At 37.6% G+C, this 70,610-nt stretch overlaps 5 protein-coding genes and 3 long non-coding RNA genes across 12 annotated transcripts; 4 read left to right on the top strand and 4 right to left on the bottom strand.

The window, feature by feature from the left end:
• The first annotated feature begins 3,241 nt into the window (after positions 1–3,241).
• On the top strand, positions 3,242–6,872 carry LOC147516695 (uncharacterized). Of its 2 annotated transcripts, XR_015211125.1 has the most exons (3): positions 3,509–3,719; positions 4,256–6,171; positions 6,656–6,872. It is a non-coding gene; the product is annotated as an uncharacterized LOC147516695 (long non-coding RNA). The 2 variants fall into 2 exon arrangements; XR_015211124.1 differs by having other exon boundaries at positions 3,242–6,171.
• Positions 6,873–8,163: 1,291 nt separating this feature from the next.
• LOC147516696 (uncharacterized) lies at positions 8,164–9,208 on the top strand. The gene is made up of 2 exons (XR_015213721.1): positions 8,164–8,680; positions 8,789–9,208. It is a non-coding gene; the product is annotated as an uncharacterized LOC147516696 (long non-coding RNA).
• A 3,521-nt stretch (positions 9,209–12,729) lies between these two features.
• LOC147516697 (phylloplanin-like) lies at positions 12,730–13,990 on the bottom strand. The gene is made up of 2 exons (XM_086594613.1): positions 13,738–13,990; positions 12,730–13,151 (listed from the first exon to the last, which is right to left on the bottom strand). The coding sequence occupies exons 1-2, from the start codon at positions 13,922–13,924 to the stop codon at positions 12,868–12,870; spliced, it is 471 nt and encodes a 156-aa protein (XP_086450739.1). The 5' UTR covers positions 13,925–13,990; the 3' UTR covers positions 12,730–12,867.
• A 7,212-nt stretch (positions 13,991–21,202) lies between these two features.
• Positions 21,203–22,447, bottom strand: LOC147516698 (gamma-tubulin complex component 2-like). 2 transcript variants are annotated; one of them, XM_086594615.1, is made up of 5 exons: positions 22,275–22,447; positions 22,007–22,099; positions 21,872–21,930; positions 21,742–21,787; positions 21,203–21,659 (listed from the first exon to the last, which is right to left on the bottom strand). In XM_086594615.1, exons 2-5 carry the CDS (start codon positions 22,082–22,084, stop codon positions 21,561–21,563), a joined length of 282 nt encoding a protein of 93 aa, XP_086450741.1. In that variant the 5' UTR covers positions 22,085–22,099; positions 22,275–22,447; the 3' UTR covers positions 21,203–21,560. The 2 variants fall into 2 exon arrangements, with proteins under 2 accessions (XP_086450741.1, XP_086450740.1); XM_086594614.1 differs by having other exon boundaries at positions 21,207–21,659; positions 22,007–22,133; positions 22,275–22,445.
• A 5,916-nt stretch (positions 22,448–28,363) lies between these two features.
• Positions 28,364–31,302, bottom strand: LOC147516699 (protein NRT1/ PTR FAMILY 4.5-like). Of its 2 annotated transcripts, none has more exons than XM_086589182.1 (6): positions 31,173–31,302; positions 30,594–30,696; positions 30,240–30,457; positions 29,704–30,126; positions 29,471–29,595; positions 28,364–29,369 (listed from the first exon to the last, which is right to left on the bottom strand). In XM_086589182.1, exons 1-6 carry the CDS (start codon positions 31,173–31,175, stop codon positions 28,454–28,456), a joined length of 1,788 nt encoding a protein of 595 aa, XP_086445308.1. In that variant the 5' UTR covers positions 31,176–31,302; the 3' UTR covers positions 28,364–28,453. The 2 variants fall into 2 exon arrangements, with proteins under 2 accessions (XP_086445308.1, XP_086445307.1); XM_086589181.1 differs by having other exon boundaries at positions 31,122–31,260.
• Positions 31,303–36,500: 5,198 nt separating this feature from the next.
• LOC147516700 (uncharacterized) lies at positions 36,501–39,055 on the top strand. The gene is made up of 3 exons (XR_015213722.1): positions 36,501–36,664; positions 37,131–37,205; positions 38,607–39,055. It is a non-coding gene; the product is annotated as an uncharacterized LOC147516700 (long non-coding RNA).
• A 3,831-nt stretch (positions 39,056–42,886) lies between these two features.
• LOC147516701 (pollen-specific LRR extensin-like protein) lies at positions 42,887–47,032 on the top strand. Of its 2 annotated transcripts, XM_086589184.1 has the most exons (4): positions 42,887–43,025; positions 43,114–43,238; positions 43,334–43,431; positions 46,129–47,032. In XM_086589184.1, the coding sequence occupies exons 2-4, from the start codon at positions 43,122–43,124 to the stop codon at positions 46,790–46,792; spliced, it is 879 nt and encodes a 292-aa protein (XP_086445310.1). In that variant the 5' UTR covers positions 42,887–43,025; positions 43,114–43,121; the 3' UTR covers positions 46,793–47,032. The 2 variants fall into 2 exon arrangements, with proteins under 2 accessions (XP_086445310.1, XP_086445309.1); XM_086589183.1 differs by lacking the exon at positions 42,887–43,025 and having other exon boundaries at positions 43,032–43,238.
• Positions 47,033–62,077: 15,045 nt separating this feature from the next.
• UNE5 (thioredoxin family protein) lies at positions 62,078–68,101 on the bottom strand. Its single transcript, XM_086589186.1, has 11 exons — positions 67,881–68,101; positions 65,429–65,513; positions 65,160–65,257; positions 64,682–64,737; positions 63,905–64,022; positions 63,765–63,792; positions 63,515–63,606; positions 63,262–63,418; positions 63,026–63,150; positions 62,461–62,560; positions 62,078–62,364 (listed from the first exon to the last, which is right to left on the bottom strand). The coding sequence occupies exons 1-11, from the start codon at positions 68,042–68,044 to the stop codon at positions 62,296–62,298; spliced, it is 1,092 nt and encodes a 363-aa protein (XP_086445312.1). The 5' UTR covers positions 68,045–68,101; the 3' UTR covers positions 62,078–62,295.
• Between the last annotated feature and the right edge of the window lie 2,509 nt (positions 68,102–70,610).

Consider the following 70,610-nt stretch of genomic DNA (forward strand, 5'->3'; position numbering starts at 1 on the left):
GTTGATAAACAGTTAGGGTTGGTATATATACGTAAAATGTATGGTTTGTCAATCTCGGAAGTCACAGTCAAACGTACTAATGTTAGACCTGCATTACCTTCTCCCTTAATACTCTAAACTTTATGGTAAATACAAATCAAAAGAAAGAAAACTTTTGAAATTAGCACATACTGGGGAGATAGAGAAAGAAGACTTTTGAAATCAGCACAATAGTTGTAAATTGAAGAACTCGAGAATATGGAATACTTAGAAGTTCAAGAATTAGGACTTTTAGTTCCTATTTAGTTTTTTTCTCGTAGCTTGTTTCTCTAGCCTTTTTATCAGCAATTTTTTTCTCTTGATTTGAATAAAGTCTTTCTTGTAATCTTTATTATTCTTTGTTTGGATGTGTATAGATTAGGAACATGAAACATAATTAATTAGGACTCTTGAAGAAGAAAGCCTCTCTTATAATCCATATTATTCTTTGTTTGGATGTGTATAGATTAGAAAACAGAAAACATAATTAATTAGGACTCTTGAAAAGAGAAGAGATTTAGTATATAAAGGAAACATAATTAATTGGGACTCTTAGTTACTATTTTTTTCTCCTATTTTTTCTTAATCCCTCTGCTTACGTGGACAGCTTCAATGAGCCCGAAAAGAGACTGCTATTATATATATATAAAGATTGTCAATTTCTCTGTAAGCTCGAACTTATGTGAATGGTTAATCCTCAGTGGGACTCGCTTGAAATCCACAGGTTGAAGGACTGGACATCTTCACCTGGTAGAAGATGAAGCTGAGACTTTTCATAAACTGGTGGCTCTGATACCATGTTAAATTGTCAATTTCTCTATAAGTTCGAACTTGTGTGAAAGGTCAATTTTATTAATATATTAGAAGAGGCTCGAGGACACTCAATATATGTCAACGCTCCCAGGACACGCTGGAAATATACAGGTAAAAGAATTGGACATCTTTACTTAGCAGTTAAACCCGCGACATTTCAGAAACGAGAGGCTTTGATAGTATCTATTCTAATGTGAAAGCGAACTCCCGGCAGTAACCGTGTTTTTCGCAAACTTACTCCCAAATTTCGCTTATCTACTATCTGAAAATAAAAATAAAAAGTAGCCCGCCCCTTTCCCTTCAATTTTAGAGACCTTCTTAAAACAAAACAACACAGTCTATCACTCGCTTAAAACAGTTTATCATCATTCGCCCTAAATGATGTCTTTAGTTACGCACTCCTGCCCTCCCTCTCGATCGAATTTAGGGATTTCCAATTTTATTACTTCTTTCTGCCCGTCAAACACGTCTTCAATTCCTATGGTATATTCCGATCATCTTCCATCTGTAACTATTATATTATACCTTCTTCTAATTCTTGGTCTCTTTATTTTGAGATAACCATTCCGATTTTGAATCTGTTACTTATCTAGTTGTTGTTGCTGTTGAACTATTGTACAAGTTGGGTTTTATATTTGAAGTTTCCAACAGTTTGTTGGTGTCTACCATTTGTGTTTTGCAAGGATTCCACATTACACCTTTTTCATTGTGATTAGATTTTGAATCCAGAGGTCCCATTGTCACTTAGCAAAAAAATTAGGGGCAGATGCTACCAAAAAATATATTGGTTTGTCTAATGAAGTTGAACTTTTTCGAGTCGTGGGTGGCAGTATTACAGGGGTCTTGAGTCCATATTTTCATCTCACACAATCTGACAGCCTAACAGAGTAAACTAATCCATGGAGAAATTGAACATCATCAACTCTGAAAAAATCTAAATTGTCGTGCTGTTGTAGTTTCTATGTCGTTCAGGTGTTTTCATGGTATTGTTTGAGTAAGTTATTATAGTTGTAGATAACAACGAGTTTGGTGTTGTGGTAGTTATTTGAAACAAACATCTCCACAGATGTTTTTGATATATATGGATATGCTGGAGTTCTTAATGGGGTTGGTAAGCTGGTGCTCTTTTTGCTCTCTACATTGTTTACACTGAAACTGAAGTTTGGAATGAGTGAAAACAAGCTTAGTGAGACAGTAGTCAATCGTTTTGAAGTGTATATAACACATCAACTAAAACAAACACTTCTTTTGTGAATGGAACAATTAATTAATGAGTTTTGTATAGTGAAGAAGACTAAGTTGTCTCCTTTAGAACTTTAATTTGCAACACCATTTGTTGGTCAATATTTCATTTTCTACAACAATAAAAGTGGTATGTATTTTCTATTTATGCAACAGGAGTAGGGGCTAATTCGACGTTCTACATTAATAATTTGACCTTCATTAAATTATGAAGATAATTAAAGACGCTCACTTTCATTGCAACAATGTTACAACTTTGGATAGAAGGTATGTTTATGCTTTTGTCATCCAAATCTTTAAATTAGCTCTTACTATACATACAAGACTTCTACTTTAGTATGCAACTATGCAATTGAAAAAAATTGTTCTACATATTACCTTACAGGTCTGTATTCCCTTATTTTTAGTAAAATTTAAGTGCAGAAGTGAGAAGCGTATGTCATCAGCTTTAGCTAGCTATGTTCTCTGTTTTGCAATCACACCTTCTATTTGTGTATGCATATTTACTTGTCTTTCATCCATAAGGTATTGCAACCGTTTTTTTCACATGCACCACACCATTTTTTTTCTTTTATTATTTATTAATAATAATCCTCTTTTTCCCATCATTTTTATATTTTTTAAAAACAAGTCTTTCAGAGTTTACATTACTCGCTTATTTTGTCCCTTTACTAATCTTATTTTGGTCACTCAAAAAAAAATGTTGGCACTCCACTCTAGAAGGTCAAGTATGTACCTAATAAACAGATTAAAAATGGTATATATGAATAGGCGGTTTGCAAGAGTAATGAGAAGCATCATATTGTTAAGAAACTCTTAAACTCAGCCATGCCTATGAGTGTGTGTCTGTAGTTAGAAGGTTTGGAACTGTGTCTTTACTAGCAGTGCTTGGAATAGAGTTTTTAATATTCACGTAGACAAAGTATTGCAAGGAGATACACTTCATTTGGCATATAGGTGTGAATGCTGCAACACTCCTAACTATGAAATGGACTATTCAGTATTTCTTTAGAGCTTGGGGAAACAAGTATAGATATATATTTTTTATTGTAATTTTTATATTGTTGCTACATAGATCCTGTGATGTTATGTTGTTTTCCCAGTACTTGCTTTTACAATAGATTGGAAAGTCGTTTTTTGCATTTAGCTAAAAGATGTTATTACTGGCTCTCAGTATCAATGATACAATAGCCACTACTAAAAAAAGGGATTGGTGTGTCGGTATGTGGGAAACCGACACAACAACCTTTTTGTGTCGGTTTGAGGTTTGTTTGTATTAGGATTAGGTTTGTTGTGTCACTTTATCGAAAAGAGACACAACAAGTTTTTCAATTGTGTCAGTTCTTCTAAAAACGACACTTCAACGCAAGCTGTTGTGTCGCTTGGGTTAAAACTCTGAGCGTAGTCTTCAGTGAAAAATTTCAAGTATCCCAAATTAATTTCACAATTAAAGAAAGGCCCATTAAAGAAACCCAAAAAGAACAGATATCGAAATAAAAAACTTGAAATCTCAGGCTCGTGAAATCAAAAGTCACTTCAAAAATAGACGGTCTCCTTTCTCACACCCACCTCCTCTCTCTCTCTCTTGCGTTTGTCGATCAATTAATCTCTCTCGTTCTTGTGCTTCAAGTTCAAGAATTTCACAGGTGAGTTGGTTTCTATTTGAAGAAATCACTTTGTATTTTATCATGTAATTGTTTTTTCGAATTTGTGGAGTTTATTTTGAGGTGATAATGTCTTTCGCCATTGATTACATTGTCGAATTGATTTTGGAGCTTGTGAAAGGTTTGACCTTTATTGTTTGTGAATTCCTGATTTTATTAGTGTGTTTGAATTGAAGTGTGTTGTGAATTGAATTTTTTTGTGAAGAATCCGAGTGCACAACTTGAGTACATAAACCTTTATTGTTTGTACTGTCAAGAGCAAGCCATAGTATGTAGGGTCCCTATTGATTAAAGCTTTGAAGCCTTCCTGAATCAAATGTATAAAATTCCGTGCAGTGGTCAGTTCCTAGGCTATTTAATTTACATTTATGAAACATTATAGTGAAGCCCCAATTCTTTAGTCCGGATCACATGATAGCCATAGTTTATATGTATAGTCTTGATGTTTAGGCTTAGCTGTGGGGTTTAAAAATCAGCAAGTTGTTGTTGTTGTTAAGATGATGAAGTTTGAATTTCAGAGAAAGGAGAACTTACTAAACCAAGAGGAGACTTAGTGTAAAATAAGTGGTCACTGTTTCGGGTGAGTGATTGCGCTTTCTTGTGTCTATTTTTCTTAGTTTCTACCAATTATGTACACATCAAATTAACAAAGATGACTGACCATCTAATTAACAAGGTTGTTATGGAATTAAGATACACCTTGCTGTTGTTTGACTAGTTAATCTATGAAACCACATAAACACAAAATTTGACGTTAGCTATTGATGTTAAGATACTTTGGTTTTCCTGGGTGTTTCTATGGTTGAGCATCAGCAAGGTTTTATTTGCTTGAAGTGTTTCATGTTAAAACCTTTGGATTTTGGGAAAATTTGTTTATAGCTATTAGTTAAAAAGCTTGCAGATTACAATTTTAACTACATGATATTATTTGGATTGTTAAGTATGGGATAGCTATTGGCGGAAAAGTTCTCTTTTTATGTGTATGAACCTAGTTTAGCAAATATTTCTAATTGTATTTTTGTTTGTTAATTCCTAGTCTGCCACGACTCCGTTGATATGAAAGTCATGTAATGACTGATTCTATTGTATGAAAATTTCTCGGGTGAATCTTCTGCGGTGTTGTAAGTAGTAAAATTCTTTGCTTGATCACCAAGGTGTGTAGGGTTAGGAAATTCCTTGGTTACATTGTATTGCCCGAGGTGTGATTATATATTTTTTACCCAAGTGTTGCTGTTAGCCCAAGAGTGGTTGTTATAATATTTAAGATTTGATATATAGCGCGCGAACGTATAGATCCTGTCTTCTCGGCGTTCTGTGGTCCTAGTCGATATCCCGACAACGATCAATGTCTGTTATCGAGAGTGGATCAGGTTATACGGGGAGACACATGGATATATGTGTCAGTCACAGTAGTGTGTAGAAGTGACTATCGTGGTCGTGGCTAGGGATATTTGTGTATAATAGTATAATGAATTCGGATATGTTAACTAGTTTTACTTGTTTAAAATATGCTTTGCAGGATGGTAAGTATACTAACTTTCTTGTAGGGGTGGATTACCATATAAAGATTTTTGGACAAGGTAAATTTATTTTATTTGTTGGATTACTTTGATAAAATGATGTCTCACACTGTATAGAGGAACTAACAGTCATGATATAAATTATACAATGTTTTTAGTACATTTTAGACGTGCTAGAGAAACTAATGCCTTCTAAGGGAAGGAACTAAATTGTCTCGAAGTGTAAGGGTTATTTAACTGTTCTAGCATTCGTCAAGACGGTTAAGTAACTGGGTTAAACAATGAGATATCTATATTGTTATGATTTTCAGGTTATGATAGAATTTAAGTTTATGAAATGTTGAAAATACAGATGAGACTTTACCAAAAAATTTGTAAGCTTTTTCTGTCTTTGTTTAGTTTCGGTTTTGCTTAGTTGGTCCGATCACGTCCTGAGTTTCATAATGACGGTAGATGCCACGTGTCTTTGGTAATAAGTCATTATGAAATTTGGGGCGTGACAATTACTTACTAGTTTCTAAACATGCAAAAGCTACATGGTTTATTTTGGATGCATGACATTCAACGAAGTCCATTGGCTTTGTTTTTTGTCTCGCAATATGCACCTTTAAATGCTATCAGTGCTTGGGGCATATACCATATTTTATTTGTTGTTGTCTGGTCTAGTCTATGAACTTTCATTCTTCTATCGTCCTAAGTTATCAATTTCAATGTTCAAGAATTGCGTGTGTTTGAGACTTATTTGCATTTGCTGTGTTTTAATTGTAGTTTAAGTTTGTTGATTCATTATCATGAGTTGATTCTAGGTCTAATAATTCTACATTTCTTGTTTTTTTTTTTCTAAGGTGTTTTTTATTGTTTTGCTTCTTCCCAAGCATTGTATCCGACATAGAAGCTTTCTTTAAAAATCGTGGGTAAGTATTTATTGTCTACATCATTTTTACAAGTTTCCAGTTCTTGAATTTAATTTTGTTACCTTTGAATATATATATATATTAGCAACTTAATAGGCCTTATTCATTTAGTTCATGAACATTTGTTTATGAGTTCATCAATTCTTGTATTTTACGTCTAAGGATTTATCTACTAGTGCATCACGACATAGAAGCTTTTTGTATCCTTATCTTTGTAAGCACGAAGGGAAGAGTTCTTATAGTCTAGTTCAGCCTTGATAATATTCTCATGGATGAATTGTTATCATGAGGAGTCTTCTAATCTTTATTGGTTTGTTGAAAACTCGGGTTACTACGAACTGATATGTCTAATCTTGAGGAGTCTTCTAATCGTTATTGGTTTCGTAGTTTTATTGTTACCAATTAACTAGTTCTTCTTGATGTACTATATTGGATTTTGTCGCTATATTGAATCTAACTAGTTCTTTTTTTTTGTTTTTTGTAGATTGAATTTAATAAAACGGGGCTATGATGGCTGGATGGATGCATGGATATGCTAGACGTGAAGTCATTTTCTCGCATGGTGTTAGGATAGGTTGAATAGATTTTATTTAGCAGGTTTTGTAAACATTTGAAGTTGTATTTTGGTCGGTTGGTTGTTTGTAAACTGACATTGGATAATGGAATTATTTAGTAATGAAATGAAATTGTTTTTAAGGTTATGAGTGAGTGATGCACTTCATTTTCAGAAAGCCTCAAGGAGGGAAAATGTGACTGCTTAGGCGGACAGAGAGATCACTTCCCTCAGCAAGACGATGGATCCGCCTTTCTCCTCCGATATCGGTAGTATTTATTATAAATAATGCTTTGAGCTGTGTATCACCTAGATTCTCTTGCCCGGACAAAACGGGAGCGAAAGAAGGGGGAGTCGACCAAATCGAGAAGTGCTCACTTGGAGCTTGACTGAGAGTCTCTTTCATGTCGAATGTAAGTTTCAATGAGAACACAGCCATCCATTTTGATTCAGTGAAAGTGGTAAGACAATGGGTTTCCACTCGAAGTAAACTGGGAGTAGGTCTTAATTATTCTCAAATCTTAGAGCAACATTCATCATCAAGCTTTTGTAGTGGAACAAAATCACAAAGGGAAAGACTTATCGATTTACACACTAGTATAGATAGATTTGTTTAAAATGATAGATTTAAACCATGTAATTAATACGATACTCATACACTAACAGAGACTAAGTTTTACAGTTTTGGCTTTAATGTAAAAGTGGGTTGATGCTGCGGCTCATACATAAATCTTTAAAGATGGCGTTGTAATAGTTTTCTTAATGAAAAACTGACAAATTACTATTGCTTCCTCATTTATTAGCTTATGTCGATCATTGATATTCACATTCATTAATTAACTTTATAATCTTGGACTAAATTGAAAAACCAGAAATTTATTGCTCAAAATATAACACTCGAAAAAATGTTTAAATTTCAGATTTTTATTCTTCAACATCACCTAATTCAAACCAATAGAAAGTTACTGATTCTTAAACCAATTGAAAGTCATAAATCAACCCATATGAATATGAGAAGTTACTAAACAATCAATAATTTTCTCCAATCAACAATAGGGAAAATCTATAATAAAGAAGATGGAAAAGAAACACAAGAGAAAAATAGATGAATGGGAAGTAGGATAGTGAAATAAGAGATGAAAACAGAAAAGCAGTGAAGTGAAAGACGAAAGTCCAGGAGAGAGAGAGAGAGAGAGAGAGAGAGAGAGAGAGAGAGAGAGAGTTTATATTTGGTAGGTGGGTTGTTATATATATATATATATATATACTTTATAGAAAAATGTGGGGGTCGAGAAACAGTAGTTTTGGTGTACGTCCCTTGGGTATTTTGGTAATTTTGCTGCCCTATTGAGGGTATTTTAGTCTTTTCACATCTGTAGGTATTATCTCCAGCCTTCTCGAATAATCCTCCCCTAGAATTTCTCACTGTTCACCTTTCTTGCAATTTCTCATTGTTCGTCTCCCGCTTTAGATACTGTTCACCATCTTCAACCACTACTATTCACACATACACGAAAAATAATTGATTTCTTCAATCTCGATATTTCGATATATAGTTATAGTTTTTTGTGGGGCTATTTCGTATTGATTATCTGTTCAAACTTTTCCTCATTGGATGCCCTTCCTTTTGATTATGTCATGGCGCTGACTGAATCCAATCTATAAACCCGGAAACGAAACTAAGTACATTCCCTTTCATCAAGTAGGTAAAGTAGGCATACGAACCACTTTAGCTTTGCCTTAGACTCCATTGGAACAAAGCAAAGAAGGAAAGAGGTTGAATGAAGAAAGGAAAGGGATAAGGGCGGTCTTGCTTGGCGCAAAGGCGTGCTGCTAGTTTGGGGGTTGGTACTGTAAGAGGGCAAAAAAGCTATGTAATTGTTATCTCAACGAATAGAGCACTACTATTCTACTTCGACCGCTTTCTATGGACCATCTCCCAACCTTTACGAAACGGTATGATTTAGTATTTTAGTTTTGTTCATATTTACTTATTTTTGTGATGTTGGTGTTTGTATTTAATGATGAAGTCGTGTGTGTTCTTTTGGCAACCATAAAATTCAGTTGCACTCGATATGGATAACTTTGCCCAAGAGAGCTCATTAGTACTTGATGTCAATGCGATCCATAGTTGTCGACAGTGCCAGCGAAAGAAAGAGAAACCGGCGCCAAAACATGACTGAGGAACAACTTTCCAGGCATAGAGAACGTGAACGTCTACGTCAACGAGAGAGAAGACATCGAATGATTAATGAACAACAATCTATTGAACTAGAACGGAGACGTGAATACTATAGATGTCGAAGGAATGTTGTAACTGGTGACCGATTTGGATTCTATCATGATAGACCGCAAGAAATGTATGACCGATTTGGATTCGATTATGCATCTCTAAATCTGTATGACCTTTTGTTCTTTTGCATTTCTATGTATCATATATGATATTTTGCATCTATATATGCAATGTGATGATACGTTCTTCTACATTTTCTTCACTTAGTATAATCAAATATTTTTTTAAGCTATTTTAAAATTTCTTTGTTCTGCCGAGTTTTTCTCCTTTTTATTCTGTTTAGATCTTTGTAAAAAAGATATTGAATAACCTACATTTGTATGGATCAAAGAGTCTACCAACCATATGAAACTTCCTGAGATACGCACCAAGAATGACAATACCCCTAATGAATATAACTGGGTAGAAGTGGACAATCTTGATTCAGTCATTCAGCATCATATACTAGACTTTGAAACATGTTCTCTGGATGACGATTCAGATTTATTAGACATTAAAATCTGTTCCATGGAGGAAAACGAAGTAGATAAAGACACCGGAAGAAGCTTCTAGGTATTATGCCAATTCTTATCTTAATTATTCAATAGCACAATATAGCAACCCCATCACATCCCACAATTAATCCTACTCTCCTCCACCTATCAGAGTGAGGGATGACAAACAGATTGGCATACAAGCACTTCGCAATTGTTAGAGCTGTATTGAAAATTTAGGATGTATATTGGACTAATAACAAAAAACAAAAAAACAAAAAAAATAAGAATCCAGTTAGCCAAATGACGAACCAGACTAATGATGTTGGGTAAGAACCGTATACAACATAGGTGTTTCCCTTACCAATGTATAACTCAACACCTGCGTCGCACATGCCATGATGCTACTATATATATATATAGAGTTAGGCTCCCAAACGGATGTACTTACACGGACATAAGGGTAAAATTGAAATCTCACTCGTGATTACTCATTAACGGTCTTGAGCAGTCTGACGATGAAAATATTAAGAAGCCGTGATAATCAGCACCAAACAGCAACTGAAAAAGGGAGACATTAAATAAAAGAAAAGTAGGAAATGGAGGATTATAGTAGTGGTGTTAAAAAAGAAAACATCATTTATAAAATTATTGCAATATTAACTATGATAGGGTGGTAGTGGTGTTTATGTATGCCATTTAACTGAGACAGGACTATAGGTTTGCTATTGTACCATATCTATGATACCTAGAGCCGGTAATAACATCTTTTAGCTAAATGCAAAAAACGACTTTCCGATCTGGTCTAAAAGCAAGTGCTGGGAAAACAACGTAACATCACAGGATTTATGTAGCAACAACATAAAAATTGCAATAAAAATTAAGTATCCATACTTGTTTCACCAAGCCCTAAAGAAAAACACTGAATGGTACATTTCATAGTTAGGAGTGTTTTAGCATTCACACTTATATGCCAAATGAAGTGTATCTCCTTGCAATACTTTGTCTACGTGAATATTAAAAACTCTATTCCTGCTAGTAAAGACACAATTCCAAACCCTCTAACTACAGACACACACACTCAGAGGCATAGCTGAGTCTAAGAGTTTCTTAAAAATATGATGCTTCTCATTACTCTTGCAAACCGCCAGTTCATACCATTTTTAATCTGTTTATTAGGTACGTACTTGACCTTCTAGAGTGGAGTGCCAACATTTTTTTTTTTGAGTGACCAAAATAAGATTAGTAAATGGACAAAATAAGTGAGTAATGTAAACTCTGAAGGACTTGTTTTTAAAAAATATAAAAATGACGGGAAAAAGAGGATTATTATTAATAAATAATAAAAGAAAAAAAATGGTGTCGTGCATGTGAAAAAAAAAATAGTTGCAATACCTTATGGATGAAAGGCAAGTAAATATGCATACGCGGCAAAATAGCAAGTGTGATTGCAAAACAGAGAACACAGCTAGCTAAAGCTGATGACATACGCTTCTCACTTCTGCACTTAAATTTTACTAAAAATAAGGGAATACAGACCTGTGTAGAGCAAAAAATTTCAATTGCATACTACAGTAGAAGTCTTGTATGTAAGAGCTAATTTAAAGCTTTTGGATGACATAAGCATAAACATATCTTTTATCCAAAGTTGTAACACTGTTGCAATGAAAGTGAGCGTCTTTAATTAATTATCATCATAATTTAATGAAGGTCAAATTATTAATGTAGAACTTCATGAATTAGCCCCTACTCCTGTTACATAAATAGAAAATACATACCACTTTTATATATTGCTGTAGAAAATGAAATATTGGCCGACTAATGGTGTTGCAAATTAGAGTTCTAAAGGAGACAACAGATCAGCATAAGATGCTTCCTTAGTTCGATGTACAGTCAAATCAAATGTATATGCTGTTGTGTGAAACACACATTTAATTTAGTTATATATATATCAAAGTTGTTGGCTATGGAAGAAACAGCATTATGACTTTGTTTTGTGTCAAACATTCAGTTCAACTTAGTCTTCTTCACTGTACAAAACTCATTAATTAATTGTTCCAATCACAAAAGAAGTGTTTGTTTTAGTTGATGTGTTATATACACTTCAAAACGATTGACTTACTGTCTCACTAAGCTTGTTTTAACTCATTCCAAACTTCAGTTGTAGAGAGCAAAAAGAGCGCCAGCTTACCAACCCCCATGTATATCAAAAACATCTGTGAGGATGTTTGTTTCAAATAACTACTACAACACCAAACTCGTTGTTATCTACAACTGTAATAACTTCCTCAAACAATACCATGAAAACACCTGAACGACATAGAAACTACAACAGCACGACAGTTTAGATTTTTTCGGAGTTGATGATGTTCAATTTCTCCTTGGATTAGTTTACTTTGTTAGGCTGTCTGATTGTGTGAGATGAAAATATGGACTCAAGAGCAGATTGTGAAAGGATTAATTAAAGGGAAGGCATATATATTCTAACAAGCACATGGAGGGAGGCAAATTTCCGAGCATACTTGTGTGGATAGAAAGGAGCGACCCTAGCAAAATGCCAGAAGCAATGGCGGGAGAATAGACCTAATTTTGTTTGTTGGAGTGGTCTGCCCAGGGCCATCACAAAATGTAAAATGTTTTTTTTTTCTTTGCTATCTAATACAATTTCCTTTTAGCAAAAAAAAATAATGGAGGACCTGCAACAATCTAATGAAGGGAGAAGGGAGAGTAATTGTTTAGTCTTGTTAATACTTTGGGTAAACGTTAGGATCCTGCTTAGTATATGTTCTTCTGTCCTCCACAGTTCGGGCTTTTTAGGATTCTGCTTCACATTTCTAAATGTGTTATGCAAAACGCCTTTCTAGCAAAGGCCGTTTTGGAATTCTTGGATCGATCTATATTTGGTAATTTTTTGGTAAGTATGGTTTGAGAAGATGCTGATCCTATACGATATTCATCATATGGAAGAAAGAATTAAAAAAAAAAAAAAAGAATTTCAGTTTCTACAGAAAACCTAAGCATATACAACTATACAAGCTAAGGACAATTTCGAACAACTTATTGTTGTTGACATTAGTATTTGTTTCCCCTGCAGGCTGCAGCCTGCAGGCAATGCAAGAAAATAACATAGGTTCATCCCACATATATTATGCAATTATAACATCAGTATCGCACAAATAAAGTTGACTATCATTTATTTCTTCAACACCAGAGCTTGTGTAGAGAGAATACACTGCAGATGATCTTCTTTACAGATATATAGAATGCAAAGGACAACACTTAATATGGAGACTATCATCAACCATTCTCTTGAATAGGCTGGTTGTAAGAACCAAGCTTACTTATTCTTAAAGATATATTGCTTAGAAACAATCTTCTCAAGTAATTAGGTTGAACCTAAGAGGAATGATGTTGATTATCGTTAAAAGCCCAGAAACAGTATTCTCTATTAACTGTAAGGGTGAAGAAAGAATTCCGTCTACGCCCATTGCAGAGTTGCATGTAGAGAGCGGAGTGTTGACCACAAGTTTGCAGTTGTTCAGGAGTGGCGAGAGAAGAAAGTGGAGTGGATCCAACAAGATGGAAAATATTCCAAGGGAATTAGTTCTGCCACTGGCTGCAACAACATTTCCTGTTCCGCATTGCAGTTGTACAAGAGCATCTGCAAGAAATAGAAGATATATACTAGCTAGCATTAGGAAGTGTGACATATGTGTATGAATAGCAGAATGTGATACAATAAAACTAGATTGTATATGAAACTACAAATAAAATGGAAGAAGCTAGATAGAGCAGTAAGGCTAATGGAGGAGCCTTTGACCTCTACAACACAAGTCTGTTTTCAAATAACAATTCTCCCTTTTTCCTTACTGATCCAAAGTGTTGAAATAAACTTGACTGCAACTGAATGACACCAGAATAGAGGACACTACTACTGTTCATACGTCCACATTCCTAAAATACTACTTATCTAATCCTACCAACCTACCAAGACTAACTCAAATTGACAACACCCACTTCTAAGTTCTAACACTAACGCCACACTATCATCACCCACATACCCCATGCTCCCACACATTTGGCACATAACAGAATGCCACCATTTAGCTTCCATCCTGGCCATGCTCAGATACAAAAAATATTTTGTTCTACGATGCAAAGGTATTTAACAGACGTTAAATGCCCTCAAAACTTGTTTATGTACTAGATATGACGTGTTTGGAAGACTGCCTTCTAGGAAAACTTACTAGGAAACACAGGAGTTGCTGAGCCATTGTCGCTTATATTGCCATTGGTGGTACAAAATACAGTGCCTTGGATTCTGATCAACCCAAGAAGGCTTCCTATAAGGCCAGCTCCAAGTTGGGCTTTAGCGAGCGGGGTTGCCAAGCCAACAACTAAGAGGGAAACAAAGAAGAGACATTTCAAAGCCATGAGTTGCTGATTTTTCGTAACGATAGAACAGTTGTTTAGTTACTAACTGATGTGTTAAGATGCAGATCAGAGGGAATATTTATAGGGGAGAGAACTAGCGATGTTTGCTGCAGCTAATTTTGACTTGAACGACTTTCAATTCTTGTATTAAAACAAAAGCATTGAAGTAAATGTCATTTTGTAGCCCCTAAGTATAGCTAGCTAGCTAGCAAGCCAAGATCCACTTATCCTTGTCTTTGCTGAAAAAAAGGTGAGTAGAGGACTTCGGAAGATTTCTGCACAGAGGAGACTGAAAGGTGGGTTCTTGTTTTTAACTTTCCATCACTGTCCAGCTTGCATCACAACCGCCCTCATCATCATGAAATGCCATTTTTGTGGGGGCTTAACCCTATGAAAGTACAATTTAGCTCTTACTATTCCGTGCCCAAGATTAACAAAATATCTTTCCTCCTATCTAAACGCTTTCTCAAGCATCTTATTCCATGAGCTGGGATGGCGATCGAATTGTGTAACTATTCAAGATGACAATTGGTTTCTATTGCTACTAGTGGGATAGTATATGGCTATATGCACGCTCGCGTGCATGTAATAGAAATCAAAAGTCTCCGTTGTTGAAAGTTCTAATCACATTTTGGGTGGAATATAATAAAAAGAAAAAAAATGTTATTTTTTTGTTGAAACTTGAAACTCACTTAAAATAATAAAAGCCAACAACATTAGAGGAATATTCTGGGCGAGATGGTTTTCAAGTTGACCTCATTTTTCTCGGTAATATTAGTACGCTACTATGTACTATGCGTAGTTTATGTCTGAAGGCATCACAATAATTACACAAGCCACAGTCATGCGACATGGCTTTCTCCTAATGAGCATCTCTAGGAGAAAAACCAACAAAACATCAAATAAAACCAACAAAACATCAAATATTTGAACCAAACTAAATACCAAACCAAAAAAACACCCACCAACTTTAGCAAACAATATCAAATAGTTGACATCAAATGACGCGGTTTTAGATAAACCGCGCTGTATAGCCCATGCAGTTTTCGCAAAACCGCGCCACAAAAGTCCAAGCCCACGCGGTTTTTCAGAAACCGCGCGATGTGTCCCACATCAACTTTCTTCTTTCTTCTCTTTTCAAATCTCTAGCGCGGTTTTCGCCAAACCGCGTGATTGAAGCCCATACTCTAGCCCAAACTCATGTGGTGTTGAAAAAACCGCGCGGTTGAAAAAACCGCGAGAGAAATTTGATACAGCACCAAAACAAACACCAAATTTTGGCCGATTTGGTATTTGTTTTGATATTTTTTTGGTGTTTTCATCAACATGTGTATCTCCTGAAGATAAAAAAATACTAAATTATTGAAAATTTGGTGTTTGATGCTAAGATGATATCTCACCTAAAGATACTCTAAAATAGTAAAATACTATCAAATTATTACTTGCTAGTTCAAATTTCAAAATGACACACTTAATGTAGGCATTCTTCAACCGGTTAAAAAAAGTTAAAATTTTGAGTTGAAAGTGCAACTTGTGTGCTTCCTTGGATTGCATATGAGCTTATGTGGTCCACCTATGTGCCTCTAGTCCTCTACCCTTATAAATGCATGGAAATTTTGTTACAGAGAATAGAAAAGTGCAATTAACAGGTGATTATGACCCAAAGCATGCGCATGCAACATTTGATTTAAGGGTTAACTAGTATTGCCCCTGCTAGATGAGCCAATTAGGATTTCCCCCATGGGAAAATTAGGGTCTCCCCCCTGAGTACACAAAAAAAAACACGGTCAACCCAATTAGGATTTCCCCCAACTAGATTAGGGAAAATTAAATCAAGTTGACCGTGTTTTTTTTTTTTTTGTGTGTACTCAGGGGGGAGACCCTAATTTCCCCATCTAGTTGGGGGAAATCCTAATTGGCTCATCTAGTAGGGGGCTAATACTAAAAAATCCTTGATTTAATACAGGATACCCATAAGCGCACATATTCATCACAAGATCTTCTGTTAAATATTTTTAGTAAAATTGAATTGATAAACTATACGAATTTAAAACAGCTAGCCAAGAAAGGTGCAAGTGGAAATCAACTGAAAATTGAATTTCCAAGTGTTTACAAAGCTAGGATATGATCTAGATATTTTGTAAGCCAGCTAAACAAATTGTAAGATTGATTTTCTTCTTTTAAACTTGAGCAACTTGCAAACCTCAGATGCAAAATGAAATTACGGAACATTAAGGCACTTTTTGTTTGTTCCTACATGTAAGTTTGTAACTCATGTAATATATGAGGTCCTTCCTCATGTTAGATGTGGGTGGTCGTGGTTCCAGGTAACTCCTGTTTCATCTTTTCATAGAAATATGGCATTCTAGAAGTACCAGCATGTCGAGACTCTCTATGGTGGTTCCCTGTTGACGCACAAATACCCAATGCAGTAACATAGATAGATGAGACGACTCTGCAAGGAGTCTTGCGGAGAAATGCTACCGATAAACCTAAATGTTTTTAATAAAATTAACTACTTCATATCAAGGCTAATGGTAATGGAGGAATCTCATCAATGTTGCAAAAATTCGTTTTAGGATTCTTTTAATTTATTTTGGCCATTGGAAATGGGTCTACTGGGTAGCACAATAATGTTTCAGATATACTTCTAAAGGTAACAACCTCAACAGATGAAAGGAACCTTGCTTGGAATCTTAACCTAAGGACTTTTTTTTTCATAATGGATACTTTCCATTCATAAATAGAGAATAGAAAGTTCACATGGACCCGACATAGATTGAAGAACAATAACTGGGAGACACTCTATTATCTATATTACTCCCTTTTAAGGCCCAAGCTGCTAGATAGATCAAGAGCCTCTCCTAATAAAACCAACCTAGCTAGGAACCCAAAAAAACTTAAAGCTAGACAACAATATTTCCAAGTTCTTAAAAAAACAAAAAGACGTTGCACTTCTGCACTCCTAGCTATTCAGAGTCGATCTTGAATGATCACACTTTGATTACCCCCATTGAAAACATGAGCTACCTCAGCATGCACTTCTTTAGCCAATAAGGTAGCAACTTTTTGCTGCAATGAGTTCAGCCTCCTTTGAAGAAGTTGCATTTTTTATTTTTTTTGCTAAAAGGTAATTGTGGCCTGGGAAATATCCAATTTGAGAGCTATGTTCCCTCCATGCCTTTTGACTTTCAACTCATTAATCATTTCTGACGCCAATCCAATTGCTTGATGAGAATTTCTGTTCGAGATGAAACCATATTGTTCCTTTGAAACTATCCGTGTGGCAACTGGAGCCAGTCTTGAAGCTAGGATCTTGGTGATAACTTTATAGGAGAAATTGGAGAGGCAAATAGGTCGGAATTTATTCAACTGGTTTGCATTCCTTTCTTTTGGTATCAAAACTATAAAGTTTGAGTTGAAACTTGAGGGTAGTCCACTCTTAATGAAGAAGTATCTCACAGCTCTGACTACATCTCTTCTAATTATGTTCCAGCAGACTTGATAGAAATGGCCATTGAAATCATCGGGTCCTGGTGTACTATCTGGGCATAGGTTAAAAACTGCTTTTCTAATTTCTTCATGGTTCGGCATCTTTGACATATCCTCATTCTCTTGCTCAGTTACAGTTTGTGGGATGAGCTGTAGGAGACCTTCATCTAAGTCCAGATTCTTTGCTCTGAATTTCTCTGTGTAGTGACTTACAATGAAGCTGTTGATCTCCTCCTGCTCAGTTAGCATACACTACTACAGAATGACACTTATATCACTATTTTTAAGTGTGGTATAAATATATTTACCACTGTTATAGAACCGTGACAATAGGTGGTGTGGTATATAATAATAGCAAAACTGTGGTATATATGTTTAACGGATACTACGGTTTTTCAAAGAACCGTGGTTTGTAATACCCATTATATACCACGGTTGTCAACATAACCGTGGCATATAAGCTATTGAAACCGTGGTTTATATTAGTGTATGTGTTATAATACCGTGGTATATAGTTATACTAAACACTACGGTTTATGCCAAACCGTGGTATATATATATAATAATAATAATAATAATAATAATGCTAGTAACAGTCTTCCACTTAAAAACCGAACTTGCATAACAAAATTTACACAGCTTGCCTACATACAACATTTCCATCTTCCCAACAAATTCCAAAATGTACAATAAACTATCAAACATTGCAAAAAAAGATAATAATAATAATAAAAAAAAAAACTTCCATTAATTTTTTGAGTGCACTAAGAAAACAAACTTCAAATTCCTTTTCATAAATTTAAAAAGTAAGACTCATAAATTAAACTGGAGGGTCCGAACATAGCTAAAACTCATCCTTATTCGCTTCCGGCTGAAACACTCCATTTTCCTGGATGAACTGAATAATATCGAGTCGAACACCGTCAAGTTCATCTTCCGTGTATGTCTCCTTCAGTTCTAAATTTGTTATCTGGATGAGTCAAAGCACAACATGTGGAGTTACTATATAAGAATAGGGCGAAGTCGTTGAGCCAAATAAAGTGTTTGTCAAAACTTTCGAATACCTTATTTTCAAATGATCCAGTTGAACAAGCTTCTACTATTTCCCTCATAAACTTCATTGTATAATACTCACAACATCTGCATCACTTCCTTGATGCTTTTCATCAATCTTATTCAATAACTTAAGTCTACTCTTTGAAGGGATGACTGCAAAAGGAAAATCAGCAGACCAACTCGTGAAGATAATTGCTTATGATTGCAATGATATACCAAAATTGACTAAAATAGGATCTTTGCAACACTCCCACAATTAACAACGGACCAAACTATAATAATCAAGTTTCGGACTGGAAAAGAGATGTAACACAGTAACAATGTTTACTTTGTTTAGTCTTTATCACTGCAACTGGTACACTGAATGACTGAATAAATATGATATGGAGGTGCGTCTAATCATGCTTTCTCCTACACATTATAGTAACTTCCATTTTAAGTTAAAAAGCGGGCCGGGATTAAGAAATCTACATGACTGTCAACTATAAATAAACGATTACTCACTGGTGCCCGATAAAATATTTAAATGCTCTTTAAGTATAGCGCAACGGGACTTGATGATTACTCAAACAGGAAATTACCCTGCATTGGACTATAAGAGCTCGTATTTCTAAATTGGTTTGCATACATTTTACGTGGAATTTTATATTTGTTAACATTCATCTACATCAACTATAGAAATCACTTTCGATTTCTTGGGGTTTTAAATAAAATATTAGCTACTCTTTCCATATTTATATTTGTAAAACTGTAGACAGATGTATAGGATTCAATTTCTTGACATATAAAGAGTGATGCAAGGCACTAATAATGACTAGTCTCGAATTACCATCTAAACTATAATAAGCCTATCGTGAGCTAATAACAAACATATCATGAACAAAAAATAAAATAAGCTTATTCTAGAGAGAGAATACTGTTAAATCACATAAGACAATTCATATTCCAAAAGATTAAAAGACACACGATCTATATAGCAACATAAATTAAAAATACCATTCGGTATGATCAAGGGTGAATCCTAATTCCTAAACTTCCAACACAGACACTACTTAACTTAAAAGAAACTGTCACATCTCTTACAAATTCAAAACAGATCTCTTACCAACAGGGTGCACCTCTTTGCCATGCCTTCTATCGACGATAATTTGTGAGTGGAAGCCTTTGGCGGAAGTCAAAAATCGATTGATCAGCACATACATCTGACTGTTGACCCTACCATAGCACAAGATTAAAGAGAAAAATTAATTTTTCACTCTAGACAAAATCATCACCATACAAAACCAAATGTCAACCTAAACATATCCGTAGTGAACATTCATTGACTCTTTTACATCAAAAGAATTATTTCTCTGCTTTAGAGAAGGATATCCACCAAAATCAAAACCTCCAAATGGTTTCGTTCTAACTGGGTTTTCATCATGTACATAAGTTAAATTCCTAAGTACGGGAGATGGCGATGGGATACCAGGCATACGAGCTATGGCTTGCGCAACAGGAATGTAACATACTGGACATGCTGAAGAAAAAATCAAACAGAAAATTAGTAATAGTAGTAATATGCATCAAATTGAGTGCTTCTGGACATAACAATTTAACAAATAACTTACGTAGTGGACCAATTCGCTTCCTATCGGAGGGAGGTGGAGGGAGGCAAAGTTTTCACATGGATGCTCGGGAGGAAAATTGTTTCCAACTACGGAAGAGATGCGGTTCGATTTTCTGTTCACCACATATTGGCATATTATTTGACAATGAAGAATCACTAGCACTCTTACTATCTTTATCTCCACTATTAAGGGGATGTACGGGATATTTCGATGGGATCTTGACACATTGTATTATTTTGGACATGTAGAAACGATATTATGATGTGAGACATGGCCTTCTGGAGCATCTTCATCTGGAACACGCCAAAAAAAAAAGCCAAATCGTTTCTAAAAACAAATACAAGGATACTAGCAACAGCAAATATCCAAAACTAATTACTATAATAATTGGCTTGTTAAAAATTAGAAAATTTGCATCTCAGACGTGCATTACCTAATCAATAGCTTAAGATAATGGAAATAGGGAGCAATGTACATATGTATGTTACATTAGGACCAACCATTTGTGGCTATACATTCTGATGATGGTAACAACTCAACAAAAAATCAATCTTTCTTATTCCCAAGGGAAAAAAAGTTCTAGATAGAAAGTCTAGATGTTATGATGTTATGCAGTTAACAGGTTTGTGGGTCACATTGCCATATAAGATAACTAAAGTAATGCTCGTGAAATGGTGGTCACATTTCAATCATTTTCAAAATTTGACAGTAATCATGCTATCTGGCTTAGAGTAGTGTAGAGCTATGGGTACTGATGACTTATCCAGTGATCCGTGGATCCATGATAACCTTAGACACCTTGACATAAACAAGTAATAAGTAACTAGTTAATTATGATTCGCTAAAGAAGAAAATTCCAAGACGACTGATCACATGAAAGCTAGCTTATAAATGAAAAGAGTTAATTATGATTCACTAGAAGAGAAAATTTTAAGATGATCAGTAGCATGAAAGCTAGCTTATACACATTGCCTTAAGTCATACCTTAAAGAGCAGACAAAGAGCAACTTAAGAAGATAATGAGAGACAAAAAGATGCACTTTTACTAACTGCGGACAAAAGCGACATGAGAACTACAACAGAAACGACAACCAGGAGAAGCATTCCAACCCTCCTTTGGCCAGCAAATTTACCGATCCATGGAAGAATTTTTTCCTTCTCTCTTGCATTAGATAAAAGCATCTTTGGCGGTTTACACGCAACAACAGGTGTAGTATAGATTGGCAAAACAACACTATTATTCGGCAAATGTTGCAATGATCCATAACTCGAAGCACGCTGACCCAATGACCCTCCAGTCATTGCTCATCATAACGCACACAAGGTTTCTCTTTCATTTCCCCTTTTCCTCCAAAATCAAAACTCAATCACAACAACACCCTTTAACTATTCAAAAATTAAACTAAACCACCCTTCAACAACACCCTTTAACTATTCACAAACTAAAACCCACTTCTCAATTTCAATCCAACTCAATCTTAACAACTTACTTCAATCCCACTAACTCTTTTGATTGAAGTGTATCTCCCCTCGATTCCAACCAATGCAGGAAGGAGATCATCGATCATTAAGAGCTCCTACACAGCAAGTAAAATTTCATTCTGAATGTCCAAAATCGTAGTACAATCGACATTATGAAAATGAGGATTAACAACTTACTTGAACAGAAGCATTGTAACATCCAATGGGACTTTCCGAACCAGGACTGTTATAATAAATGGAAATGTATAAGTACATAAATTTTTTTTACATAATATTATGAGATGATAAAATGAGTTAAACTGTATACCTGAATGTCTCGCTCGAATAGCCTTTATAGTGTGTGTGTTGAGAAGAAGGTTTTATTTCCTGAAACAAATTCTTGTGAGCATCCAGATGATTTTATTATTATTATTATTTTCTTTATGCAAGATAAAATTCAAACCTGGTGAAAACGACCAGTGAGAAATGGTCGTTCTATGTTCCATCGAGGAGTTGAAGGGCACGAAGCAGAATTTTCCATGTGCAAATAAAGATGCTGAACAGCAGTAAATTCGATATAAAACTCAGTACTGCCACCGTGTTAAAAAAACATAAATAAATGGTAATTACGCTAAATTAAATGCTGCAGCGTACACTCAACATTCACTGAAAGAGAGAAAGTGAGGGAAAGCTCTTAACCACTACAGGTCGGCAGAACGGAAAGATGGTACCTTTGTCTAAGATGAAGAAATTGAGATGAACAAACTGCTTCCTTTAGTTCAATTTCATCGAAATTTGGGGAAGATGAACGAAAATGAGGTGGAGTTCGAATAGATCGATAAAAAAAACATGGAGAAAAGATCAGGCAGAGTTAAGAGGGTAGGGTTTCTCTTTGTTGTGTTCTTGAGTTGAGGTCGAGAAGAAATCCAATTCTTTGCAAACAATTCCGAGTTTACGCCTCATCTTGTTGCACATGCCCATCACGTGTGTTATTATCTCACTCCTCCTTGCCGTCACTATGTTTTCTAAATATTTCTAAAAATAAATAAATAAATTATTTGATTTACTGTGACGGCAAAACCCAAATAGTGACGCTATTATGGCGTCACAAATTTTTTGATGTCTATTTGGCGTCACAAAACAGAAAAAGCCCCTGTCACAAAAAAACTGTTATGGTGTAGTGTATTACCTACGGTCAATAATCGTGGGTGAATCAGCAAGGATTCATAACCGTGGCAAAAGATACCGGGCATCCGTGGGCAAAAGTCCATTTTCTTATAGTGTAAGAGTCGTAGAACTATAGAAGTTGTGGGGAGAGACCGAGAGAATAGCGGGAATCCAATTTGAATGAGTTTCGTACTGTGTATTTTTTTTTTCCGCATATTTGACTATTTGGCATAAAGTCATAAACCACGGTAGAAAGTGGAAAATTTATATACCACTGTTTATGTTTAAGGTAGTGGGGATGTGGAGTACTCTCATGCTGAAAAAAAAACTAACCGTGGTATATGGCCCACCTTATCCCACGGTTTTCATGTAACTGTGGCATATACTAGTAAACCAATGACCAAAAAAATTTCCGCCGTGGTATATAAGTATTTCCCACGGTTTTTGGAAGAACCGTGGTATAAACGTTCTTATTGACCGTGGTATATGTGTCATTCTGTAGTAGTGATACCTTGATAATCTTGCAGTTCCTTGATCATAGCTCTTGATTTTCTTATGTTAACAAGGTTGTGGTAGTATTTTGTACTTCTATCAACCTCTTTATCCCATCGAGTTCTTGATCTTTGTTTCTAATACACTGCCTCCTGCTCAAGCAAAGATTCCACCTGTAACTCCTGTTCTGCAATCTCTAAGGCCAGCATCTCATTTTCATCTTGTTCAAATTGTTGTTGCAGGGCTTCCAGAGTTGCAGTCTCTTTGGCGATATTGGTACTGAGCATGCCAAATACATTCTTATTCCAGTGCTTAAGTTTTCTCTTCAGCCTCTTGAGCTTTTGTGCTAGAATGAAGAGAGAGTGTCCTGCTATAGGTGCCTTCCAGTTCTCAGCTCCTCAACCACCTCAAGAAATTCAAGGTGTTAAGTCCACATGTTAAAGAAACGAAAAGGTGCATTCTTGGGCTTAGGAATATAATCAATCCAACAAACCAGAGGGGAGTGATCGGAACAGAATCTACTAAGCACTTTATATTACCATCCAGGAAAAAGAGCAATCCAATTAGAGTTCATGAAAATTCTGTCTATTTTACCTCTTATCCTTCTATTACCTTTCTTCTTGTTCATCCAAGTAAAGTGGAATCCAGTGCTTGACGCTTCTATTAAGTGATTATGACTTACTGCATCTCTAAAATCTGCCATAGATGCATTGGTGGGCTGAAGTCCTCCCTTTTTTTCTGTGCCACTGAGATATGTATTGAAATCTCCCATTACAAGCCATGGGAGATTGTTAGGATTCATGTTGGATAGTTCATGCCATAAGGGTCTCCGTCGAATGTATAACGAGCTGGCATGAACCATTATTATGATCGAACCATTACAGTCGACTGTTAGCTACTAGCTGGAAAATGAAATGAGGGTTGGAGTGGGCATGGATTCCTTCCAAAGCAACCAAATGTTGGGAGTGATTTGGTTATATTGGTTTGTTAGGATAGAACTGCTCAACCCCAAGGACTATATAAAACTAGAAGGAATGAGATTTGGCTGGATTTTAGGTCTGCAATTCCTAAAATGTCGGGATCCCATTCTTTAAAAAGTTTAAGGAGTCTGTTTTGTGTTTTGGCATTGGAGATGCCTCTTGAATTCCAGAAAATGCACCTCATTTATAAAGAAAAGAGGGTTTATTGTGTGCTGAAAAGGTGGTTTCCCTTGTGGCCTTCCTCCTCCCAGTCTTCTTGGGAGTTGGTGGGGTCTTTGATTGATACAAGCTTAGGACGGGGACCGACTTTCTAACTGAGTGCCCAGTATCCTCTTCATCATGTATGTCTCCCCATTGCTCTTTGTCAGGTGGCTTCAAAGGGGACAATTGAGCTTCCTTTAACTTCATGACTTGCAACACTTCCGCTGTCTCATGCTGTAATTTTCCCTGTGTCTTCAGAGATGTTGAACTTGTGCAAGAAGAAGGTGACATTACTCTCATTTCATGTGCCAGAGGCTGTATAGAGTCTAAGGTGTGCGTTGCTGAACCTTGGGCTGTGTGATGTTCTATTTGTTCCTGTCCATCTGAGAAGTTGTGTTCTGAACCATCGTTAAAGGCATCAGAAAATTCCTCATTATCACCGTTGGCGCTCATGGCTCCAGCAACTTGTAGAGAATTTGCATCATGTTGCTCTATTGTACGTGTCTTCCACACTGTCCTCAATCACTATATTCAATTCCTCTTGCTTCCTATTGACCTCGAAGTAGTACTAACTTCCTGTACCTAGGGATGTCCATCTTTCCCGAAACCCGCCCAAAACCCGAACAAAATACCCGCACCGAACCCTATCCGAACCTGACAAAACCCAAACTGAAATACATAGGGTAGGGTTTGGTCATACTCTCTAAACCCAGCCCGACTCGATAATTTAGCCCTAAACCCATTAAAAGGGCTAAAAAACCCAAAATAGAACCCGAACTGAAATCAAACTCCAAATCCGGTTTCAATTGCATACTACTAATCTCATATAAAAGAATGAGTTAGATAAATATTTGGATTATGATCGCATTCATGTTTACAATGATGAGTTATTTAATATATTGGATTCTGAAAAAAAATTATGTCGGGATTTCTAATTTTTTCAGTAATTGCACGTAATCATGTGTCTATACTTCATTCCGAGTCCATCTATTTTTAAATCATATCAAATAATTATGTCCGGATATATGTGATAATTACTTCCAAGTTCATTAGAAGTTTTATTTTGTTTGAAGGATTAGTGGATAGCCGAAGAAAGAATAAAATGTATATATATATTTCAAATAAAGTTTCTTATTGTCTTTTTTTTTTCATTTATACCGGGCTTTATCCTACCCAAAACCTGAACCCGAGCCCGATAGACACTCGAAATATAGGGTTAGGGTAGGGTTTGGTCACACTTCTCAACAAAAGACCCAACCCACTAAAAACCGGTCTGGATTCGGATAACCCGATACCCGTTCAAAACCCAAAAATTCGGATTCAACCCAAGTCGGGTACTCGTTTGGACATCCCTATGGCTGTACCTATATATTTCCTCTAACTAACCTACTCGGCGCTATGTTCTCAAATGTAATGTACGTTATGAGCTGGTGTAGTACATTCCATAGAGACTAATATCAACTATAATGTAATATGTTTCCATAATTTAGACGAACAATATCAATCATTATTAATTGGTTAGAACTTACTTGTAATCATGGAGATATATTCAGTGTCGGTCGTGACATTTTGGTAGCCTAAAGCGATGCAGTAGAATGCGGCCTTACATGCATTAATGTTAGCAATTTTTTCTTTTACTTAAATTATTCAACTTTTGTCTGCCAGAGCATAGATCATATCTCCCGGCACTTATGGATCAAACCACAATGCATATTGACTACAAAACTTAACATAATTATTTGATATTCTTGAATTTGAAAAGAAAAAAATGCTTGATCGAACAGAGAATACGCCTTCTCAAACTTAACAATTAACAATGAAACAAAAGATAATATAATCTAAGAGAGTGAGTGACTTTGTTCTTTAATAGAGGAGATTTTCTTTATTTTTTTTTAAGATAAAAGTTTGGTTTTGTATTTTTTTTATTAGATAAAAATTTTGGTTTTTTGTATTTTTCTTTCTAATAATAATAAGAACACTCTTTCTGTTTGTTTTAATTGTAACGAGCGGTATAACAACTAACAAAACGAGTTTAATAAGTTGGGTACTCGGATTGAAGGAGATCGGGTGTTTTTTTTTTCGTTTCTTTTTTGTAGGTGTTTTTTCCTATAAACATGGGAACTAATAATTAATGGAAAGGTTTCTGTTTTCTGCATATATTAATGTGGCCCTTGATTTTTGTTTTGATTCGGGGCCAAAGCCACCGCCTCATACTCTTTGCAGTTTATTGCCCTTCATAAAATATGGATATTTGGCATTTCAAAGAACTCTAAAACTGATAGAAGACATTTGTTGGTTTCCCTTTCCCTTAACTTTCTTTTATTTTGCTGGATCAAATGGTTTTGTCTGCTTTATCTTAATTTTTTTTGAAAATCTGTCAAGTAAAGTTTTCATAACAGAGGGCATATATAGGTGGATCACCAATTTATTGGGACATCTAACTACTTTAAAGAGAATTATTTGGTGAACAGTAGTTGTTTCCGATTATACTCTTATGGCTTTATCCGGTTTCGATTATTACGGTTATGTTAGAACTGAAGTTTGTAATAACATATGTGAGGGAGGAGTAAAACTGTCCATTTGTACAGTAAAATTCAGACGATTCTCTTTTGATTTATCACACTGCCCCCCAATTTTACAAATAATTACAAAATTGACACTGATGAAAGTTGTATTTTTGTATTGCCCAGCCCAAACCAACTGACCGCACACGTGATGTAGACACGTGGCAATTAGTTAGTCTAAATAGAAACACAACATCTTCATACGCAAAGCCTCGCTGTCCTCCAACTCTTACAAAGTAATAATAATTAGACATTAACAAAATATGTACACAAACGAACAGTTAACTTAACCAAAAATAAAAATCCATTTTGACATACAAAGAGGATTTTATCTTCCAACTCTTCTCCTACTTGCTTGAGTAAGAGAAGATTGCTTGTTCATGCATATTATAGACTTCCACTCTCCTTGCCGTTTGTAGAACAACTGCTTGCTTCTGCCGTCAGTTGTTGCTCTTCCTTTTGCTGCACGCATCAAGAAAGATAAAAACCACATTGACATTAATTTAAATACTGAATGCATATAATTTATCATGAGTTAATATGAGTATAACTTATGACCACATATGAGAAACGACCGGTTGAGACTTGAAACTAGCATGAAGCATCATTATTGATTCCCGATTAAAGGAGTTGAATCCCGAGACCGTACCTCTCAAAAACCAGAAGGTCTGATATCATGTTAAATTGTCAATTTCTCCATAAGCTCGAATTTATGTGAATGGTCAAAATTATTAATATATTAGAGGCTCATATATGTCAACACTCCTCCTCAACGGGACATGCTTAAAATCTACAAGTTGAAGGACTAGACATCTTCACCTGGTAGGAGTTGAATCCAAGACCTCTTAGAAACCAATGGCTCTAATACCATATTAAATTGTCAATTTCTCCATAAACTCGAACTTATGCGAATGATCAATTCTATTAATATATTAGAGGAGGAAACACTCAATTATGTCAATCAACACTCTCGAGACACGCTGGAAATACATAAGTAGAAGGATTAGACATCTTCACGTAGCAGGAGTTGAATCTGAGACCTCTAGAAACCAAAGGCTCTAATACCATGTAAAGAATAACAAAAGAAGAAATGTTGTGTGTTTTTCATTAAAGGTGGTTCTCTATAAATACTAGAGTGGTGCGTACAAGCTAATCAATCTATCTAATCAAGCATTATTAAATAAGGGATCTAGTTTCCTACTCACTTAGGAATATATATGTTTCCTGACTTAGAAGATGCTAAATATCTTTAGCATGTATCCATATCTTCACCCAGGCATTTGTTTTAATGAAAAACAGAGAGCATTTCCTCCTTTGTCATTCTTTACAAAAATCTTCCAACCCATATCATGTATCCTCTCTCTCCCTGGCATGGCTTAAATGAAATTAGCTAGTGCGTAGTTCTAACTCTGATAATGTAATAAAGCTAATTGATTACCAAAAATAAATTAATAGAAACAATCATTATTAATATGTGTTACAGATGTTGAGCTTATCTTTAAATTTCTACTCTTGTTCTTCATCCCTTGGGTCATCACTGCTGTTTCCTGTTGCAGCTGTTTCATTACCAGCTATTTCTTTTTTTTCATCAGAGCTTGCTTTGAGAGTGTTTTCATGATTGACGGCTGGAGCTTCTTTCTTGAAAGTATACCATTTAGCCCAATACAGATAATTAGCGAAGTTAAGCACACTAAGGATCGCTAAGAACCAATAGAAGAGGTTTACATGGCTCTTGTTCATGTCACGACCTTCAAGCCATCCTCTTTTACTTGTAGTTATCTTACTAGTTATCAAGTTAGTGACCTCGACTAAAACCGAGCTCAAGAAGTAGCCAACCGACAGTGAGAGCCAGGCGAAAGAAGTTGAAAGGGATCTCATGCCGGCAGGAGCCTCACTATAGAAAAACTCCATCAGCCCGACAAGAGTGAACATGTCTGCTATTCCAAAGATCGCATAGTGGAAGGAGAGCCAGAAAAGGCTAATACGGTTTCCATGGTTGAGTAGTTCATTCTTCCTTTTCACTTCAATGATTCCTGCTATACCCATTGACATCGCCGAAAGAACGAGCCCAACCCCCACTCTTTGGAGGTGAGTGATGCCACTTGGATGACCAGTAAGCTTTCTAATGATGGGAACAAAGCCAAACTCATAGATGGGAATAAGAATTGACATGAAAGCAAGTGGAATGACCGGAATTGAGGCTGCTGGAACTTCAAATGATCCAATTTTAGTATTCATAAGAATTCCTTGTTGTACAGAGAGAGTTTGCAATTGTGCTAAGCATGTGTTCATGAGGATGGTACTTAGAAGGATTGGCATCATTCTTGTTAGGATCTTTACTTCTTCCACTTGGGTTACTGGGCATACTTTCCATTTTCCTGGCTTCACACCATTAGGAAGAATAGCAGCTTTGTCTAGTAATCTGGGCAAGAAGATTAAATTGATCAATTATTTTAAGAAAAACTCTTCTGTGCAAATTAAGTATTTTTGTAAAACTTTAGTGACCGTAAAATGCCACCTAACCTGAACTGGTCCGTATGCGGGATTTCTTCTTTGCTCAATACAGATTCCTGATCATAAGGCTCATACAGTGCATTTGAGTTTTCTGGTAGCTGTTCGTTTCTGTTCTTAACCATGACCGCTAACACCTGTAAACCATAAAAATTTACAAAGTTCAGCTGGAGACACATGTATTATTTTCCCTAATTATATTCTATTTTGTGTTTGGGGTTCAGAGGAGTAAATAGAAATGAAACCTGGAAAACCCTTAATAAGGCGCTGTCTCCTGGAACTCGAACGCGGAAGAATGGCTTTCCTGAAGCAATAATAATAAGTCCAACGAAGGCACAAAGCATAGAGATGATGAAACCTTTATCCCAGCCTTTATTCGTGCTGACCCACACTATAATTGTAACTCCTATTGTTGCTCCAATAGTTATACTCAGCAAAAACCAATTGAAGAATCTGGCCACGTACATGCGTCCCTTCGGAGTTTTCTGGTCATACTGGTCTGCGCCTAAAGCTGGAATAGAACCTCTTATACCACCTGCTCCCAGTGCTAACAAGAAAATTGATGCGTAAAGCATAAGAGCTTCAAGACCTTTGACACATGCTGAATCTTTGCATGGCTTAGGTTGTAGTTTTTTATAATGAGATTGAATAATCATCAGTAGATATCCCTGAAAATCCAATGCGAAGTTTATGAGTAATTTCCTTAAAATCTAATTCAGTCTTAATTAATCACTTTGAATGCTAGTCAGCAATTACTAGCTAAAGGTGCTTGAAAATATACCAACAATTCAATTACTCCGAAAACAAGACATGTATTAAGCCGGGTCATATATGTATCTGAGATGAACCCTCCAACTAGTGTGAGCATGAAAGCAGCACCCAAGTAGTTTGTTGTGGTAGTTGCAGAGCCCGACAGGTCGAACTGCATGGCAAAGAGGAAATACAAGACCAAACTAGCCATGTTTGCAACGAAACCTATGTTTTCAAGCCCCATCATCACTGAGAATGGAACAAATGAAACATTTAATTTACAACCCCGGCCGTAACTATATACGGTAATACTACTGATTTTGAAACATATATATGCATTAAAAATTTCTACTCTTGGGGGATGTGATGTTGGACATGTACTCACAAAAGATGAATATGGTTGGCTTATGTCCTCCCTGTTTTGAATTCTTCATTGGATGATCAGACGATGCCACTTCATCTGTAGCAGCGCCCTCAACCTTTTCTCCCTATGGTAAAAACCAATTTCAGAAAACTCAAAATGTTAAAGCAATAAAGCTAGCTAGCAGAGGAAATAAATTAAACTATACATCCAAAGCCAGTCCATGACACTATGGCAAGTAAAAACCAGATTCAATCGATGCCTTTCTGCAACTAAAGATATATATGCTTGGTAGTGGGTAGAAACTCCCATTCCAATGTATAGGTGTGCCTGAAATTTAATACATGACATTTTACATGGAAGTGCGTGGCATTGGCATGGTATGCAATTCTGTTCCGGGGTTACTCCGGTCATATGTGTTTGAGAATTGCGAGAATGCAAACTCGGGCAAATACTGTCACAGGTGGTTCATTTTCCACCAAATTAACAATATATATAAGTTGGTTTACACCATATATATGTTTTTTTGCTATAAACATGAAGAACACGTACTGAACACAACATAAATAGTTGGGATATGTTCCTCGCGAGTTCTGACTTTACCATGAGCAAATAGCGCGCAAACTGGTGGTGAAGTAAGAGACTGATTGAGGATTCGAGGAAGAAATGAAAAGATGGAAGGAGTTACTTGTATATGTTGTATGTGTAATATAATTACTTGTATAATCACTATATTTATATATATAGTTGTACCAAAAATCAAAGACGAAATATCTGATACGTTAATGTTACTGCAATAGATGCGAATACGCATATTTGTTAGTGAAGTAATACAAAATCAGACACCCTTCGGACTTGGGCCATGCAGATTTCCATATCATACGAGCACAAAACGACTGATCGACCGGCCTTGTACCAATGATAAAGCAGTCTCTCCTAAACATCAATCACACTCACACGATTGAACAAAACAAAAATGCTAACAACAATGTTATGGAATGAGACTAAATATAAACAATATGTCTAACACTAATAAAAAACATAGAGTGATTTTTTGCTCCCAGCGATATTGCTCCAAGGCCTCCAAGCGGACTCTAGAGCCAACCACCTGTCAGTAAAATAAGAATGCCAGATAGCCAAAAACCATCGAAAATCTTGATTTCCTATTTTATCCCTATAAAAGTATAAAATGAAAAATGAAAAAGAGAAAAAGTGCGGCTATGGGCTTCTCACCTCCTCATTTTTTTCCAGAGGAAACAGCATTGTTCACTGTTTTGAGTAAACACTACAAATTTTAATTTAGTAAAAAATATATATGATATCAATATCACAATTACCAAACTGAATCAAGGTTTGACTTTAGTTGTGAATGAGCAGAACTTGATGAATACAAGGTAGAGCCAAACTAACTTCAATGGCGGAATCACGTACTCAGGTGGAGAAGATGAAGAAAAATTCTATTTTTATTTTGATATAAGGTAAGGGACAAATTAGGAAGTTGGAAATAAAGTTGAGTTTATCGCTCTGTTGGGTTTCTAGTTATGATGGACAGGTGGTTGGCTATAGAGTCCCCTTGGAGGCCTTGGAGCAATATCGCTGGGAGCAAAAAATCACTCAAAAACATATGACAACACAAATACAATCATCTAACTACTTTAAATAGCGCACCCCCACCTACAATTTTATTTTATTTTTTATTTTATTTATTTTATTTTATTTTTTAAGTGGAAATTTTATTGAAACTGATAAGGAATTTTACAAATAATTAGGACAAGCGTGCAACAAGCTGTGCCGCAAGTCTTTTCTGAATAGCAAATCCTATTCTTCTAAAAACAAACTCGTTAGAACCCAAATAATCATAACGTTTCGTCCATCACTTTTCTCAAGTCTCTTGAGAAGCTCAACGGACTATTGTTCCAGAAAACCAAAAGTGTCGAAACTAAACGGAATGAAACAATCTTTTAGTTAGCCGTCTTCTTCATACTTCTTCATGCTTCTCCATCTTCCATCTTCGCCATTTCTCTTAGTTGCTTCACCCACCTCAAAGACTCCATTCCCAAGCCCTACCAGCGGAGAGGCTCGGGATTACATCAACACATGCATGTCTCCCCTCGGACCATTTGTAGACCAATACATCGCGGGCGAAGTGTAGATCTTCCCTCATTCGGATCGGTGAGAAAAATTCACGGGAGCCTCCTTCTTCACATGTACCCGACCCTCCAAAATGCATCACATAAAAATATCTCGACATGGTCATGTCGATATTTGAAACCTGAAAAATGTCGACGATGTACTGCATGGTCCCCGAAAGCATCTAGTCTATTCTTTTTGCAAACAGGGCATAGACCACCATCAGAGTACAAAGGAATCATGAGACGATACCGGAGAATAGAACAATACTCCACCGGCGACATACGCTGTCCAAGTCCCTCCATCGGAATAGCAAGTAGAAAATCCTTTGCGTGTTCTGACTGCATTTTTTTTTTTTTTTTTTTCTTCATACGTAGTTTTTTCATTTTTCGCCAAACACTATTATTACAACCCATGCCACAGTCCATCTGAAATTTCGACAATTTCATCGAAAATTCCGAACAAATTTTCACACTATTATTACAACCCATGCCACAGCCTATACCATCTAAAATTTCGACAATTCCATCTAAAATTTCGACAATTTCATCAAAAATTCCAGACAAATTTTCAGATTTTTTTTTATCTCGACAAATTTAACATATTTAGTGGGATAGGTAGCATAAAATAATGATCGATTTTTTAATGATCAATTCAAATTTGAATTTTGGAATCGGAGTTTTTTATTAACCCGATTGATTTCGGTTTCGGATAAATAGCATAAAATAAGTGTGAAAAACAATAGGCGCATCACGCATGCCAGAATAAAATTCACGCTCATCGAGCGTGCCCAGAATAGTAATATTACTAAAATGTGAGATTATTCTGTGTTTTTCACAAGCACCACTATCGTGTGATAGAGATTAACATGTACTCAAATTATTACTGATAAATCACCTCATAAAGCACACATATATTTCAAATCTTTGGTTAGTACGTACGTAACAATACTTGGTGATTGGTGATGAAAGAATAAAATAGTTGTTATTTTGTTCAATGAAGTCTGTCCTAACTAATTTTGGGCAGTCTGCCTTGTAAATGTGGTCATGTTGTGGAAAAAAAAACCAAAAGGGTATTTCAAGTCCGCGGCACATTTAAGTTAATACACAGTTTGTACAGTGAAATTGTAAGTAAATTTTCTGTTTGAATTAGGACCCCGGTATTAACATCCCTATAAATGGGACTAGCACCCCTTTGACCAATTCAAAGGTACTAGCATCCCTCCATTAATCACATAAAAAACACTGACGGCAAACACTTACCGAGAGAACGCACAATCTACGGCATCAGGTTGCCGCGAGATCCTATATTCCACGGAAGGTGGTTGCCGTGGGTCTTTTTTTCTTTTAATTTTTTTTTTAATAGCCACCATAAAAAAAAAAAAAAAATAGTTGCCACGAAATGATTGTGTTTACTAAAATGGAGTCTTTGTTTGTGTTAATTATCAAAACTTTTGTTCATTAATTTGATCACAAAATTTTCTTATAGCATATGAAAATATTTGCCGCGAGATAGCAAAATTATGGCTCGATTGTACATTTTTTTTGTTATGGTTTTGGTATTGTTTTTGGAATATATAAAGAAACTTTAAAGAAGAAAATGATGTATTCATATGTCGTGTGTGTTTAATACGCAAAATTTGAAGTGAAAAAAAATCAAAAAACACAAAAAAAAAAATGTCGTGGCAACTGCCTGCCATGGGATATAGGATCTTGTGGCAACCCGATGACGTGGATTGTGCAATCTCGCGGTAACTGCCTGCCGTGGGATATGAGATCTCGCGGCAATCCGAAGCCGTAGAACTATGGGCATGTGGGGTGTAAAAGGACATATAAGGAATAACCATTATTGTTTTACTTTTTGTCAGAGGGGTGTTAGTCCCATTTATGGGGGTGCCAATACCGCGCCTCTTGAATTATACCATAGTTTCATCAAATCCTAGCAAACAGACTAAGATCATCTTCAATGGCGGGTAGAACCTAAATTGCACCAACTTGAATCATCAAATTGTTCAAACATTTCAAGGGTAGTGCAACTTCAGCCAATTCCGGTTAAATCTTAGAAAACTCACACGTGCCACTTTATTAACCACGTGACCCGGCCCCTTCATCATGAAGATCATTCTCAAAAAAAATTATAATATTTGGATATATCTAACTATCTAAAAATTAGTGTTCATTTTTAAACTTTCCATCTAACGGTCTATAACTTTTGTGAGCATATTATAAGGTTAGACTTTTTTGAATGAGCTGAATTTTTGTGAGCATATTCTCCATGGTGGGGAGATAATATCTACAAAAATTCAACTCTTAATTCAACTTTTAAGTCCATGATTTTGTTTGGATTCTTTTATAATGTGGCTAGAATGTGGCTATAGTGAATGTGGGGTCTAATGAACAGTAAATTGGTGTATGCTCCAGGGGCAATTTGGTCATTTCACACTTTTTTAATATTTTATTATTTTTTTTGTTTTTTGCAAGGATAGAATAGTACTTTCACCATTTGTTAAATTATTTTAAAAATTAGTAAGTCCCACATGTAACGGTGGGGCCCTGTGTTGTTGATGTTGACATTCGTTTTTGTTGCTTTGTGAATAAGTGTTCTGCTTTACCACACCACTTTTTTTTTTTTTTTTTTTTTTTGTAAAATTTACAATCGAAGTGAAATTACTATTTTACCTTCATGTGCAAACCTTTTTTCCCAACACATGAGCGTACACCTTCATTTAATTACGATAAGATACATTTTGAAATATTATTTTATTGGGAAACTGAAAGCAATGATTCACATAAAAGTGAGATTATAATATTATCTTATAATGTTGCTTTTGTTTGTGTAAAGTCCTGAATTATTATTAAGGGTATTTTTGTAAATTTCATAATAAATCTAAGGTCATTTATGTAAATTGGTCGTCGGGTTTATATTTCAAACGTACGTAACTTGCTGAAAATTAACTCCGACTCCTAAGCCCCGTTAGATAAGCAAATCTTATACGAAAATTTGACCAAAAATGGCGGTTAAGCGTTTTTGCGTAAGGCGCGGCACGAAGTTAACAAACTTACACGTATGATTGGGTCATCACTATAGCATGCGGTGAGATAGAATAAAGAAGATTAAATTTAGCGGGATGAGCCGGAAAAATAATTACGACGCGACGTCAAACGAGTTGGCGGTTAGGAGTGTGAGGACCTTAAGCCTAATTGTAATATATTGGGCTTGGGCCTAAATATATCGGCCCAACTAGAGAAAAAACGAAATCGCGAAATAAAAAAAAAAAAAAAAAAAAAAAAAAAAATCGCACCTCTTCTTCCCCAATTCGCAATACTGAAAACCTAGGAGAGAGAAAACTTCCTCCTCCCAAATTCAACCGATTCAACCCTCAATTCTTCACCCTACAACCTAGAAACACTAAACTGAAGTGAGAGAATTCGAAATCTCTCGGGAATTCGAGCATACCGAAGCCAAATCGCGGCGGCAGTTGGGTTAGTTCCTCTCTAATCGATTCAAACCAAGAATTAGAACACCCAATCCTTAGAAACTATAAAACCAAGTGTGCAGCTTCGAAAATTGAGTTGAATTTCAGCGTAGTTCCGCGAAAGGTAAGTTGAATTCGTTTCAATTAATAGTTAACTTCAATTCGATTTCTTGAGGGTGTGATGCTGTAACTGATTGTATTGGGGGTGTTGAAGGTCGGTAGTAGCAGTTGGAAGAGCTGGAGTGGAGTGAAACAGTGGTGGAGCCGAAAATTCTTGGAGTTGCGTCGGGTTTTCGCGAAAGGTTAGTGAATTTCGCCTACAAATCGATAGTGTAAACTCGATTTCGAGTTCATTAGTGGTATTGGAAAGAAAAATGATAATAATAATTGGAATTGGTTGTTGAATGTCGGCAGTAGCTGGTTTGGAGAGGAGTGAGTTGAGCGATATCGGTGGAGCAGCAAGCTAGGAGCGATTTTGGTTGCTGATTCGGTAAGAATTTTAAATATTCAATGTATTTTAGAGCATTGATGCTAGTTCACACTTGTTTAAGATCATGGCGAGTATCGAGTGAGTGAGAAAGACACCCACTTAGTATTATTGGATTAAATGTGAATTGAAGAGTGGAATTTGTTGTAGTTGGAGTTGGGAAAAAAATCGTAATAGTTAGTAAGATTGATAGATATGATTGGCGTTGACGTGCGGTCCTACGTTGGTCAGAAAATGACTAAAGCCCTGTCGAGTAATGCTTGATGAAATGGCCTCAGAGCTCTGATTAACGGTAGTTAGATGGAAATTTAACCGAAAACAAAATTTTAACGTTGAGAAAGAATTGGGTTTTGATGCTATCTACAAAACCAAATCCTTAGCGTCGAGATTCTTTTCGACGTTCGTAGATAAGAATTTTCTCGTTAGTTTGATAAACTCTAACGACCGGCGTATACATCTGATGTTATAGGAGTGATCTCGAGTGAATTTGATTAAGTGGGCTTGATTCGGTTAAGTGGGCTTGAGGAGAACGGAGCTTGCTAAGGTAGGAACCTACATACCAGTATATAGCCTGCTTATTTTCATGCATGATTTGAATTGTTTAACTAGGAAATAGATAGTTGTGTATCAACCATGCATGTATATATGATATTCATGTTTTGTATTGTATTTCCTCGCTATAAACTATATATATAGATAGCTTTCGCGTGAAATGGGTTTCTTGTAAAATCGGGGTAGCGAGGGATTGTTTTCTTTGTTAAAAGTGAAAAACTGGTTTTGGGGAAAAGTTCAAGCGTCTCTCTTGTCTCGATGGGAGGAGAGAGATGGATTTTGTAATGCTGAGGGAAGGATTTCCGGTTGTTTGTAACTAGGTGGGAGGTTCTGGATTGTTCCCGGGATGGTTGTGTTATTTACGATGATTCGCCATTTGGGAATCATCGGTTGTTATTTACTATGACTGGCCCGTTTGGGAGTCATAGGTTGTTCTACTCGATTTCGGGAAATCCAAGAACTCACACCTATATAATCAACAGTTTTAAAAGAAAAACTAGATATGTAACTAGAGTATTTGAAAACAATCGGTAATAATCAGTATATATATATATATATATATATATATATATATATATATATATATATATTACTATGTTTATCACGAGGGGATTTAGAAAAGGAACCGTGAATTTCTATAAAGAAGGAACTGTTGTGCATTTCAGGAGACGGTTAATTTCTAGGATTCCAACTGTGGTGTACACCTTCGAGGTGGTGGGCCACCTTTAAAGGGATGCATCACCGGATGTAGTCCGGGAATTCCTTTTCTACTTTTCTAGATAACCATGCTTTCATGCGTGTCACGTTGTATGGTGATTAGCTTGTGTGGGGTTACATGTTACCTCGATGAGGTTTAGGCGAGCGAGTGAGAGTTTAGTCCACTCGGATGTGTCGGGATCCCGAAAGTATCTGCGGTCGTCGAACGGTTGACCACCGTAAGTTAGGTGACAGCCCGTATGGGGTCGTGGTCACTGTGGCCCCCCCGAGCCCTAAAAGCTTTGGGGATTTTGTGTGTGTGAACGAACACAACAACGGCATTTCGACTCCTCCCCCGGTAAAATCGGAAAACAACGGTGCATGGTTCACACCTTTGAAAATCTTGAACCGAGATTGCCCTCGTGGATGGGCCGAAAGTACCGTCATTACCTCACCATTCTAATAGGATGCGTGCCACAATAGTTGTATGATGCTTGTAAAAAACTCTATTTTGTATATCAATGAAGCATGTCGAGATGATTTCTGCTAGTTAGTGATGTATATATACATAGTCACAATATTTGAATACTATTATATAAACCCTGCATGTTTTAAATGTTTTCTATAAGTAAACTATTTATTGGTTATGTGTGTTTCTACTGGGCATCGTTGTTGCTCATCCTACTTAACATTTCAGACGAGCCAGTTGCGGAGGAGGCTTTTCCTAACCCTAGCGATGAGGGTTATGGGGATTTGGGAGGATTCCCTTATGCTTGACGAGGACGGAGTCAAGTTCCTATTTTGGGTGGTATAGAGATAGTTTAGCCATTTTGGTTGTATATATAGAGAGCTCCGCTCCTTTTGATGTATTTATTTGATGTATTTGAGTAGCAGTTAGACTTAAACAGTGGGTGGATGTATATAATGTTGTTTAGAAGGTTGGGTTACATATATATGTTTGTTGGAAGGTTGTAGTTTAGGATTTCCAGGTTCATGACAGGTTATGACAGGTTTATGACAGGTTTTAGGGTTTACGAATGTCGATCAAACAAAGGAAACTCTGCCGAAATTTCGGTAGAAATCGGGATAGGTGTCGGCCTCGAGATTCATTCCATGTCCTCGGGATGTGTGTTGGGTCTCGGGGCGTGACAGTTTGGTCCACAATTATGTTGATTTTAAATAAAGGTTGTATGAAAAGCCACACAATCATATTCTACAAACGTCTAGGAGTCTCAACTCTCAACGTCTAGTTTGGGTATTGTTGAATATTGTCAAATTGCTCACTCTATACTGAAAAAATTTTACTCAATAATTGGTTATGGCATTATGGGATAATCAATAAAGAAATAACTCATAATTAGCTGAAATTTGGCAAGTATTGTTATGAAATATGTGGGCCTCATGTGGATGCCCACCATTGAGTCCATATGAAACACTTCCTCATATGTTTCTATTCACGTAACATTTGTATCTTGAAGAGAATGAAGGTTACTAAGTTATATATATATAAATATAACCTCCTCTTATTCACAACTAACTTTTTGGTAAGCCTGTTTTTAAACGAGATCAATAACTCATTGGTGTGGGGCGGGGGTTCGAACCCCAAACCTCTGGTATCATCACCCAGAGATTTTACCAAATTTACTAGTTGGCACCTACATTCATTCACAATTAACTCACATCAATAAGATTTCTCTCTCCCTCTCTCATTGTTCTTCTATTTTGTTAGCGTAGGATTAATTCTCTCTAAAACTAATTAATTGTAACAAGTACCATATTATTACTATATATTATAGAAAAATCTGGGGGTCGATGAACAGTAAATTCTACGTTCGCCCCAGGGGCATTTTTGTCATTTTATGATTTTTTTACTTTTTTTTCATTTTTTTATGATTTAAGTCCCTAATTAGCTTTCTATAAACTACTATACATTCCCTATTCTTTATGGTAATTACTGGACAGTCCTATACTTTACGACAACTATATAACAGTCTCTACATTTTGTCCAAATTAAAGATTAGTCTCTATATTTTATCTAAATTACAAAAAAGTCCTTATACTTTTCTATCCCAATGTAAATTACAAAAGTGCCCTATACTGAAAATTACAAAATTGCCTCTGTGCACTATTTTTTTTAGTAGGATATTGCCATTGGGCTTTATACATACGTATTATGTATCCCATTTTTCTCTTTCCTAATTTAAACGAATAGCTACTAATATTTTGAAATGTATCTTATTGTAATTAAATGGAGGCATACGCTCCTTTGTTGGGAAAAAAGTTTGCACATGAGGGTAAAATAGTAATTTTACTTCAATGGAGAACTACACAGCCATTTGAGTCTATATCCTACATGTGATTTTCTATAATCTACTATTCTTTGCACTTGCAGTATATATTCTCTTATATTGTTTTGGTTTGTGGTGATGCAGATTACATAGAAGCTTTAAGCAACTTATTTAACAATATAATTATGTGCACAAGATTTAGAAGTGCTACTATTTTTAGCTTCCAGGATTTCCAGTTGGCCATTTATTCATGCATTGTAGCATTTGTGATGTAATGTGGTGTTGTTGAATACTTTAAATGTAATTTCCAATTCATTTTATCAATTTATATAAGTGCATTGCCACCAATTATGGTTCCGAAAAGAAATAAGAAAGACTAGCTAGCGAGTTAGGTGTAAAGTAACTACAGATTAATAATAAATACTTAAACAAGGGTATTATGCTTTTGTTAAGCAGTATAGTTGGATATGAAAGTTGATGAAATATTTGTACTAGCCCATCAACAACAGTTGGCTCATATCCAATATTCCAATGTAATGGAACAGCTCTAGGCTGTGTTTTCAAGGAAATGGCTTTGCCCATAGTACCAATATAAGATTGTGTTGCCCATTGTAATAGATCGAGCCCATTGCAATAAGCTTTGACAATAGCATAAGTACTGCTCATGCATGGCATCCTTTTGTAGTTGGAATAACTTAAGTATTACACATAATATGTTGAAATCCAACAAAGTGACACTTCAAACATTGGGTTATACTCGAGTAAACCAAACCAAATAACAAAAAACTACTCATTGTAATAGACAAAGTCATTTATGCATTATGATCGAGAAATAAAATATGTAAAATAATAAACTTTTCTTTTCTTTATTCTAATTCAGTTATAGAGATTATCATATTAGAACTATTTTATGTGTTTTCGCTTTGAAAATTCTTCAATTCTCTAATTTAACGGGGTTATAAATCTAACAAAAAGATAGTGGAACTCCATTCTCAACCAAGATTACACCATTTAAAATAAAACACAAGCGATACGATCGAGGTTTAAAAAAGAGTAAAAACTAAATGCATCCAAAACCAAAAAACCTCACTCGATGCCGTCCACAAGCAAATTATAAATGTTCTTTGTTTGTTTGTACAAGTCTTTTTTACACAGGCCAGATTTTTCACGGATCTCTGTCTCTATGTTTCTCTCATGCAAACACTCAAATTGGAAAGGTCATTGAACTCAAAATTTAACCATTGAAACGATTTTATTTGAATATATTTTACAACCACTCATTTTTTTTTCCTTAATTTACATTTTAATTCATAACAGAATATGTTTATTTCACATTTTTCACAAAAAAATTATTTAGTCCATAGTTTTAAATTATTTACTTAAATTACATAAACGACACCCATTCATTCAGAGCATTCTGTGTAAGAATAGATGAATGTAGGGAGATAGTGTTCATAGATTGAGACTTGAGAGTAGCGACATGGTTGTTTGGTAAAACCAGTAAGAGAGCTCATTAACGAGGAGTGTGATTTTTTTTCCTTCTAAAGAGCGTGAATGCGTGATACATACAAGAGAACTGAGGTTATTGTTGATGGTGGAGACTATTACCCTGAACATTATACAAACTACAAAGTTATATAAGGCTTATATATGCACCCAAATTTGTAGGAGCTTCATTATAAATCATAAATAAAAAAGTTTATGTTTAAATCTAATAGATCCTAATTTGGTTTGTTTTGATCAGGTTTCTTATTAGTTTTTCTTTAAGTTGTTGATTACTATGTCTTCAGATCGAGCATGTACTTAACTTTCAAACAACGAGAAATGCCTGAAGATTGGATCACAAGAAACATAAGAGGTGTTTTTGTAATAGTTGAAGGCCTCCACTAATTGGCTTCCAACGTAACCTTCAACTCTAGATACCACTGAGAACTCAAATTCCAAGAGTACTTGGCTAACCAAGGAGACTGAAGAAGTCGGACTTGGAAGATAATCATAGTGGCTACCACTCAAAACCAATTTATTCAACTATCAGTGTGAATGTGTTTCTCATTATTATGTACAAATTTATTTTCTTTTATTTGGCTCAATGGTTATACTTTTCTTTTATTATTATTATTTTTTCGATAACTCCCATTTCATTATTATTAAACACCAAAATACAAAATATCATAGTTTAGAACTATTGAGCCAAAAAGTGGGCCATTTGTCTACTCTTTTAATCCATTTACAAATAAGTTGAGATAGTTCAGGAGAAACTTTCCTAATAGAAAAATTAATTGTGGATGTTCTTAATCCCATGCTGCATTAATGTCCCTTTGTTGATGGTTTTACATGTCCCTGAAACTTCTCTTATGGATAGGCACCATAACATCTTCACAGTAATAACATTATGAGTGCGTCAATCCGATTTGATTCACAGTAATAACATTATGGATCCTCTTTATAGCAGCTTCATCATTTAATTCATTGTTCACTGAAGAGCAAATAACATGTTCATATGCTAATGCATAATCGTCTTTTACACAAATATAATACATGATTAGAATGTATGAAAAGTTATTATGTTTTCTAATTATGTTCATTAGTGGGTTACGAGTTGTTCAGTAAATCAATTTTAGTATAATTTATTAATTAAATTTAATAAAAATACATAAAAAGGGCACCCATTGGTTGAATCATTACTACCAAAATCATTAGTTTTACAAAGACCAATGGGCCTATCAATGGATGAAACTATGGACCTCCAGTCCCTGCGAACACGTACTACCAAAATTGGGACAGCACCTGGTTTGACGTTGTATGTTTGGTTCAAAAGAATTTGAGAGGTTGTTTTGTACTTTTGTTGTTTCATACTTCGATTATTATTATCAAACTTTGTCCTTATTATATAAAAATAAAACGGTTTTTTGGCAGTTGAGTAAATGAGAGAAATCGTTGAATCCAGTTCTCCAGCTTCCCCAAATTGTAAGAGGACTAGAGATCCTGAAGATGAAGCTTATCTTGACAATTTCCACTCCCACAAACGCTACCTCAGCGAGGTATCTTCCTTTTTTCTTTTAGGCAGTTTTATGAAATGGGTATTTGCTAATGTGGTTGAATTGTAAGTAATTCTTGTCTATAATTGTTGGTGAAGATAATGGCGTCTAGTTTGAATGGATTATCCGTTGGGGAATCAATGCCTGAGAATCTCATAGAGTCTCCAGTCAGGTCTGAAACCATGAGCTACCTCAGGTATTTTTTTTTTATTGAGTATGTGTTGTTAAGGAGTTGTTTATTGCTACTGAGATTGTATGATTTGATTCAACGAATAGTGTAGTCACAAGAACAGTTTTCCCCTAGCTCTATTTGCCTAGCTCATTGTACGTGAATTTGGTATTTCACTAATGAAATTTTGCTGTACCGTTGATATAATGTTTCTATTTCACTATGTAGTCCCTACATAGTTTACATTGGCAGGTGCCGACTAGCAAAGTCGGTAAAACCTTTGGGTGATGATACCAGAGGTCTGGGGCTCGAACCCCGCCAGCATCAAAGAGTTACTGATCTCATTTAAAACAGGCTTGCCAATCAAAAAAAAAAGAAAAGAAAAAGATAGTTTACATTGCTTCTCTATGTAGATGGTTTACATTGCGCGGGCAAAGTCCTGTGGGTGACTGGAATACTCATTATCACTCAGACTATCCTAAGTTTGCAATATTATTTTTTTGCCTAATGGAGTCCCTAGATATGATACCTAAAAGGTTGATTTACTGAGAATCCCCTGGTACTGAGCCTCTTAGAATTAGGATTAATAATGATATAGCTCTGAACGTTCTTTCGTCGTTGGTTTCATTCTTGCAACATGTCATGCTTTTAGGAATGAAGTCATGTTTATGCGTCATTGCACAAGTGTTTGACTAGTTCTGGTTGGTTTAGTTTTCTTTATTCCTACTCTGATGATACTTTTACCCAGTTTTGGCAGGCCATGTCCTGCTGTTTGTTCTATTTTACTTTTGGTACACCCTTGGTTTTAGTGCATTGTGATTTTATTTGTAATATCTCTTGAGCGTTTTATAGCCTCTTCATGGTGAGATGTGTTTGTTGTGATAGGCAATGGCTGCTGAGACTACTCAGTACGATTTAGAGCATTTGAGGGTGTCCAAAATCAATGGTAGCGGTTTCTATTGATGTCACATTGTAACCTAACCTTTGGGATATGTCATTCTGAAGAAGTATACATTGGTACTCTAAGCTTTCCCGGTTCCATTGTTCAGTTTTGTATCATGGTACTGTGGTGGAGTGACCAACAGACAGCTTAGTAAGGAGCATTTCCACTTGTTTGGATCAAGCTTTTAACACCGGTCTTATTATTAGAGTGATTATGAAAGTCTTATTAGAACTATATCAGACATTTCTTGTGTCAGTCTGATAAGTCCCATCAATCCATGCTAAGAAATTCTTACCAGACACCACCATTCAGTATCTAAAGAATTTTAGAAACAATAAATAGGAAGATGATCGGCGATGAGCACAGTGCAAAACATTTTGGATTTTACATTACTCAAAATCAGTTAGTGGTGAGTGGAGAGGCCCAGGAACATATATGCAAGGCTTTCAACGTCCCATGTGGGACTAAATTAAACATCTCAACATGCCCCCTCACGTGTGGCTTTACTCGAGCTCAACGCTTGGACAACATACTTGAGTGGCGTGGAGTACATGGGCCCTTTAGGCCAAATACAATAGCCTGCTCTAATACCATCTTAAACTTTAGGAGCATCTATCTAACTCCAAACCAATGGGTGGTGAGTGGAGAGGCCAAAAAACTTACATACTGTTGTGCAAGGCTTCCAATGTCTCATGTAGGACTAAACTAAACTTCTCAACACTACATGGTGATAAGTACTTCTACAATAAAGAAATCCTCACAAAAGGGTTCCAGAGAAGAATTGGAATATTAAATTACATAGGTCTCCTATATTCGCCTTTAGAGTAACCTAGCTTTGTTTGTATCCTTTATGATGTTTGAAGATTAAGCGGAAGCAAGATATCTGGGAAGTCAAACAAGTAAAGCAAACTATATCTTGGACTATTTAAAGATTGCATTGCCAAACACAATGACTAATACCTCATTGGAAAACCAGCTCATGAAAACAGTGACCCTGATGGCCTTGTGTTTTATTGTGTGACCCACCAAATACCGATGAATTGCTTTCACAGATGACACCAAGTTTTTTATTTGACCTCTTGGTACTTGAGATCGTGCATTTCTAGTTTTTTGCTCACCATACCAGCAAGACTCCAAGATGTTTTCCACTGTATTATCAAAAAACAGAAACACCAGCGAAATTCCCCGTGGCCTGATGAGACTTGAGGAAACATACGAATGGAGGTAGAAGGCAGTATGAGATGGCTCGTGGATTTTCTTCCTCTTGAATTGTGAAGGAAACTTAGCCACATAATTACATATAACTGGGGCAGTTTACCTTCTTTCTCAACTGATCCAAGGTTTGAACTCTGAAGTGTCCTTACGGTTATCAATTGTTCTTGATTTTCAGGTGGTTATAGAGTCCATTTGTTATAGAAGATATAAAAGTGTTTCCTTAGCAATTAAAATGATAATGAACCGCTTGGACTATCCGATTTCTATGGTTTTCACCAAGGTCATTTTGGTATTTGCGTTCAGTAATTCATAGCCAGGTGCTAATTTTGTGGTGTCTGGTTGTGAACTACCTTAACTTGAACTTTCGGAATAAAATAACTAGTGGTCATTGGTAATGTTAGCTGAATGTAGCTGCTTCCTCAGTATAGATGTCAGATGAACGATAATGCTTTCAAAACTTTCTTCTGTTGAAACTTTTATTTGTTTACTTCTTGAAGATGTTCGTTTTCCCTACTTATAAGTAAGATCTTTGTTTTTATTGTCACGTTGTTGATTCTTTTCTGAAGGGATGATTTTTCCTTGCAATACTCCCCAATGTCAGAAGACTCAGATGATGCTCGATATAGTGAAACCCCTCTCAGCACTTCCATGACGCCGAGTGATAGCCTTCCAACAAGTCCATGTTCTCCTCACAGGCATCAGAGACCACATAATGGTACCGCCAGCTCCTCATACACTTCGCTAGGCTGCAATCTCACCTCTGTAGCTTGCTCCCAGCCACGACAACGGGGTTCAGATTCTGAAGGGCGCTTCCCATCGTCACCTAGTGATATATGCCACTCAGCTGACCTTAGAAGAGCTGCACTTCTGCGATCTGTGCAAATGAGAGTGCAACCACCCGCTCTCCCATCCTTTGAGCTAGCGTTCAGTCCGGACCAAGAGCCAATGCAGAATATGGAACCTGAAGATCAGCCTTGTTCATGTGGAAAATCTATTGTTCAGGAGTGTTCCTGTCAGAACCAGCAACAGATTCCAGATTTGTTTGCTGAAGAGTGCTCTTCAATCAGGGACCCGGACTCTGAGGTCAGGGAGAAACCTTACAGGTTATTGGATTTAAATGTGAAAGAAGTAGAATTATGTGAGGAAGCTTTTGAAAGGACGGGTGTTGGAAGACATGATTTACCGTCTTCTAGGAGATCCAACCTCGGTGGGAACAATAAATCTTGTTGATATTAACTCCACCAATCTTGGTGATCACCGGCAATCTTGTTAATGTATATTTATGTTAACTCTTAACCTTGATCCTTCTGGTGCTCATAATTTACTCATAATTTAACGAAATAGAGTCCGAGTGAGCTAGTCTAGCAAGTTGCCATGATGCGTGTCTTTGATGGCATCCTCGCTCATCAATATTGTTTTGTAGAAAGTGGTGCAGATGATTTTTATGTAGTAAAAGTAATTCGTTCAGTCTTTTCGAGAAGTTGCAATGCACCTACTTTTGTGCTAGTCATTTTATCTTCTTCTCAAGATAAGCAACAGTTAGTTTTACTTTGTTGCCTATTTAACTGTTGCTGATTTCATGTTTACCTTGCTAATATATCAGGCGCAAATTGGAAAACATGCTGGGAAACGTAGTCAGACTACAAATGCATAAGAGTGCCAGCGTGTTAATGGGGGAAGAGCTTAAACAGCCCAAATGGGGTTATAAGATGTATATGTTTTTTTTTACCAAAAGATACAGTTGCAGTATCGGTAATTTACTCTTTATGCTGGTGAAGTGGCTCTGTTGCTGAACTTGTCTATACTGCGCCACTTCGAACAAAAAGTGACCCTCAACTTTCTTTACAATATATGACATCATTCATCCTTTCTTCTTCATCCCGTTTTCCCCTCAAACCATACAAGTCTGACACTAGAGTAAACACCTCCAACCTTATAGTCTTATACCACCTTTGATACCTGTTTTATCACTTTCTCAGCCATCTGGAATTGCTTTTTGTACCTTACATGCAGCCAAGAAAGAACTCCAAACGACTACATCGGTTTCGATTGAACCCAACAAGCCAAGAGAACCCACGCAAGCATGCAAAAGGGCAACATAGACGTCTGGATTGAACCCAACTTTGAAGAGTTGAGCGTGAATGAGACAGACGAGTGGGGATAAGTAATTGGGGACAATACTTGATTGTTAACAAGATAGAATAGGAATTGTAAAGGATGCTTTTGGTTCTCCTTACAAATGTAGGCCTGATCAAGGGATTGGGATGTTTGGATTGAATTGACCGAGTTCGTATGGACGAACTGCCTACGTATCAAGTTCTTTCCAAGGGGGAACTTGAATCAGGTCAAACATAGTTTCTCATCCTCTTTATATAGGTAAGATGCCCGCACCTCCTGCTCTCCCGTTTCAGGTCAGATCCAGGTCTTCAGATCACTTATGAGCCATGATGGCGAGTTATGGAGAATCAATGAGCTGCATGCCTGAAGTTTTGGTCTTGATAGGTGTAGTAAAGGCTTACGTTACGAGCCGTTGTGGAGCAAGAGGAGTGAGCACTGTGGAGGTCGTTTCTTAGTGAGATCGCCTACTCGACTCGAGTCACTTTGAAGTGAGCTCGAAGGTCTAGTACGGGAGATCGGTTGGTGGTGACATCACTCTGGGCGCGAGTTGTGGAGGTTTCTTGCCTGAGTTGAGTCACTATGAAGCGAGCTCTGAGGACGAGGATACGAGGATACGAGGTCGGTTGTTAGTTATGTATATGTTGGACACGTGTGTGGTATTCATTGGATATGAATATTACTCCCTCACACAACCCCATCTCAGTAGGTCATTTAGTACGTTTTAACGATCTGCTGAGAGAGAACATTTGCATGTGTGGAATAATAACCGCCTCGTTTTGTGGAAGTTGAAAAGACAAGACGTAAGGAGACGTGTCGGGTAGGGTTCAATGCAATGATGGCCTGCATTGGGAACTGATCGGGCGGCATGTATAAGACGGTTTGGGGAACTGGAGAGTTATTGTTTTGCTTTATTCCCTTCAGATTGTTGAGATCACTGAGTGCTCAGGTTAGTTCAATCTCCTCCATTTTTCCCTTTCTCGTTTGGTAGTTAAACCTTGCTTGTTAGGTTCTTTTCTTTTTAGTCTTCAAACATGTCTAATTCCGATGATACACGATCGGAGGAGGTTATAGTAAAGTCATTAGGGTTTGATAACAAAGAAGAATATGTAAGATCTGAATCTGCAGTTGCTTTGGAGAGTAGCTCTGGTCGTTGTGAGGGTTCTTCTTCCAGTGGGTTGCTCCCTAGAAATGTAGATAAGTGTGCTTTGGTAAGTTTTGGAGATTTGAGGGATGCATGTGGTATAGATGCTTGCAACCTGGAGATACATGAAATTGGGGATGACGTTGACGCTTTAAGCAATGCGTTCATCCCACGGGGATATGGGGCCGTAGTTTGTGAGGGGCAATTGCGAGCTGGCATGAGGATACCGTTCTCGCCACTTATCTGTGCTTTTTTGAACTTTTGTAAGAAAGCGCCTTGCAAGTTCATTGACAATACTTGGTGTTTGTTGAGAGTGTTCGACCTGTTGAATGAGAGATTGGGGTACCGTGTTGAAGTTGCTGATATTATTGAGCACTTCACTGTGAAGCGATCTCATGCTAATAATTTTAGTTTGCAGACGCTAACGGGAAAGTCTAGCGTTCTGGACGGTGTGAGCAACGAGCCTTGGGAGAGAAGGTCGTTGTTGTTAATTGAAAATTACCGTGCTAGTGGGTTTGCAGTTCATACTAGGGTTTGCAATTTTTTTGGTATGTTTTTGTGTCCTTTGTTGTATATTTGAACAATATTTGTTTGTTTTGAACTGATCTTGGAACTGGTTGTTTTCAGAGGTCACTATATCCAGTAGTACTAACCGGGGAGTGATTGAGAGGTTTGCTAAGCTTAGCCGAGCTAAGAAGCAAGAGAAACTGCCTGAGGTAGCTGTTTTTTTTTTGTGGAAAGGGGAGGTCGTGGGATAAGACTCAAGCGAAGGAGTCAAAAGAAAAGGGCTCATGGTCAGGTCGATAGTGAGTCTTCTAGCGAGTTCGTCATGCAGAGGGAAGATAGTGACATTCTGATCAAGGAGGCTAGAAATAAGAGCCGGAGCGGGCCTTTGAGGCCTGTGGGAGGTGCTGGGGCCTCTGGGGGTGATGGTGGGATGCCCAAGCTTAGTGGTGGGAAGGGTCACCATTCTGGTTCTGATCCTACTTCCTGAGACCAAACCAAAAGACGAGCGCCCGCTCTGGTGGATGTAGATGAGCTGAGAGTTTCAGTTCGTAAAATTTGTTAAAAAGAAAAACTGTTGCTGACAACGATAGGGTGGCTAAGGTAGCTCGTCTGGAAAGCATGATGAGGGAGGATTCTGGTCACCGTTCTGTAGGGAAGAAAACTGGGCATTCTGATGAAGGTTCGGGCTCTCGGGTGAGGTCGTTCCAGAAGGTCGATCTAGGAGATGATGACCTGAACCAACTCGAGAGGGAGAAGGGTACTACTGTTGTGGCTGTTATTCCTCCTGCTATAAGAGAAAAATCTTCTAGCAAGGGTAATGCCAAGGCTAGTCCTGGTAAGGGGAAAGGTGGCGCTCTTGAAACGGGTGTCACCTATGTTAATCCCGATACTGGAGAAACCCAATACGTGATGAGGTCTGATTGTAGCTTCTAGTCGGCTCCAATCGCGAGTTGCTTGCTGGATAGCATCGCTCTTGATGGAGATCGGCAGAATTTGGATGCTATGGGCGACCTTGCTGCAAACGTAAGGGCTATGGACCTTGGATATTGCTTAGTACATACTTGTATAACTTGGCCTTTTGCTGTGTATGAGTAGGATGATTTATTGACTTGTGGACATACTGCTTCTTTGTAGGTACTATCCGGGTATCAAAAGTTGAAAGACCTTGCCGTGATCGCTGAGGTTGATAAGGGCGAGCGAGAGAAGATGAAGGAAGAACTAGAGAACGCGGCGCTTTGTTGCCAGTCTCTCTCAAGCCGATTATGATTTAACAAGAAGAAGAAAGACAATCAGGTCACTCTAGAGATAATGGTCATGGCAGGGGCGTTAGAGGAAGCAAATGACGAGTTGGCAATGTACACTGGGTACGTGGAGAAGGCAACAGTTGCGGCCAAGGCGGTGAAGGACGCCTATAAGACTCTGTTCGGTGAGGCGACCGAGTTGGCCAAGGAGTACAACGATTTGGAGCAGAAATACCTTGCCTTATAGGAGGAACCAAAACGTGGGGCTCGAGGTGCAACAGTGTTAGACGCGTCGGGAGATGCTATTACCGTTCTTCCTGTATTTGAAGGTCCTACTCTTGTCGATGATGTTGCCTCGGATCCCACCCTGGATGGAGCTGCTGTGAAGGACGTGCTGGAGCCCCTAGCCACTGAGAGTTTGTCAAATGTTGCTTGAATCTTGTCAGCTGTGAAAGAAATGTCCCCTTGTTTTTGTTTATCTTATCTATGATTGGTTGTTATGATACAATAGAGTTGGTTTCTTAGGCTTGCCTGGGCAGTTCGCCTTTATCTATTATTGTATGGCCTATGGCCCGATACATTAAGAGCTGATAACCTGGGCTTGCCTGGGCAGTTCGCCTTTATTATCTGCTTTAGTTTGAGTTCGAAACGAACTGGTTTCCTGAGCATGTTCGGACAGTTCATTCTCTTACATTTATGAAATGCATGTTTATTCTCCTTGCTCTTTTTCTTGATATCTTGAATGCAATTTGCCTGATGTTGTTGCACTTGTCTAGCATTGTAGGTTCCAACTGGTAAAAAGTGTCCAGGCTATGTAGCCTTTGAGCTCGAGTGAGCGTCTTGCTCTTGTAGAGCGTTCTTCACTGAGTCGCGTCTAGCGTTGTAGGCTTCGACTAGTGAGAAGTGCTAAGGCTATGTAGCCTATGGGCTCGAATGAGCGTCCTTCTCGTATAGAGCGTTCTTCACTGAGTTGTGTCTAGCGTTGTACTCTTCGACTGGTGAGAAGTGCTAAGGCTATGTAGCCTGTGGGCTCGAATGAGCGTCCTGCTCGTAAAGAGCGCTCTCCATGTTAGAGCGTTCTACTGAGAGAGGACTTTAGCACGTGTTTGGAACGTGTGAGGAGGCAAAACATCTTTGTGAGAAGAAATAGTAAGCATCTCACGTTGTGGAATTCGAAAAGATGGCGGGTCGTGCGGCACGTCGGTTAGGGTTTCGATGTATTAGGGGTACTGGTTCGTTATTTCCCTCAAGCAATTTTCCAAAGTTCTTGCCAAGCTCTAGAGTGTTTCAGGTTAGCTTCCAACTTCTTTTCCTTTCTCTTCTTTTATGATATGTAAGTTTTGTACGCTTCTTTTGCTGAATGTTGCATTGTTTATGAAATGTGGAATGGCTAGGCTAAATGGTGATGACGATGAAATTTTGGTCTCTCCAATGGGTAGGGAGAGGGAGGGCTCTCCCCTCGTTTTGGACGAGATCGATTTCTTGCCGCGTCGTAAGGTCGACTTGGGTAAGCGGAAGGTTGTTGCTTCTGACTTGAGGGCCAATAAGCGGTCCAAACCTGTGGGTCGCTCTAACTCTAGTTCGTGCAAACGAACTGGAGGTGTGGTGTTCAGGTGCCCTAGCTCTACGGGTGTGGTCGACCTGAGTGCTCACAGCCGTGGTGTGGCGAGCAAGGGAAAAGTTGTTGCTGGAGAAAGTCCTGAGACTGGTTCATTGGGGAGGCGGCTTGGCGACCTGGGAAGCGACTTCGTCTATACTGGGAAGACGGGGAAGAAGCGTGTAGTGAAACGATTTGACTATAGCTTCGGGTCGACACCCATAACTAATTGTCTCCTGGAAGGGATTGTCTTGGAAGGTAATAAGGAAGAGCTAGAGGGCCAAGATTTGGATAAAACTTTGAAGACCATAGACATGACTTGCTGTTTGGTAAGCTTTTAATCTTCTATGGTCTCTTTCTATCTTATTGGTGAGAGTATCATTACTGTTTCTACTTGTAATTTCTTGCTGGATATCAGAAGTTGAAGCACACTGCTCAAGTTATGGAAGCTGAGGAAAACGATGTGGGAAAGGTAAAGAAGGAACTGGAGGTTTTGAGGAAAATGCATCAGGACGCTGTATCTGAGAGGACATCAATGGTCAGTTCGATGCTTGACTTGCAGGAAAGACTGGGTGCAGTAACGGAGTACGCCAAGCACTGCAAGTCGGTTGCATGAAAGGCTCAGTAGGCATATGACCAAGTGTGCCAAGATTATTTGTTGCTGGAGGAGACGTACTTTCAATTGAAAGGAGAGCGTGAACGTGGGGCTCTAGGTACAAGTGTGTTTGTCGTACCTGGAGATGCTAGTAACGCCCGCCTTCCAAGATCGTTCTCTCTGGCGAAGCGAAGTGGACGGATCGCCGATGATAAGCATGTTACTCCTAGTGCTTGATCATTGCTTCTAAATTTCTTCTTCCCTTGTGTAAGTTGTGTGGCTTTTGAATATTTCTCTCTAAATTCATGTTTGAAAGTGGTTGTAAAACAACAGAACTGGTTTCCTGGGCTTGCTTGCCTAGGCAGTTCACTTTTGAAATGGTTGGGGCATGGCCCAGATACATTAAGAGCTGATATCCTGAGGAAACCTGGGCAGTTCATGTTATTGATAACGTAGCGAACTGGTGTCCACATAAGTGGTCATTCGACTATTTTGAAGAACTGGTTTCTTGAGTATGTTTAGGCAGTTTGTTTGTTTTGTACGTTATGGAACGCATGATGTTTACTTTCATCTGAATGTTTGTCGCATATTGTTTTGACATTTCGTAAGTATTTGACCTAGAAATATATATCCCGTTGTCTAGGAAGACATAAGATGGTATGAAGCGGTTGAGCTCGATTGAGCGCACTGCTCAGGAAAATGGTTTGACTGTTCCAGAGAACGTTCTGTACTAAGTTGATCCTAGAGTTCTATGTATTCAACTATTGAGAAGTGTTAGAACTATGAAGCCCTTGAGCTCGAGTGAGCGTTGTATCTTAAGTAAGCATGCTACTCTTAGAAAGCATTCTACACTAAGTTAATCCTAGAAATATAGATTTTGAACTAGTGAGAGGTGTGTGAGCTATGTAGCCCTAAGCTCGAGTGAGCGTTTGGTCATTCAGAATGTTTGAGCGTTAGAGAACGTTTAAGTTCGTTTGAATGTTTTGCTCTTAGAGAGCGTTCTGCACTTAGTTGGCCCTAGAAGTATAGGTATCCAACTAATGAGCAGTGTTAAGGCTAAGTAGCCTGTGAGCTATGTAGCTTGAGCTCGAGTGAGCATTTGGTCATTCAGAACGTTTGAGTTTTGGAGAGCGTTTAAGTTCGTTTGAATGTTTTGCTCTTAGAGAGCGTTCTGTACTTAGTTGACCCTAGAAGTATAGGTCTCCAACTAACGAGCAGTGTTAAGGCTAAGTAGCCTATGAGCTATGTAGCCCTGAGCTCGAGTGAGCATTTTGATGTGGAGAACATTGAAGCCCTGTAGAGCGTTAGTTCGAGTGAGCGTCTGCTCTTAGAGAGCGAGCTATGCGTTGACTTGATAACATTGAGGGATTGCAATGCATTGATGCAAGAATAAAAACTATGTGTATAAATACTAAGAGTAAGAACTCGTGGAAATAGAATTTTTTATTGATAAAATTTCTTTAACAAGAAAGTATTCCAAGGACGCAAAAGTGCCTGTCCCTCTTAGGTTTTGATCCAATATGCTTCGTTGTCAACGACTCGTTCCACTATATAAGGACCTTCCCATGTTGGTGCCAGTTTCGAGTTGTCTTTAGTCTTTTTCAAAACTAGGTCGTCAGGTTGAAATCATCGAGGGTTAACTTGCTTGTTGTATGTCTTCCTCAGAGTTTGCTGGTAGGATGTCACTCAAATGGCTGCTAGGTCGCGACGTTCTTCCAGTAGGTCGACTTCTCTTGCGAGAATGGCATTGTTCTGACCGGTTTCAACGATCTTTGAGCGGGTTGTTGTAACTGTCAGCTCAGTAGGGATGACGGCCTCAGTGCCATAGCATAGTGAGAACGGGGACTCGCATGTACTAGAACGAGTTGTCGTTATATGGGCCCATAGAATGTTTTCTAGCTGCATTAGCCACTGGCTCTTGTTCTTTTTGATCTTCTTTTTCAAGTTTTCTAGAATTGCTTTGTTACTAGCTTCTACTTGACCATTGCTCTGAGCGTACTAGGGAGTGGAGAATGCGTGGACGATCTTCCACTTAGCCAAGAATTCTTTAACTATTTTTCCTTTGAACTGGGAGCCATTATCCATCACCAGTGTGTGGGGGAGACCAAATCTGATAATGATGTTGGTCCAAATGAAACTTCTAACATTAGATTCTTTGACATGAGCCAAGGGAATGGCTTCCACCCATTTGGTGAACTAGTCTGTTGCGGCTAGGATGAACCGAAAGCCTGTGCTTTTCTGTGGAATGAATGGACCCATGATGTCCAAACCCCACATGTGGAATGGCCAAGGGATGGCAATGTTAAAGAGTTCTCGAGCTGGATGGATGATATTGTGGCCAAACATTTGGCACTTGATGCATTTGAGTACATACTTTTTTGCATCGATCTGCATTCTTGGCCATAAGTAGCCTTGCGAGATCACTTTGTGAGCCAAAGAGCAACCTCCTGCGTGATTGCTGCATTCTCCTTCATGGATTTTTGCGAAAATCATCTGACCTTGTTCTGGGCTTATGCACCTCAGATGAGGCCCTCCGGCGGACTTTCTGAACAGTTTGTCATTTACTAGGCAATAGCAACCTGACTAGTAGCGAATTTGTCTAGCTTTGTGTCGATCTTCTGGTGCTTTGCCTATTTTGACATAGTCTATGATAGGTTGCATCCATGTTTGGCTCGTCTGAGTTTCAGAGAGTGGGCATAAGTCCCTGACTTCGAGGATGTGCTCATTTTGGTAAGCGGGTCTATCGATTACTTCGATGAGTAGCTTCCTAGGGTCACAGTTAGGTGTTTGGGTCACTAGGTATGCTAGGTTGTCCGCATGGCGATTCTCTTTCCATAGGAAATGGTGTATGGTGACTTTCTTAAAAGAATGCAGTATTTGATTCACAATTTGAAGATATTTGGAAAGGTTACCTTCATTGGTGGTGTATACATTGGCAACCTGACGAACGACCAGTTGTGAATCGCTAAAGACCTTCAATTCCTGGACATCGAGTTCCAACGCCGTGTGAAACCCCATAATCAGGGCTTTGTATTAAGCTTAATTGTTCAAGGTTGCGAAATCAATGCAAACTGATTTTTCCACCATGTTGCCATCTGGTGACACTAGGACTACACCCACTCCGCTGCCACCTAGGTTGCTTGCTCCATCTATAAAAAGTGACCATACAGATGCGTCCTGTTTTTTAGAGGTCGGGATGTCGGCCGGTGGTTCCCAGTTGAGATCGTCGATTGAGAAATCGGCTAAGAAATCTGCAACGACCTGTCCCTTCTGTGAGGTTCTCGGGGTGAACTCTATGTGGTGTTCCCTGAGTTCTTCTGCCCATATTGGCAAGTGAATATCTTGTTAGCTTTGAGAAGGATCTTCTTTAGAGGTAGATCAGTCCGAACTTTGATTCGATACGCCTGGAAGTATGGCTTGAACTTTCTTGCGGAATAAAATAGTGTCAGTACTGCCTTTTCAATTGTGGAATAGTTTTTTTCAGCTGGTAATAGCGTCTTGCTAGTGAAGTAGTAGATCGGCTTTTCAACGTTCTACTCCTCTTTGAAGAGAACCGAACTGATGGCGAAGTCAGAGACGGCCAAGTATAGCCCCAACATCTCTCCATCAATTGGTTTGCTAGTACGAGTGATGTTGTAAGGCATTCTTTGAGAGTGGAGAACGCCTGGTGGCATTGCTCGTTCTATGAGAACTGTTCACCCTTTTTGAGAATTTGAAGGAAAGGTCGGCATTTGTCAGAAGCTCTCGATATGAATCGGTTTAGAGCTGCCACCATCCCAGATAGTTTTTGTATCTACTTCTTTGTTTTTGGATATGGTATATCCAAGAACGCTCGAATCTGATCTGGGTTTGCTTCTTTCCCTCGATGAGATACCTAATATCCAAGAAATTTTCGGAGGACGCTCCCAAGAGGCATTTCTCGGGGTTGAACTTCATCTGAGTTCGCCTCAATCTGGAGAACGCTTGTTCGAGATGGCCCAAGTGGTCTCCAGCTTTCTTGCTTTTTACCACCATGTCGTCTATGTAAACCTCCATGGTATCACCTAACATGTCTTGAAACATATCGGTGACCAATCGTTGGTAGGTCGCTCCGGCGTTCTTTAGGCCAAACGGGAGGACGTTGTAACAGTATATGCCTTGCTCTGTTATGAATGAGGTTTTTTCTTGGTCTTCTTCAGCCAGTGGGATTTGATTGTAGCCACTGTAGGCGTCCATGAACGACAGGAGTTCGTGGCCAGCGGTTTGGTCCACGAATTGGTCGATTCTTAGTAAGGGGAAGCTATCTTTAGGGGTTTCTTGGTTGACATTGGTGAAGTTGACACATAGGCAAACTGTGTTGTTCTTCTTTGGGACTGCCACAATGTTAGCAATCCACTCAGGGTACTCCACTTGTCTAATGAATCCTATTTTTTTTTAGATTGTCGATTTCGTCATTTATTGCTTTTTTGAACCTAAGGGAAAGTTTCCTAGGTCAATGGCGAACTGGGTTAGCATTTCGATTCACATTTAACTTATGTCATGTAATATTGGGGTCAATTCCAAGTACATCGATGTACGACCAAGTAAAAACATATTTATTTAATGATAAAAAGCTTACAAGTTGTGCCTTAAGAGTATGGTCAAGGTTAGCTCCTACATAAACGAACTTAGGGTCATCCTCAGTTCCTAGGTTGACATTTTCCTTCAGCTTGGTCTGAGCAGCAGTTTTAGTGGGCTAAGCGACCTCTGGGGGTCTTAGTCTCTGGCGGTGTTTCCTTGACCGAAAGGGGTGGGGCGACCTCTGGAGTCTGAGCTTCTAGAGGGGTGTGTTGGGCTGAGCCCCCCGTGTTCTCCTTTGTCAGTTCGCTTCGGGGGGTCTTGGTCAGGATCTCGACCTCAGAGATGAAGTCTTCTGCCATCTTAGCTTTAACAATCTCTCTCTTGTCTATGAGTGAAGCCCTAGCAGGCTTGTTGACTGAGAGGATATGGTTGCAATTATGGGCATCGAGCTGGTTCCTTCTGAGCTCCATCATGCCTCTGGGACCAGGGAATCGTAAAACCTGATGAAGTGTTGATGGAACTGTTTGCATCTTGTGGATCCAACGTCGTCCTAAAATAGCAGTATATGACGAGTTGACATCCAGAATGTTGAAACGCGTGTTGATGCTGACTTTGTCTACGTGCGACCCAACTGAGACAGGTAAAATGATGTATTCTATTGGGTCGGCTCGTGATTCGTTGAAGCCATAGAGGGGGTCTATTGGATTGATCATGATTAACCTGGGCATGTTCATCTCCTTTAGAGTTCGGTAGAATAAGATGTCACACGAACTGCCTGGGTCTATCAGGACGCGCTTGACAGTCCAGTCGCTGATCTTGATGTGGACCACTAGGGCGTCATTGTGTGGGAGACACACCTTGCTGAGATCGGCCTCAGTGAAAGTGATGCCTTCTGAGTTGCGGGTCGTAGCATGTGGGGCAGGAGCCGCTTGGGAGGAGAATTGGTAGACCTCGTGCAGAGCGCCTACTCGTCTCCTTTTCTCCCTGGAGGATGCGACAAAGTCGTCCTGGAATGTGATCATGTTGATTGTTCTACGATTCTCCCTATCAGAGGAGTGTTGGCGGCGTTCATGGCTATCGAGAACGCTCATTGGTGCGTCCTCTAGCGTGTGAACGAGGTCATTGGTTGTGGCATGGAGGAGATCGGCTTCGTTCTCGGCGAGCCATGAGCTTATGGCGCAGGTCGTCATCATCTATATCAGTATAGTGCTTGATATGACCTGCCTCAATGAGGTCTTGGAGGTAGTGCTTGAGTTCGCGGCAGTCGTTGGTCTCATGACAATTTGCTTTGTGGAAAGCGCAATATGGCTTTCCTGGTGTGTCTTCTGGTTGCTTTACCTCAAGTCGGTAATAGGCCGCTGTTTTTATTTTCTCTAGTATGTAGCTTGGAGATCTTGTCAGCACAACGAACTCGCGTTTCGTGTGCGTCCTGGTACCAAACATCTATCCCTGAGGTCTGGGTCGTTTGTTTGAAGATGGGGCAGCGTCTGAGATTGCTGCGACTTCCTTTTGTTCACTGTCGTTATCTAAAGCTTCTTGTTGCTTTATATACTTGTACACTCGAGTGTAAAAGTCTTCCAACTTTTCAAGATGCTCTTTCATGAGTGACCTGTATAGCCATATGCTTTTCTGGATTGCCTTGGTGAATGCCAAGGTTGCAAAGAACTCTTAGAGGTCACTTTCTATGGACAGCAAATCTGTCTTGAATCATCCTAAGAAGGAGCGAATTGACTCGTCTTTCTTCTGAGACAGCATGAAGAGTGAGTTTACATCGGTTTTCTTACGTCTATTGTGGCACTGCAATAGGCGGCACTGCAAGTAGAACCAGTCGAGCTCCTTCTTTCAAACTTGCAAGAAATAGGCGGCACTGCAAGTAGTGGAACTCTTGCGCACTATAGAGTGTGAGGCTCTGGATGTAGCGAGCTACATGTTGACCGGGACATGAACTTCCATCATACATCGCGAAGCGCAGCTGTATGAAATCATGCTGGGAGGGCTTACTGAGTATCTCCGGAGTGAATGAGGATGCTTGATAAGTTTTCAACATCTTTTGGACAATCTAAGTGGCGTCCTTCTTCACAAAACTCTGGTCAATTCGCTGGGACAGCTAGTTGATTTGCTGATTCACCTCGTTAATGCCATCTTCGGCTGTGACTCCGTTGGGGTTCTGGGCTGCCACTTGAGTTTTTAGTGCGGCGTTCTCTTGTCGTAAGAGGGTGGTGTTGTCATTCATGGTTCCCATCTGTGCGGCCATGACCTTCATTTGATCTTGGAGGCTTTCCATGCTTCGTGGGTTTGAAAATTACCGATTCTAGGAAGATGGTTGAAAGAAATAGAATTTTGAGTAGATGAATTTTCAAGTAATTCGATCCACAGACGGTGCCAATGTAAATGATGCTTTTGGTTCTCCTTACAAATGTAGGCTTGATCAAGGATTGGGATGTTTGGATTGAATTGACTGAGTTCGTATGGACGAACTGCCTACATATCAAGTTCTTTCCAGAGGGGGGGGGGGGGGAGACTTGAATCAGATCAGACGTAGTTCCTCATCCTCTTTATATAGGTAAGATGTCCGCGCCTCCTGCTCTCCCGCTTCAGGTCAGATCCAGGTCATCAGGTCACTTATGAGCCATGATGGAGAATCAATGAGCTGCGTGCCTGAAGTTTTGGTCTTGATGGGTGTAATAAAGGCTTACGTTACGAGCCGTTGTGGAGCGAGAGGAGTGAGCACTATGGAGGTCGCTTCTTAGTGAGATCGCCTACTAGGGTGAAGCGAGCTCGAAGGTCGAATACGGAATATCGGTTGGTGGTGACATCACTCTGGGCGCGAGTTGTGGAGGTTGCTTGCCTGAGTTGAGTCACTATGAAGCGAGCTCTGAGGACGAGGATACGAGGTCGGTTGTTAGTTCTGTATATGCTAGACATGTGTGTTGTATTCATTGGATGTGAATATTACTCCCTCACAGGAATCAAAGGGAATGCCAAGGTGTTTTATGAAAAGGTGTAGAGGAGCAAGGCTTTTTGGTGGAGACCCAGAGAAGCAGCTGTTCTTATGGCTAAACTCGATCAACTGATGTTTCTTGTGATCCAACCAAGTTGATGGTAGGTGGGTTCTTGTACAGGACCACGTTGATGCTCGTTTGAAAAATGAAGTTAGTGTATACAGTATTTCACTATATGTTCAATCAACTAGTCACAAGCTGAACTCTCTTTTTGGCAACAGAAATTTATAACAAATATCCTTTAGAGCAAGTCCAATGGGGAGCTATAATGGACTACTAAAAGGTGCCACATAAGCCCTTTAGCAGCCCCAGCCAAATTTGGCAGCCCAAATTCGAAAAACCAATCCAATTGGGACTTTTAGCAGCTGTTAAGTTCGGGATATGGACGGCATAGTTTTTGCCGCCTGTACGTAAAATTGCAACGGACGGCATAAACTCTGCCATCTATCTAGTCCAGACATCCAAATGGCTAGAAACGGCTAGTTTTTTTGAAATTGCAAATTTATAGCAACTACTTTACACAACTCTCTCACTATTTTGTTCCCAATTCTCATACAATTTCTATCTACTCCAACTACAACAATCACTACTCCAAGTACAACAATGGATCCAAATGAACATGCAACCACATCAAAAGAAAAGAAATCTACAAGGGTCTGCCAATTTTTCAATTCAGAAAGACGAGGCCCTTTGCAAAGTGTGGATATATGTACCCGTCAAACATGGTTTTCCAATGTCATCAACCTTGTATGTGAAGTACTTATCATGGTCGGAGACAGCTTTCAAGATTCAGAGGAAAAGATGGCGGTGCATCCTAAACCTCCTACGGAAGATATCAAGGGGATACTTCGGGTATTGCACGAAATAATTCCTAATAATCCTATTGTGAGCGTTGATTTGATCACGATAAATGTATTTTCTACCGGGGACCGAGCCTCGATGATCACGAGTAGTTTCGTGCATGTCTTACAACAACGAGAAAATAGGTACGAACATGTTCTCATCGTCATTCATCATGTTCTCATCTTCGGATGAGAAGCTTGATTCAACATAGCGAGAAGAAGAAGCCATTTTGAATGTGAGAGAAAAAGTTGCAAAGTTGAGAATGAATATGAAAAGAAAGGTTGCAAACTTGAAAACAGTAATGCAAAAAGTGTGAGTGAAGACAAAGTTAAAATTTTTGTGGTCTATAAAATTGACACAAGAAATGAGATTGGTGGTTGAGGAGTTGAGGGTTTAGGCTTTGATGATAAGTAAATACATGTGAATGAAAAATTAGTTGAATTTGGCTAAATCTAAATCGGGTTGAGTGTCCGTCCATTTAATTAAAACGGGAGACAGACAGCATAATTTCTACCGTCTGTACATAAATAACAGACGGCATAAACTATATCGTTCGTCTCTCGAAACTTATAATGACAGTTGCTAGCGAATGTCTTAACTTTAACTGGGTTTTTAACTCCTTCCAAATTTAAGACCCTTTTAACAACCCCATTGGAATGACATTTTTATGGTTGGGGTGCTTATTTGCTTTTAACAGCCCATATAGCGCGCCCCCCCCAAATTGGACTTGCTCTTAGGATAACACGCACATAGGGTGTCGAACAACTCTATCCTCTCTCATTTCAGGTGTCGACCTAGAGAGAAACCCCTAGGTGAGAAAATTTGGGTTTATCCCCAACTATTAAATTTGAACGGTTGGTCGATGTACATAGGCAAAATAGTTAAGAAAATTTGCTCCAACTAAGAGTATCAGACGTAGATAACAAAAAAGATACCAAAGGAGCTCACTCCAATTAGTATAAACCCTGCAGGAATTCCTATGAAAGTGAAACTAAAGCCTATAGGCAAATACCCATTGTTTAAGAAGTAGTTTGTGAACAGATTGATGAAATGGTATCCTCCAAGATCGTATCTGAAGGACCTCAACTTCTGAAACATGGGTGACAACCACCACAACATGGAGAAGTAACTTGTTGACTGCTCTCATGAATCAAGCAACAAATGTGGATAGTATATTCTTCTTGAGAGTGAACTCATCTGCCTTGGCAGAGCTGATTGACTGCACCAATAAAAAGAAAAGACAGTTAAGGTCTAGGAGTTGTTCAGGAGGTTGAACTTGAAAGTTTTAAAAGAACACAAAGATCTGGATTGTCACCTTTTCAAGAATGCGCTGAATACGGTCCATCTCGTTCTTGGCATAGTGAGAACCTTTCTCCAAACTGCTCTTGGCTGCTTTCAAGTAAATCTTGCCATACCTAAAAAAAGGACCGCAGATCATTCAGATTTATCAGGGTTGGTGAACATGAAGTGATCAACTACTCACTTAAGTGTAAAACTACACACATTTTGAGGTTTCAACAATAGGGATTCCATAGACTAGCAATTTTGTTTTTATCCTTTGTTTTTTTATTCTTCCCCACTATTGGATTTGTATAATAATCTAAACTAAACATTACAGCAAGGCAGATGCTCCTAAAATGGGCTAGGCAATGCCTGTCATCTCTGTCTAGCCACACCTGCCCAAAGATTAAATACTTGTGGGAGCCACAAACTAGACCCAAAAACTGTCATTCAGGCCAGTAGAAACCACAACAGTAATGAGTGCAACCTTTGGCCAAGGTGCTAAAAGAGGCCCCAAATGTCCAACTACAATGTACAGTTGAAAAATATGAAGAACATAAGCTTGTGAATTAGAAAAAGAAGCTTCCTCGGCTAATTACCTTGCTGCAGAACCATCAAACTTCTCCACCTCTTCCTCTATCTTACTCAAGACTGCCTTCTTCTTGTCATTGCTAGCACTGACAAACTCCTTCACCAACGCATCCAAACTTGCAACTATACCAGCCTAAGTCAACCACAATATCAAGGAAAAGAAAAATAAAATAGTGGTGATCGCTGATCATGAGTTTTGTTATCAATCAGAAGTGAAAATTTTCAAATAAGTAACTTTACTAACTGTGGAAGTAAGTTGCCCTTTCCCATCGCGGCTAGTGCCGCTCTTCTCATTGATGAAAGTCACAAAATCCTCCAAATCTCTCCCTCCATCATAGTCTTCACCATCTTTGTTGCCCTTGGGGAAGAATTTCAATGTAGGAAAACCACTAACACCATATCTGCAATGAAGAAGTGCATCAGACGCCTATAACTGCAATTACAAACTAAAGTGTGTTCTACATCAGCAAAAAAAAAACTTGGAGCCGTGGACCCACTTTTCAGCAAAATCCTTGTATTTGTCAGCATCCAAATTTGCAATTACAACATCTCCCTCCAATTTATATGCGGTTGCAACCTTTTCATAAATCTAAAAAACAATAATACATAATTAAAAGGAGTGATTCTTATAGGATCATTATATTTTTGGTGTTTCTAACAATTCCTTATTATTCGGAATATTATTGTCTCCGGCGGCATGAGGTATGACAGTCACAAGTTCTTTGTAAGAGCTGTGGATGCACTTACTGGTGCAAGGTTTTTGCAATGGCCACACCTGTACAAAACTGAAACGTTAGAAATGAATATATTAAAATAATAATAACAATAATAATAAATCGAGGTGTCCAATCATAGATGTACAAAAACAATTAAACATGTAATCTTACCATGGCGCATAAAACTCAACAAGAACATCCTTGGTCTTATCCAAAACAACCTCATCAAAATTGTTCTCAGTTAGCACAACTACATTGGAAGGGACAGTTGCCAGCTTCACGTTGGTGCCTACAAATTAACATCATTGTTTAGAAAATGCCCATGCTTATAGATAAATACATACATCTAGATGTAGATATGTAACACAGTTTTCGCAAGTACATGCACGTAGTGTTTTTTGCAGTTCTTCCTACTCAAATACATCTCATGGTTAATCAGAAGAGGCATCCAAAGTTAATCATCAAATCCTTTTACCTCATGCTCAAGACAGAGAGGATATGGAATTTCGGTAAACAAAACCCACAAGAAAAAGTTTAGTTGTTGTAAATCACTGTTTACAAAGAGAATGTGTAGAACGATGTGCCAAGGTTTCCTAAAAAATAGCGAAGAAATTCTGAAAACTACATCGAGTTAGATATCATTTTTTTTTAACAATTAATTAGTGAAGATATGCAAGTACGTAGGTAAAAAGTTTTTGCATCAGTTCATGATTCATCACATCAGGAAAATACATGAAATGGAGTGCAATAGTAAGTTACATCACATCACTTCATATGTGTGACAAACAAAATTTTACATATATTTACAATTTAGACTACACAATTTAACAGCTTGATGATGTTCAGTTGTCAATGTTAGACAAAAAAGTAGAGTCGAGAAAAAAAAACATTTGGAGAACATTTTTCTTAAAATGCATTACGTAATAGATTGCAGAATCGAATTTGTACCTCCTTCAGTGTTCACAAACTCAGTTAGGGATTCTGCAGTACGTGGGCCTTCATACCTAAATATTTCAGGGAATGTAATTAGAACTCCATATGATGACTTAGGGTTAAGAGATAGGTAATGTCAAAAATCACAATCTTATGAGTTACAAATAGTTTGTTCAATCAAAACACACACACACACACACACACACACATTTGTATATATAATACATGGATTGTACAGTGCAATGCATATTGTATCATTAAGCCTTTGATACCGATTATGGGGCTGTCTCACAACCAATATGCAAAATAGTAATGAAGTGCATAACTGTGCATGTGCTAAGACTATTTTTTATAAGAATTGAGAAGAGCTTTTCTGTTGTCTGTGCTCTCTCTTCTCTAATGCGTGACACTTTGACTCTCAATCTTACAGCTTATGATCATTTTTAGTTTGTATAAAAAAGACAATATTATATATGTAAAACACAACACTTACTTCTTTGGTTCCAAGGATCCCTTAGGGAACCACTGGAGTGTAGGGTAACCGCTCACTCCATATTTGCTGCATAAACTCTTATGTTCATCACAGTCGACCTACACCATTTATTACTAATTGGCTGTTAGAAATAATTTGATGTTTCTTATAATTAAGAAAAACTCGTATTATATAAAATATTAAACAGCAAATAGAATTTTCAGAAAATGAAAAATTGGAAGAATCAAATTGTTGGTGTGTATATAGACAACATGGGCTTTAAGATATACCTTTCCAATCAAAACAGATTTAGCCTTCTTAAAGCTTGTACCAAGCTTCTCATACTCAGGAGCAAGCTTTTTACAGTGCCCGCACCTGCCAGAAGATATAAAAGAAAACCAGTTTCTATTACAAGATAGTCAACAACGATGATAGGGACACGAACACATAAACAGAGAAACCCTAGCAACTCTTAAGACAGAATACTGGTTCAACTCTGATGGATAATATTTCAAAAGAAGACATCTCCAATAATTCCACTATGGACCTATTCCTCCTCCCATGGCTAATTTGGTCATCTGTCGTCTGTACTATTCCCCTAATTAGAAGACATCTAGATAAAAGTGAGCATTTTCAACTCACCACTGTCCAATAATTTTGCGAGTGATCAATTGAGACAAATCGGGCCAAACTGAGGAACTACTACAGGGAAACTACGAACAATAAAAGAAAAATGTGTATTATGAACTACGTCAAAATAGTACAGAACGTCGATTGTTTAAACAAGCAAGGCAAATTCCAAATCTTCGCCCACTTTGCAACAAATCGTCCACTAGATATCTCCTCATTTCATGTCCAGTTTCAACAAGGCTCTGGGAGAGTCCCTTTCTCCAATTAACAAGCCTTGCACTCTATCTTATAGCTTCTCGGAAGCTTGGGGAAACAATCCTATTGTTCATCCACTTCATGTCTAAGGCTAAACAATCCTATTATTCACCAACTGTGAAATATATATATACAGTCTTTCTCTAAAAAATAGCTACTTAAGTTAACTTTAAAATAAGTAATTAAGTAAAACTTCACCTACAAAAATGAATTCAAACCTATTTTTACAGCCTGGCTCCTGAAAGGACCTTAAATAAGGATTAAATCTAAAACAACCCCTACTTCATCTACAAAATGATTTAAAACCTAATTTTTTGTACATATGATCTACTAACCATAAAGAACATCTCTACAAAAATTCATCTCGTTTGACAATTTTTAACATTGGCAAAAGATTATTACAAAAACTAGACATTTCTGGACCGTTAGATATTTTTCAAAAATGGACAACAATTTTTATCTAAGTTAGAGGATATCAAACGAGTTGAATTTTTGTAGAGATATTCTTTATGGTTAGTAGATCATATACACAAAAGATTAGGTTTTAAATTATTTTATAGGTGAAGTTGTGGTTGTTTTAGATTTGGTCCTTATTTAAGGTCCTTTTAAGAGTCGGATTATATATATATATATATATTATATATATATATATATATAATCCGACTCTTTCTCTAAAAAGTAGCTACTTAAGTTAACTTTAAAATAAGTACGTAAGTAAAACTTCGCCTACAAAATGAATTCAAACCTATTTTTTTGTGGATATAATATACTCAATATTAAGATCATCTTTACTTAATTTCAACGCATTTGGAAACCTCTAACATTGGCAAAAAACGATTACAAAAACTTAACATTTCTGGACCGTTAGATTTTTTTTTAAAGATGCCAATAATTTTTATCTATGTTAGAGGTTTCCAAATGAGCTGAAATTTTGGGAAGGTAATCATTATGGTGAGTGCTTCATAACCATAAAAAATTAGATTTGAATTCATTTTGTAAGTGAAGTTTTACGTACGTACTTATTTTACGTTAACTTAAGTAGCTACTTTTTAGAGAATATATATATATATATATATATATATATATATATATATATTTTTTTTTTTTTTTTTAAATATGAAATCTCATTAAAAGTGAAAAGAAAGTAGACCGAGAAAGCCTACTATTACAAAGAAACAAAATAAAACTAAAAACATAGCCACAGGAGGCTAACCTGAGAACTACAAATTATTCTACTTCTAAATACAAAAGCCTATCACCCACTTTGCCACTCCCGCAATGAACATCTTTTTAGCAATAGAATTTAAATTATTAATGAACGTAGAATGAACAACAATAATTACGACAGTAACAATGTGTTTTAGACAGAACGTGAGTATATATCATATAAATCATATGCCTCGTCATAAAGAATTTAACTTGGCAGTTTCCAGAGATACAGACCAGGGTTATTCCTAATAAGGGATATAGCTCAGAAGAACTTTACATCCAACTAATTGAGAGGACCATTAAGATCTCACTAAGACTCAAATAGCATTCACATTGTTCAGTTACAGTGTCACCTACAATTATAATCTCCTTGAGGAAATTCTCAGATTCTTGACAAGATGGAAACCAGTACTAATCATGTAACCCAAGTTAATAGGTACAGACACATATGAAGATCCACAAGCAAACATCTAATCAATAACCTGTTAATTTCAAACGTGTCAAATTACAAATCCACTGGTGCAATTAATCACTAATCAGATTTCAAATAACTAATCTAAATTGAAAACAGGATCTAACTAATCCGGGTATCATCAATGAAATAAAAAAAGCAATTTAAATGACAAAATTAAAGAGAAAAAAAGTTACCAAGGAGCGTAAAATTCGACTAAAGCTCCACGATCTTGTCCGACTTCCTTTTCGAAGTTGTCACCAGTGAGAATTACTACATCTTCTTCTGCTAAACAACTTGATACGAATAATAAACCTAAGGCTATCAAAAAGAACCAGATCTGATTAAGAGATCTCCCCATTTTTTTCTGTGATGAGATGAGTTTTTTTCCTTCTTCTGAACAAATGATTTATTTATATATGTAGGAAAAAAAAATGAACGAGTTGATTTTTTATTTTTTTAGTGGAAGGGTATTTTAGTCTATTAAGATAACGTGGCAAGGTTGACTAATTAAGTAATACGTAGGTGACTTTGAGGTAACTATAGCGTACGTCTTACGTGTGTAGTTGATCATGTAGGCAAAATACTTCGCACCATTTCGGACAACATGGAATTAACATGTTTTCCCATGCAAAACCAAGCGTAGCCTAGCTTGTATGATTCATGTCGTTTGTTTCATGGATTATATTGCATTAGAATTGTGTTTGTTAGGGATGGTTCATGGTTAGTGTGTCTAATGTTAAAGGTAAGGTAGATCGAATAACAAAAAAAACCTGGATCTCAACATCAATGAATCGGGAAAAAAAAAATAGAATATGCACGCATAAGTTTTTGACAGCTTGAAAATAGTGAGATGTTTATCATTAAGAGACTTGCTAATGGTCCACACTTTCAAACAACATCTTATAATTCCTATCAAGCAAGTGGATATGTGTTTTCTACTGTTGTATGGGAAATTAACAAAACAACTCAAAATATACAAGTGATTGACTGCCAACTACGTCATTTGGAACCTTCTACCCAATTCAATTTATGACATGAGGCATCTTTGGGCTTGACACATGAAGCACATGATGTCATACCTATTTTGGTTCCTTAATTATTGTCTAAAAACTCCTAGTCATGACTGATTGTTGTCTGATGAAATGCTACAAAATTTGATAAAATGCGTTTTACGATTTTTTGACTTTATGCTTATTGATTTGATGAAATGTCTATAAGATACTAAAGTGATTGGCTTTGTATTTCTCTTAGATTTTCTATATATGCCGAATGTCTAATGGAATCATTGTGTTGAACACCCATCAACTTTAAATTCTTAATCCAATGTTTTCATTTTTCCCTTATTTTATAACCATATTTAGATTATTAATTTTTTTGTTTATCAGTAAAATTGAAATTTTATTAATGTCTTCAGATAACATTACAGACATTGATTAATTTCTATCATAACAAATGGACTAGCCACACTCACTATACCATTTGGCCCAAATAGGAGCGGATTAGGGCCCCTTTTTATTAGGTCCGTCTCTAAATTGTGAAGAAAACTGTTGTTTGGGCCAAATGGTGCAGTGACTTGCCCATGAATGTTTTACCTGTGGGAGCCATTGACTAAGGCCAAAAACTGGATATTAGGATCACCACACCCCACCTGTGAGAGGGAAAAGCAATGAGGGAGGTCCTCATGTATAAAACAATCACAAAAACGTAGCAATGCATCAAGCTACAGACCACACCCCAAATCAAATGATCCAAGACTTTCACTTCCCACCCATATCTTGCCTTAGATGAAGAAGCACGCAACTATATATGATTGAAATGAAGAAACCGCGCCATTACATGAAAAATAAGTTTCAGTGATCAGATTCACCCAATCAAAAACCAACTCAAAGAAATGATGGGTTCGTCTCTCTTCGTAAGCACCAACCATAACCATATTGTTCCTTTGACCGAGGAAATCACCTTCTCCAAAGAAATGTTTTTGCTCTGGAAAATAGCCTTGGTTCTTGTCACCCAAACTGACCAACATACCGCATATGGAAGCAACTTCCAAGTGATTGCCTTGATCCCTTCAGAGTTGAACAGAGGCCAATTGATAAATACGTCTCTAAAATTTCCAGCACCCATTACTGAATCTATGTCCCTGATTATGTGATGTAAGAGCCGCATCCATAGCATTGACGTGAAAGGACGTAGGAATAAAAAAAAGGTGGTTGATGCTTTCTTCACTAGATTTGCATAAGACACACCATTTTTGAATGACCATACCTCTGTTCCTTAAATTATCCAATGTCAAAATCCGCTCCCACACTGCGCTCCATATGAAAAACTTAATCCACGAAGGTAACTTAACCTTCAAAATAATCTTGTAAGGAAAGTTTGGGTAATGAACAACACCAAATCCACTTATTCCATGAAGATACAAGTAGTACGATTTCACTGTAAAAGTCTCATTGCTAGTCCGGTTCCATCTCCATGAGTCTTCTTCATCATCCAAAAAAAGTATTTGCTAATAAGCCTTTAAGCTCATTAAGCGAGTTCATCTCTCTCTCTCTAAAGTTTCTCTTTCTAAGATGGTAGTTCCACACTCCCTCATTTCCTTCTTGCACCCAATGTTGTTCCACCGACCCATTCTTAATTAAAAGAAGCATAGTACCTAAAAAGATTTTGAAATTTTACCTCCAAAGAAAGCTCCCCACACCACTTATCCAACCAAAATCTTGTTTTATTTCCTCTACTCACATTATGCAAAATGCCTTCGAAAAAGTCTGATTGTGAAGCAAGGATGCCCCTCCAAAGAGAGCACCCATAAGTTTGTCGAACGGTAGTTGGCCTTCCCCCTATATCAGCGATACCATACTTTGATTCAATAACTTCCTTCCATAGAACATTATTTTCACTACCATACCTCCATAACGACTTCCCAA

The sequence above is a fragment of the Coptis chinensis genome, chromosome 2 (assembly GCF_015680905.1).
Source record: "Coptis chinensis isolate HL-2020 chromosome 2, ASM1568090v1, whole genome shotgun sequence".
Taxonomy (NCBI): Eukaryota; Viridiplantae; Streptophyta; class Magnoliopsida; order Ranunculales; family Ranunculaceae; genus Coptis; species Coptis chinensis.

Bases quoted from the DNA above. Each gene is read 5' to 3' on its own strand.
- LOC147516701 (XM_086589184.1), top strand. From the start codon at position 43,122: ATGAGAGAAATCGTTGAATCCAGTTCTCCAGCTTCCCCAAATTGTAAG. The intron at 43,239-43,333 runs GTATCTTCCTTT...TTGTTGGTGAAG, and splicing joins ACAAACGCTACCTCAGCGAG to ATAATGGCGTCTAGTTTGAA. The intron at 43,432-46,128 runs GTATTTTTTTTT...TCTTTTCTGAAG, and splicing joins GAAACCATGAGCTACCTCAG to GGATGATTTTTCCTTGCAAT.
- LOC147516699 (XM_086589181.1), bottom strand. From the start codon at position 31,175: ATGGTAAAGTCAGAACTCGCGAGGAACATATCCCAACTATTTATGTTG. The intron at 30,697-31,121 runs GTACGTGTTCTT...TTTTTACCATAG, and splicing joins AACTATTTATGTTGTGTTCA to GGAGAAAAGGTTGAGGGCGC. The intron at 30,458-30,593 runs GTGAGTACATGT...TTCCATTCTCAG, and splicing joins GCCAACCATATTCATCTTTT to TGATGATGGGGCTTGAAAAC.
- LOC147516698 (XM_086594615.1), bottom strand. From the start codon at position 22,084: ATGGAAAATTCTGCTTCGTGCCCTTCAACTCCTCGATGGAACATAGAA. The intron at 21,931-22,006 runs GTTTGAATTTTA...AATTTGTTTCAG, and splicing joins TCACTGGTCGTTTTCACCAG to GAAATAAAACCTTCTTCTCA. The intron at 21,660-21,741 runs GTAAGTTGTTAA...CTTGCTGTGTAG, and splicing joins GTTACAATGCTTCTGTTCAA to GAGCTCTTAATGATCGATGA.
- LOC147516697 (XM_086594613.1), bottom strand. From the start codon at position 13,924: ATGGCTTTGAAATGTCTCTTCTTTGTTTCCCTCTTAGTTGTTGGCTTG. The intron at 13,152-13,737 runs GTAAGTTTTCCT...TATTTCTTGCAG, and splicing joins AGCAACTCCTGTGTTTCCTA to ATGCTCTTGTACAACTGCAA.
- UNE5 (XM_086589186.1), bottom strand. From the start codon at position 68,044: ATGGGGAGATCTCTTAATCAGATCTGGTTCTTTTTGATAGCCTTAGGT. The intron at 63,419-63,514 runs GTGGGTCCACGG...TCTTCATTGCAG, and splicing joins TACAAGGATTTTGCTGAAAA to ATATGGTGTTAGTGGTTTTC. The intron at 62,561-63,025 runs GTAATTAGCCGA...TCCTTTTTTTAG, and splicing joins TTTGATGGTTCTGCAGCAAG to GTATGGCAAGATTTACTTGA.